At 39.0% G+C, this 60,948-nt stretch overlaps 6 protein-coding genes across 7 annotated transcripts; 1 reads left to right on the top strand and 5 right to left on the bottom strand.

Annotated features, from left to right (window-relative positions):
• The first annotated feature begins 800 nt into the window (after positions 1–800).
• On the top strand, positions 801–15,241 carry LOC134867231 (plakophilin-1). The gene is made up of 14 exons (XM_063887639.1): positions 801–1,115; positions 3,884–4,005; positions 7,059–7,247; positions 7,401–7,591; positions 7,916–8,057; positions 8,199–8,406; positions 8,918–9,086; positions 9,605–9,722; positions 10,853–11,002; positions 11,091–11,267; positions 11,549–11,702; positions 11,799–11,985; positions 12,577–12,661; positions 13,284–15,241. Exons 1-14 carry the CDS (start codon positions 932–934, stop codon positions 13,350–13,352), a joined length of 2,145 nt encoding a protein of 714 aa, XP_063743709.1. The 5' UTR covers positions 801–931; the 3' UTR covers positions 13,353–15,241.
• A 1,334-nt stretch (positions 15,242–16,575) lies between these two features.
• Positions 16,576–26,393, bottom strand: tnnt2a (troponin T type 2a (cardiac)). Its single transcript, XM_063884432.1, has 15 exons — positions 26,341–26,393; positions 26,026–26,036; positions 25,652–25,669; positions 25,101–25,214; positions 23,778–23,834; positions 20,693–20,722; positions 20,412–20,433; positions 19,247–19,310; positions 19,030–19,146; positions 18,852–18,929; positions 18,632–18,742; positions 18,431–18,540; positions 18,223–18,313; positions 18,091–18,131; positions 16,576–16,833 (listed from the first exon to the last, which is right to left on the bottom strand). The coding sequence occupies exons 1-15, from the start codon at positions 26,376–26,378 to the stop codon at positions 16,800–16,802; spliced, it is 936 nt and encodes a 311-aa protein (XP_063740502.1). The 5' UTR covers positions 26,379–26,393; the 3' UTR covers positions 16,576–16,799.
• A 552-nt stretch (positions 26,394–26,945) lies between these two features.
• On the bottom strand, positions 26,946–34,682 carry lad1 (ladinin). Its single transcript, XM_063884419.1, has 14 exons — positions 34,480–34,682; positions 33,173–33,349; positions 32,383–32,656; positions 31,132–31,205; positions 30,367–30,538; positions 30,007–30,099; positions 29,623–29,666; positions 29,493–29,535; positions 29,209–29,258; positions 29,024–29,090; positions 28,782–28,916; positions 28,587–28,676; positions 27,590–27,700; positions 26,946–27,481 (listed from the first exon to the last, which is right to left on the bottom strand). Exons 1-13 carry the CDS (start codon positions 34,515–34,517, stop codon positions 27,617–27,619), a joined length of 1,341 nt encoding a protein of 446 aa, XP_063740489.1. The 5' UTR covers positions 34,518–34,682; the 3' UTR covers positions 26,946–27,481; positions 27,590–27,616.
• A 1,547-nt stretch (positions 34,683–36,229) lies between these two features.
• tnni1a (troponin I type 1a (skeletal, slow)) lies at positions 36,230–40,878 on the bottom strand. 2 transcript variants are annotated; one of them, XM_063882596.1, is made up of 7 exons: positions 40,810–40,878; positions 38,687–38,848; positions 38,504–38,545; positions 38,162–38,293; positions 37,716–37,805; positions 37,426–37,602; positions 36,230–36,779 (listed from the first exon to the last, which is right to left on the bottom strand). In XM_063882596.1, exons 3-7 carry the CDS (start codon positions 38,510–38,512, stop codon positions 36,675–36,677), a joined length of 513 nt encoding a protein of 170 aa, XP_063738666.1. In that variant the 5' UTR covers positions 38,513–38,545; positions 38,687–38,848; positions 40,810–40,878; the 3' UTR covers positions 36,230–36,674. The 2 variants fall into 2 exon arrangements, with proteins under 2 accessions (XP_063738666.1, XP_063738658.1); XM_063882588.1 differs by lacking the exon at positions 40,810–40,878 and having other exon boundaries at positions 38,504–38,690.
• Positions 40,879–43,498: 2,620 nt separating this feature from the next.
• phlda3 (pleckstrin homology-like domain, family A, member 3) lies at positions 43,499–46,444 on the bottom strand. The gene is made up of 2 exons (XM_063882608.1): positions 45,732–46,444; positions 43,499–44,623 (listed from the first exon to the last, which is right to left on the bottom strand). The coding sequence occupies exon 1, from the start codon at positions 46,165–46,167 to the stop codon at positions 45,742–45,744; it is 426 nt and encodes a 141-aa protein (XP_063738678.1). The 5' UTR covers positions 46,168–46,444; the 3' UTR covers positions 43,499–44,623; positions 45,732–45,741.
• Positions 46,445–51,395: 4,951 nt separating this feature from the next.
• csrp1a (cysteine and glycine-rich protein 1a) lies at positions 51,396–56,802 on the bottom strand. Its single transcript, XM_063882574.1, has 6 exons — positions 56,545–56,802; positions 53,689–53,798; positions 52,739–52,907; positions 52,531–52,660; positions 52,348–52,444; positions 51,396–51,828 (listed from the first exon to the last, which is right to left on the bottom strand). Exons 2-6 carry the CDS (start codon positions 53,795–53,797, stop codon positions 51,752–51,754), a joined length of 582 nt encoding a protein of 193 aa, XP_063738644.1. The 5' UTR covers position 53,798; positions 56,545–56,802; the 3' UTR covers positions 51,396–51,751.
• Between the last annotated feature and the right edge of the window lie 4,146 nt (positions 56,803–60,948).

The raw sequence follows: 60,948 nt of genomic DNA, 5'->3' as shown, positions 1-60,948 counted from the left end.
GTTCATCTTTTCTGTCTTTGCCTTTTAATTAAAACATTTTTTAATCCAAAAACCATATGCCAGCTGACGTATGGAGTTACAACCGACTGAAGGAGCAATGGATAGAATCAACATCACTAAACATGAGAAAATGGAAAGTTATAGTTCAGTAATGAATGGATTTAATATATATATATAATGTAGTTTGCCATGCCCTGCTTGAACATAACATTGAACTAATTTTATTCAGATGTTACCGTAGAAGTCAGCGAAGGTATTAGATGTACCGTTGTAAAATGGAACAAGAAGCTATGATTATGATAATATATTTGTATGGTAATATGTGTTTTTAATAAACCCCAACAACTTGTAAACCCTTTAGAGTTAAAGTGTTATACAGCATAGGCCTATTATTCCTAATAATGAATCCTGTGATTTATTCTATGTGAGGCGTCAGATACTACCATATTATTTTCATTACTGATGCATTAATATAAAACTCAAATTGTACCTGAGTAGTTGGTCAAGGTGTAGCACTTTTTCATATTTTATGAGCTCATGATACTGTTTATTCAAGTTTGTCAATCTAAAATCTATATATTTTATCGTATGGTTTATAGGGTGTCATTCCACCACCATTACTTTAATCTTTAACAGAAACAAAAAAAAAATCAAAAACCGGCTGTTTATGACAATCAACTCAGGTGTGCAGATATTGCACTCGCTCCCCCTAGTGAACTCCCTCCGCTCCACCTCCACAGGGTGCGGCCCAGAGGGTGGAGTCCACCGTCGCTGGGTTGCTCTCTAAACATTTTTGCCAACCTCCAGACTTGGCCCTGTCAGCTGCTCTGCTCTAGGCTGAGTCGAGCTGCGTTTTTTATTCGGGTCTGCACTTTATTTGGAAACTGATTGTCAACCGAACCGTCCTTGAGAAGGGCACCGACCTGGGAAAATGATGGTTCCGGAACCGCTGCGTTCAGCTATGACTATCAGGGGCGTGGAGGACACGTCGCTCGCGGTGCCGTCCGACAACAGGCTGCGCTCCGGACAGCAGCGCGTGCTGGATCAAGTGCACACCATCAAGAGGAGCAAGTCAAAATCTGGGAAGAACGGCACAGTATCGCCCACAGCTATAAGTATGGAAAAAATACTTTATAGGCTACATCAACATTAAGATTACTCCCTCATTCTACATGTTATAACCTCTTTATTTCGACAGTGAGATTTGTTAAGGCATCCTTAACCGATGCATGCATATCATTTGTTTGCTCAAATTAAATGGTTGTTGGTGTAAATGCGTCACACAACTTTCCCTTCAGTGACATCCTGCAGACAGATTGAACGTGTTATTTTCCAGCACTGTGATCAACTTTGTGAGGAAAACAGACCACTCATGGTGTTCTTTGTAGGTGGTAAACACTCCTGCTGCCTCCAGTTAAATAGTAATCTAAAGTTAGTTAACTGCGAAAGAAACAGGCAGGTGAGTTGTGTTGAACATGTTGAGGGGGTTCCTCCTCTAAAGTGACAGTATATGTATCGGAGATGTGTTGCTAAGGCCATGATAGACTCTAGGTTCACCGTCTGAAATATGATCCTTGGTTGGTTGCTATTAAACAAAACGTTTTTTGTTAGTGTAAACTCTGGGAAGAGTCACACACTAATCCTCCATGAGCGGGAGTGTGCCACAGAGGTTTCTGTTAGTTATGCAGCCCATGGGGTTTACACACAGCCAAAACACAGGAATGTGTATGAAATTATATTTTAGTCTTTCAAAACAACCCCGGTATTTGGCCACCAACATCGAGAGAGAGAGAGAGAGAGAGAGAGAGAGAGAGAGAGAGAGAGAGAGAGAGAGAGAGAGAGAGAGAGAATAGCAATATTAACTCCATATGTGTTTGTTCCTTCAGGTTTTTGTTTGTCATTCTGTCCTGTTACAGGCATCATTTAGGTGTTATGAAGTTGGCTAAAAAGAGAGCTTAAAGTAACATCAAGATCTGACAAGAAATATTTTTGCTGTGTGCAAGTTTCTACATAACACACAACAGAATGCTATTCAAACTATATTAAGGAAAACAATCACAAGGTTAATGTTGCACATACACCTGAGGCTGCTCTGTTAATATTGCAACGTACTTGTTAATAGAATAAGCTAAGTAGTGCTAATGACTCACATATAGCTAGTAAAGTTTCAGTTTTTTCCAGATTAGACAGTTGGACCCTCTGCGCTGGGGATTTTCCTGTTTGCAGCCAAGACATTATTAGATATTTGTGGTGCAGCCCCGACATAATACTCATGAGAAGGAAAACGCACACCTCAGTAATTCCACAAGCGGAAATTCAATAAGAAATTGAGGTGATTGGATTTGTGAGAAAGTGCTGCAACAAAACACCAAGCAGACCTTCCAGAAAAGACCCACAGCAACGAGAGTATTTATTTATTTAGTTTCTATGTTCAACTCCAGTGACTAAACTGGACATATGATTTGGCCATGTCTCCCTCAGTGTGCAACTGAGCATCTTGGATCACTTGGCAGTGTAAGGACAAATCATGCTTCACTTAATCGTTGCTTTAATAACTTTTGTAAGACAAAATATAACAAATAAGAAAATAGATATAGCTTAACTGAATAGTTCTTTATTAATGGTATTCTAAATCCTACAAAAGAAACGTGAAGGGTAATATCATTCAAGTGTAATTTTTTGGGATGAAAAAAAAAATTGTATATAATGTTCTAACATTAACATTAACAATAAAGTATTAACATAGAATTTAATTGAAAGAAATTGCACCTCATTGAAACCAAATTGAGTATTGGTATTGGTGTCTCTGTATCCCTATGTGAAACTCAGAACACTTAAAATATCAGCAATGCTATAAAGTACTAAACTCATCCCATACGTATTTTTTCAGTAACTGACCTTTTAAAGACTTTCTAAAATGTAGGACAGGTCTTCATTCATGTTTTGTTCCCTGCATAGACCTCATGTATGATCACGGTGATTAATATGGCGTTGTTTTGACAATCATAATCCTGAAATGGTGTGATGAAGACACAGCCTTGTGGGAGAGTTACGTCTTCATGAATCATCCAATGAGACAGACAGGCTAAGGCGCATAAAGGCTGGATTAGGTTTACTCACAAACACAAGCTGACATTATGACATGTCTGTCTGTGTCTGACTGAAGATTGCCAGTCATGCATATAATCGATTGTGAAAAGATTTGTTGTGTAAAATGAACTGAAAAAAAATACAGAGCCATTGGTAAAACACTTAACACGCTAATGATATCATTTACAATCAAATTCTAATTGTTATCCATTTCAGCCTTCAGTATTAAATCAGAGGTTATACAAAAACCTTTTTTAAACAAATATTTAATAATTCAAATGAATAATAAAAACACAATTCATTAATAGTAATGACTGAGTTAAAAAAGAACAGCAATATAAGAAATTAAGAAAAGAATGTAAGTGTTGTGTTAAACGAGTAAAGTACTGCATTTGAGGATTTGCTCTTGAGCTTCATGATACTGATGTGTTTGATGGTATATGGATGCAGTGAAGTGTCTCCATGTTGAAGAAATCCATCTATTTTGAGATGTTTAGTGTTTTCCTACTTTATCTGTTAAGGAGGATGGTCCTCTCTGTGACTTTAAAAGCGATGAGTTCTTTTTTAATAGACTCTTGATAGGCTCATTTGGTGCATCTTTTTTAGTGCAGTGGGTTCTAATGTAAAGCTTTCATACATTTAAGTGTGGGTTTGTATGTCATTTAGAGATTTTACTCCATGGGATCAACTAAGTAAAGGACTGTGTTTGAGTTTAACTGCATGGTGTTGTGAGTTTTCCACCATGCTGTCTCCGTTGTTGATTTCAGTTTTCATATGTCTCTTCCGTTAACAGGCCCACTACCGCAGTCGCAGTCAACATATGAGTTTGGAACCTTCAAGTTTTCTCCGACCAAACTAAACGGCTTGTTCAGCCGCTCCAACTCCACTCAGTCAGGAGGCTACAGCAGCAAAGTGGTAAGTGTTTCTCTCATGTAACAGCCTTGAGGTTTACCAAAAGTCAGTGCCCAGACCTAACATTAAAGGACCGACATGGTAGTTGTAACTACTGTTGTCAAAGATATTAAACAGTGCATTACTGTTTTATTCTATTTACCATTTGTTTCCCAAAATGTTATGGGGATGTAATGAAACACGCTTGCAGTAACCCGTCATAGTTAATAGATATTGATTACGTTTGATCTGCCTTCACTTTTTTCCCATAATAAAAAAGGGTGCTGTTGGTGGAAATGCAGAGTAGGCTTCTTAAATTAAACTAATAACTAAATGACTACTTGATGTTAGCATAGCTTTGAAAACAATGATATGAAACAAACTATTTATTGCATTTAAGGAATAATAAGTGGTTTGCTTACAACAAAAACTGAAAATAAGAGCTAGCCTTACTCTTTCACCAAAAGCAACCTGCCTGCACCTCCAAAGCGAAAAAATGAACATGTTATAACATGTTTGTTAAATCCATAGAAACATAATCGTTGACAAATATTGTTTTGGAGTTTTACTGATACTGGACTCCAAATTATACAGTTCAAACTGTGTGTGTGTGTGTGTGTGTGGGTGTGTGTGTGTGTGTGTGTGTGTGTGTGTGTGTGTGTGTGTGTGTGTGTGTGTGTGTGTGTGTGTGTGTGTGTGTGTGTGTGTGTGTGTGTGTGTGTGTGTGCGCGTGTGCTGGCCTGATGTACTGACAGTGGCTTGAGGCATGTCTAGGGAGTGTGGTGAGGTGTTCATGTTGGGTCGTTATTAGTTCCTAAGATTATTTTCTGGTACTTTGTGATTCATTTCTGTTACGCTTGTTGTGAGGTTGAGGCATCTGTTTTAAATGAATGCTTTAACAATATGAATATTTGTTTAAAAAGTTAAAGAACAAATAGAACTGCATGATCACAAACCAAACAGCAACTGCCCAACTTCCTCCACTCTTATATAGTTAAATATATGTAGAATAACTTATCACCCTAACTCTGTGATAATCCTGCTCAGAAATGATGTCAGATCACTAGATGTCTCTTGACAAAGTTGAACATAATCTTGCTTGATTCAAGAAAATGTTTGATTGTTGACCGATGTTATTGATTGTCATGAGTCAGCTGTGAAAGCTTCTGCTGGGAGACAATTCATATTTCATTCACAGCATTTAGCCAGGCATCAGAATCTGAAATCTGACTGATAGGTTAGCACATTTATGCCCCTTGAAAAGCTAAACAAAAGTCAAAACAGATATTCATTATAGAAAATAATATGGCTCCTGCTGTTGTTTCTCTGCTGCTTGTATTTGCTCTGCTGTATTTGCATCCATCTCTCCAGTCTGGCCTCTGTTAAGAGAAAGGCCCGGCAGCTCAGTCGGGCTGTAGCCAAATGAAGGGAGCATGCAGCCCTGAGAGTAAACACGCTGCCAGTGCTTATCAAAGATGTTGTTGACACATCACTCAGACATCATGCTTTTAGCTTGCTTAGTAGCAAGGCCGGCTATAGTAACTAAGCAACTAGTCCAATGTAAAACGGGAAACAGAGTCGGTACATACAGTCTTCAGTGTGTGTTTGTATATATTTACATTGTATGTGTGTGTTACCTGCTTCCCCATTAGCAAATATACCTTCTTAATAAATGCCATAATTCAATTTAAGACGCATACATGTCAGCTGCAGAAAACGTGTTGTGAGTTTGTCAGCTAGGATATTTATGAGATTTTGGTGCTCATGGGTGCATACTCCTTTCCTTACTAACGTTTAGTGGGTACAAAGATGCATGGGAATTTTCCTCTCTGGCAGATTTTGGATTTAATTGTACCTTTCTTTTAAAATAAGCCAGTAGAAGACCAAGGCTTAGTTGAGAGAAAGTTTAATTTGAAAGAATTAGCTAGACGTGTTCTGTCATTTTGCTCTTCCTGAGCCAAGTTTCACTCGTATTTGTGGCAAAACTTGAAAGCCTGCTTTGTACACACACCTTAACACGCAAAAGCACACACACACTAGTGCAAACAAAGTCAATATAAAATGATACATAAACCAGGCATAATTATGTCTGATTACCGTGTTTAATGATGTGCTGTGTCTGACACTGCACACACAAAGATTCTCTGTGAGAAACTGCTCCAATGTGCCAGCAGTCTTTTAACACAACTGCCTGAGTTAGTCTCCAATGACGGATATTATGTTTCTCTGGTTTGTTCGTTTGTCGGTGCACTCTGTTGCCTTCAGCATGAACCGAGGAAGAGAAAATGTGTGCAGGCTTTGTGTCAGGTCAAATTCCTCTGTCTTGGTTTACAGGGGATTTCTTAGAAAGGGGTCTAATCTCTTCTTTTTTTGTGAAACAGATTGTTACTACAGAAAAACATTAAGGGGATACAGTAAGCAGATAATTGTTACTGCCATCCATGTATAGCAGGGGTGTCCAAACTTTTTTCACTGAGGGCCACATACAGAAAAATATACGGAGAGCTGGGTCACTTACAGAGGTGAATATTACCTCATAAGTTAAGTTATAAGTTAGCAAAGCAAATCAAATGTAGGTGAATAATGCGCGATACTTAAAAATGCTGTGATAAAAAAAACAGCCTACACCCCATCTCTTTTTGAGGTTTCATTTATATTGTTGGCAGCTCATTCCTTAAAACAGAAGCCTCAGATTGCTGATAATAAGAGTAAATATGAACGTTCAATTTCAAGCTTGTTATAGAAATAAGTGATTGGTTTTTTTTTATTATCAACTAAGATTTGTTAGAAAATGGTTTAAATTCTAAATGACTGAATTTATTTGAAATTTGGACTCATTAATATATTTTAACATATATATTTGAGAAGTACAATATAAGACAAGCAAAAGTTTAACTTGTGGGCCATATTCCATTATACTTTTAGAATTAGCTGAGGGCCGATTCAAAATGGCCTGCGGGCCGCATTTGGCCCCTGGGCCGTAGTTTGGATGCCCCTGGTGTATAGTATAGTAGAGTACGTAATTTTAATACGAAAAAGCCACTGAGACTTACATTTCCTTTTTTTTCTTTTTCTAGGGACATACTCAGAGGAGTCGCACTCTATCTGCTAAAGCCTCCAAAGGAGCACATTACCTAAGCTCAGGTGTATGGGAACAGAACAACTTTGCCAACCAGTGCCAGACTTCAAATGGGCTGAGAACCGCTCGCAGTGACCCGGCCTTGGCTCATCAATTTGTTGCTGTTCCTGCAGGCGGAACCGTTATGGTAATCAGTCATTTTTATTTCGTACTGTAGAGATGCTTAATCAACATTGTCTTGTTTTCTTAAGGGAATACATACTTCAAACAAATATCATAAAAACTTAAAATACTCCACAATACCATTCTGTATGAGCATTGTAAATCGCTCTTTTCGTAGAGAACCAAAGGACAGGTGGTCCAGAACAACACCATCCAGAATCGAGTCAATAGACATAGCGTCTATTCTACGACCAGTAACCAACAGATGACCAACAGCCAGACACGCATCGGCAAGCCGCCCTCCATGCACTCTGTGACTGACGGCAGGATGGGCACCATCAAAATGTTCAACACCGAGCAGATATCAGCGTGAGTTCACCAGGCTTGCTTTGATAATTTCAGACAATACTTTTCTTGTATAGGTTAGTGGGGTAAATAGAATTGTTTACATCATATCAGCACATACATGCAGTATATTGCAGGTCAGTTTCTCAATAAAGTTGATTTCCTTAATTATTGCAGCCCATTCATCCTTTGTTGGTCGATTTGGCTGCAGCCTTTTCCTTTGTTCTTTTGTTAGCAGCTAAGAGTAATTTAGTATAAAAATTGTGTTGCGAAATTTGCCCATGTTTCAATTGACAAAAGAGCAATCGGCTTATTTTCTAATTTCCAACTATATGACTATTCCTGCAGGGTGAACAGCTCCGCGAACATGTCAGATATGACCCTGAGGCAGGCTGTAGAGTTCCTCTCTCACTCCGATGAGAATTACCAGCAACTTGGAGCCAGTTTCATTCAACACACCACCTACAAAGAGGAGGCCAGCAAACAGGAGGTCACTGACACACCCTGCATGTTTGCACACATGGAAGTTGTATATTCTCACATGACATCTGTGGAGTGACGGTTCATAATGGTAATGCGATTGGTGCTTATTCTCTGTTAACATCTTTTTGTATCATTTTTGTGTCCCCAGGTTTCCAAACTAGGAGGTATTCCGGCTCTTGTGACGCTGCTGCGGAGCGCCAACCCTGGGGTGAGCCAGGCTTCTGCTGGCGCTCTGAGGAACCTGGTGTTTAAAGACCAGGCCAACAAGCTGGAGGTTCAGCACTGTGGCGGTATCGCTAAGTCCCTGCAGCTACTGAAGGAGTCAGATTCTACTGAGACCCAGAAACAAATAACTGGTAGGACTTTTTTATTGGGATAGGAACTCAAGATATAATAATGCATCCTGTGCCTTTTAATTAAAAAAAATATATATAGAAATGTGTAAAATTAAATTAAAAAGTTAAAAAAATATAATATATATTTTTTATAAATACCCTGTTCTTCATTTTCAATTATGGATACAATCTCTGCACTGATTCAGTAGATAAGGAGGACACAATTCAAGTAATAAAAATGATTATAATACAAGTTTAACACAGCTAGTGTCATTTAAGGCTTATTAAACCACATATATAAAGGCTATGAAAAAACAATTGATCTTCCTCCTTATTGTACCATATACATGTTAAGTTGGAATATTTGTGCAGTGCCACACTGAAGTTGAAATCTCTATATCATACATTTCTTTTGACAACGTTTTTTTGACCATCTACTTCAAGAAAAACAATATGTTTAAAAGAAATAAAGGACAGCAACATGATGCACATGCAGTTTTGTTGTAAACTCCGCCGTTCTTGCCATTTGAAGGCCTGCTCTGGAACCTGTCCTCTGCCGAAGAGCTGAAGGCAGAGCTCATCGCAACAGCGCTGCCCGCCCTGACTGAGAATGTGGTGGTACCTTTCACCTGCTGGTCAGACAAAAGCACCAACAACAACATCCACCCTGATGTCTTCTACAGCGCGACAGGGTGCCTGCGGTGAGAACATTTCATCAATCTTCTGTTTGATTTTTATGTCTTTAGGGTGGAGATCAGATAATTCACAACACGTTTTTTTAAATAGAGCAACATTTTGATGTCACAAACATCTTTGTCAAGGCTTCACGATGTCAACGGTTGATCAATTAGTTATTAAATGGTTTAAGTCATTTTCAAACAAGCGCCAAACTGGATAAAGTGTGGCGATGGACATTTTTTGTATTATTTAATGATATTTTATATACAAAACAATAAATTGATTTATAAAATAAACTCTCTGACACATTCATATAATATAGACAAATAATATTTACAGCAGTAAGGCAATTGCTTTGTCTATATCTATTATTTTCTTCTTAATCCAACAAATTGATTTTAAGTTATATGTGTGCAATACCTCAATTGAAGAGGAATATGTTGCATCTTTAGTTAAGGCACTCACAATTTTGTGTCTGTTATTTTATTCTACACAAGTTGGTGTTTCCTATTAAATTTAAATTAATGATTGATGTGTTTAGGAACCTGAGCTCCGGCAAAAAGAAGGAGAGAGTGGCAATGAGAGATTGCAGTGGCCTCATCGACTCCCTCATGAGTTACATGCAGTCCTGTGTGGCGGAGGACAACCCTGATGACAAGGTGAACTTTGTCCTTAATCTCATCTGTCCGTCAGTTGTCTCATTTTTACCCATCACCCTCCCCTTTTTCACATGTCACTGAATTATGGATGTGTGAGCTCGCAAGACCAGTTTTGTTTTTCAATTCATATCTGGTGATGTATTCTGGTTCCCTCATGTAGAACATGTCTCGTGTCGTACAGAGTGTTTTCATTCTCATTACATTGTAATGCAGCAATGCAATACATTTCACACGCACTATTACACACGCACGTGTAAGGTTAACACTGCAGGTGTGGATAGAGGTTTAGCTGATGCTCATTATTTGAATTTGTTTTGGATGTGAATTTGTTCTAATTATCAATGAGTAGCTCTCTGTTTACACAGATTTCTCGTGATGAAGCAGAGGGAGAATTTATTTTGACTCAGCTTGGAGTTATTTATTGCAGTAAACTGAAGCCGTAACTGGTTTTGCACTTTCGTTACTTGCCTTGAATTCCCTTGTAGTTGAGATGTTGTATACTTTATAAAAAAAACTTGCCTTTATGAATTTATGGTATTGGTAATATATACTGCACAAATGTAGCTTTATCTCTGTATTGTCTTCATGTGAGTTGTGTTTTACTGACTTTTTGATCAAAATATTTTACTTTTAATCAGGCGTAATTAACTAAACTGAATTTACTGAAACTCATTTATTAAGGTCAGCATGCTAATGTTTCTTAAATATTTCAATATAGTTTTTGTATTCCTGCTTTATTTGATTTTATGGTTTCTTGATAAATAATAACTATTACTTGTTATATACCTTGAGGAATGTTTTCTTAATCAATGTCAACCACTAATTGAAAAGCCCTTAAACACCTTTCCATGTATCCACCTTTTGGGCTCGACAAATGCTCGTAAAAGGAAATTCAATGGGAATCACTTTTTTATTATTGTCATCTGTCATGACATTTCAGTCACTGCCTCAATTATGGCGCTCTAGAAAATGCAGTGCTCTGTTTTATCTTCTATATGGAAGACATTTCAAATGCTTTTTCTTTAAATTTGTCTCATAATTTCCTCATATTGTATTTGCTACATCTTCTCTGTAAACGAAAAGCTGCAGTTACATTTAAAAAGTACATCTGCTGTGCTCCTCTCCTGTAGTCTGTGGAGAACTGTGCATGCATCCTCCATAACTTGACCTACAGGCTGGAGGACGAGTCCCCTGGGTGCTACAGCAAGTTCCAACCTGTGGAAAAGAAAAGCTCCACGGTTGGATGCTTCAGCCCCAAGAGCAGCAAGGCCCAAAAGGAGGTGGGCAACAACCGCCACACCTACACTTTCAAGCCTTTATTTCAGGCAGCCTTCCCCTTATCATGTCCTTCTCGTCTTTTCTCCTCAGTTTTCACTTGACGCGGTACGGGGGATGCCAGAGGAGAGCACCCCGTCAGGTGTGAACTGGTTGTGCCATTCCAAAGCCATGCAGACCTATATGTCTCTGCTGGGCTCGTCCAAGAAAGATTCCACCCTGGAAGCCTGCTGCGGTGCCCTCCAGAACCTCACCAGCTCCCAGGGATTTGTGAGTACAAAAACATAAATGATTAGGACCATTTGTCTGTTGGGTTTCAACATTCAGGATCATCTCAGATTAATTTGAACAAGACGAAGAGCAACAGGGATGAAGATGTGGTGGGAATAAGGACAGCATAAATCTCAATAACGACTGAGTGGTTATGTGAGAAATGATTAAAAAGAGAAAGTGAAATGCATGCTAATTTTAAATAATTACAAAGACAGCTGCATTTCTTCACAAAGATAATGTGTTTTCATCTTTCTGTGTTATGTTTGCTTCCCTTCCAGGGGTCCAGTGCCATGAGTCAGTTAATGGTTCAAAAGATGGGGGCTCTCATAAACATACCACCCCTTTTAAAATCTTCTAACCCGAGCGTGCAGAAGACTGCCCTGTCCCTGCTGGGTAACATGTCTCGGACCAGCAGTTTGCAGAGCTCCATGGGTGAGGCAAAGCATGACATGTTGATGTTTTTTTTCCTGCAGGCAGCAGATACATGAAAGTTTAGTGATTTTAATGTTTCCTTTGTCTTGTCTGTAGCAAAGCAGATTCTGCCTGAGATCACCAGCCTCCTCTCCTCTTCCCCGAAAGTGATGGGAAACTCAGACGAAACCATAGTATCAGCTTGCAACACAGCACGCAATCTGATGTTTGCCAACACTGAGATGAGCAAGAGTGTCGTCGATAATAGTCTGGTGTTATCAATGTGCGAGCTCAGCAAGAACGGGTGAGTTTAACTTGGTTTATTGAACTGAATTCAGCTTTCTCTGGCAAACGAAAATGGAGCTGTTGTGTTCGATAAGTTTTAACACAAATTCCTTGCCTTAAAGAGTTGGTTCACCCGTATTTGAACATTTTCACTAACATGGGGTGATTTTAAGCATTTATTCAGTATATTCGCCCATATTTTCAATTGACTGACATTTTTGCCTTCTTTCTGATACAATGACAATAAATAGTTTGTGTTAGTCATAGCACTCAAAAACACTTTTGAAAACCAGAGCAGAAAAAATATGTTACTCTGCCAATGGTTTACTTGGAACTCCTTTCTCTCAGAGAATTTCCCACCAAAACAATTGGCAACAATTATTTCCTTGTTTTAAAGTCGGTGAGTTAAATATCAAGATACGTTTTTTTGTGGTACCATCTTGCTGTAGTTATTGCTCCTTATTATCAAAAGGACATTTTAACACAAAAAAAGTGTATTGCTGTCAGAATATTTCAAAAAGATGTATGCCTGAAACGCCTTGTTTTACTTAAAATGTGAGGTTTGCATTTTTTCAGATTTTCACTATTGATCTCTGCCTTTCTGTCCTAGGTCTTTCCCAAAAGGCAGCAAAGCAGCTTCGCTGTTTCTCTACAGCTTATGGAATGATAAGAATTTGCAAGGCATTGTGAAAAAGGTAATTTAGAAAGAAATTTAAATGCTGTGTTACTGACGTTTTATGGCAAACACAGCACAAACCTTTTGTATCTTTAAGAGGTTAAAGCTAAGCACATGCCCACACTGCCTTACCGAGAAAAAGGGAGGGGCCAGTTGAAACTGGTGGGTGTTTGGTATTACTCCTCTGGGCACACAGTCACTTTCCCTTCCCACCTGCCACACCCAAAAGCTCAGTGAACACAGAAACAGTTCATTCTGGAATCCTGGCCGACTAGTTTTTACTGCTCACTGCCATTATGGGAAGAGTAACACTTGGATAATGGAAGAAAGATGAAGAGGAGCACATGACAGCAAGAGTGAACAGAGTGAAGGACAGACAAATATATATATAAATATATATATATATAAAAAGTATTTTTATGAAGTTTTTCTATGTGATATGAGCAAGAGTGCTTAAGTGTCCATCATTATTCCCCTTAAGTTACTGACATAGAACTGTGTGTGTGTGTGTGTGTGTGTGTGTGTGTGTGTGTGTGTGTGTGTGTGTGTGTGTGTGTGTGTGTGTGTGTGTGTGTGTGTGTGTGTGTGTGTGTGTGTGTGTGCCATTCTAACTGATTCTTTTTGTATGTTTTGATCCACAGATGGGGTTTGACAAATCACTTTTTGTCAATGATTACACCACTTCATTGTACAACATGATGCAACAGTGAGTGACAGCAGAGTAGAACAGCACCACAGAGATCGAGAAGTTTGATTGTTTCTGAAATACTTGCATCTGCATATCTTCCGATTTAAAGGCTTAGTTGGGCCACATTGAGCTGAATTCTTCTTATGAGGTTTAACTTTTTATTTTATTTTCCTGCATTTACTCCTGTGTGTGTGCTCGCAGTTGAAAACCAACATGTTTGGACACTGCTGTGGGCACACCCTTGCAACAAAGAGAGCAATCATTCATTGTACATCAAAAAGAGAGCTTTTCATTTCCTGGATAATTTTGTGGTGTGTTAGGTATGTAATTTGGATCTGTTTCTGTCTGTGTATATAAAGGGTGAGTGTGTGTTTGGTAGGTGAAGTGTGCATGGCTGCAGAAACCCGGTTCTTCCGGCCTGAGAAGTGCAGTACACCAGACAATGTTATCTGCAGGGAAAGTTACTTAAGCCATGCAGAGATTATCTGGTTTCCTGAATGCAATTGTTTGTTTGTATGCAGTTAAAATGTTCTTATCCTTACCTTCTGCTGCCTTAAGGGCTGAGCAGCCAAACAATAAAGTAATAGGAAAAGTTAAAATGAGATACACTTTCTGTATCTTTGATATTGTGGCTTTCACATGACAGGAAATAATTATAACTTTACATTGCAGTACTAAATCTAAAGGCTTTGTGCCTTTTGATTTAGTACTTTGGGCTTTGTTGTTTTGTCATTAGTTTTTTTGTTAATTCGTTTTTTAGAACTGTGTTTTGTCTTGTTTTAATAGAGTAATTGGAGACTTTTCTAGCTTCTACAATCTTAGTTATGTTCACGGATAACATACAATGTATTTTTAAGATATAAAATATTACAAAATGTTAACATATACTAAGTGTTATAAGTCTGTTAGATTAGAATGATACATATGAACTGGAATAGATTTTAACATTGAAATAGTATTTGTTAAAGTATGAAGCCTTCTGTAAAAATGTTTTTTTTATAATACATGAATCTGAAACTGTTCATGGACCCCCTGGCAGAGTGCCACAGGCTCAACATGTAACCCCATCTGTGTCCATTCACTTTGGTTAACTATGTATATAAAAGTGGAGCATTATTAACAGTCAGTTATCGCCCTGAAAACACTTTTGAGTCTAATTGAATAATTATCAACAGATAACATAACTCGACACATGCAGTGTTAGCTGCTGGCTGCACATTAAGAGCCTTTAAGTGTGATTCAACCGAAGTCTCAATAGGGAGATAATAAAGGGGCTGTGCCCTCGAACGCAGGTCTAATGAATTATTATCCGTCTACACCCCCTCAGGGAGGAGAAGTTGCATCTTTAACCAAACAGTATATGTAAATGATTTTTTATTTTAAAAAAACCTGATTCTTCACCTAAAACTGTCCTATGTAAGGTTTGCTACTTTGGCTAAACACTATAATAGGATCATTACTCACCTCATAACCAGATCTTTCAGGAAAGACACAATATGTCTTTCCTGAAAACCGGTTTTAAATCCTACTACAATGCTTTTTTAAAGACCCAGCACAACAAATATTTGAAGCAAAGATAATAGATAGTGAAAACCTTCAGGGATTTTCAATGACTCCAACAATAAACTACAGTGGACTGTTTTTGAGCTTTAGTTATCCTGCTGATGTTCCTTTCAATCTGGGAAGATTGATGTCAGTATTGCTTAGAAATGTGTTTTGTAATAAGTAAGAAATGTGTGTGTGTGTGTGTGTGTGTGTGTGTGTGTGTGTGTGTGTGTGTGTGTGTGTGTGTGTGTGTGTGTGTGTGTGTGTGTGTGTGTGTGTGTGTGTGTGTGTGTGTGTGTGGCTTATAATTAGGAGCTTCTCCTGTCACAGTCTGTACAGAGAATAAATAATGCATATCAAAAACTACATTTTAAGTTGTGCTTTTTTCTTCAACAACCAAATTCAAGTAATTTGGTATGCTAACAAAAGGTGCATGTGAAATAAAATAACTGAATGGAATAAACTTCAGTCTCTATTTATCATTTCTTAAGAGAATATAAGAGGGTATATAAAGTAATTTATCCCGAGGGTGATTTCTTTTCAGCAGTTACGAAGTAGGATGTCTTGAAGATCCCTTGAACTACTTAAGCTTTGGGTTGTTGTTGCAGCAGAGTTTTTGTGGTCTGTGTGTGCATGCCGTTCTCTGACTTAGAGGAGAACTATGACAACAAAAGTAGAAGCCTTTCAGCTGCATTTTTCGCACTGGGCATCGGGGTTGGATAAGATTTAAAAGTTTTAAATCCAAAAAGCAGATTACATGTTTTTGCATGTTGCTTCATAATAGATATATAAGTTCTTGTCTTCTATATAATCTAGATTTGAATCGCTTTTTAACCTGCAGCCTTTTCCACAGTATCTCTTTTCTCAGTTATACCGGACCACTAAGTTTGTTTTTAACGACGGGATAGGTAAAAGGTATTTTTCCCATCCTTTAATCTTTCAGGCTGTCAATTTATCAGTTCAACCACTGGAATGAAAAAAAAGCAGAAGCCATTTGCTTGCTCTCATAGGGGCTGCAAATCCTTTTTTTAATTAGGTGGAAATATTCTGTTAATAATTTAATTTGTATTAGAATAAAGTACATGTACTCCTTGACACTCCTGATTGGTGTAAATCTCAAACATAATACAGAGAATCCTCAAGACAAAGCAACCCCACCTGTATACCACAGCAACATCGTTTAATGAATTGACATGTTTTAGAAATCAACCAACAGATTCATAAATAATACTACCCCTGGCTTTTAATACAGTTTATAACTTTTCCCGCATATTTGGTGCTACATCAGATCCACCCAAATGACTAAATTGGTATTTCTTTTAGAACTATGTGCCAATGTCCCGATCGAAACCAAGATTGTGAAACAAGAATTGACTTTGAGATGACTTTTTGATTCACTTAGAAAGCAGTTGAAGGAGGAACATCACTTTTCATATGATGAGTTTTCCCACTGGGATTACAGCTGAATGAAATATGATTCATTCTATTCCAGCTTTGTGTGTGTCGGGTGGAGATCTGGGCGTTAGCCGGAGGAGCATCATGACAGTCATGTCAGAGCCTGTCTTTCAGTAGGAAGGTTTTTCTTGCTGTTTTTGCTCCAGGCTTTCTGCATTCTCGTCTTGAATACAAATTTTTTTAGGGTTCAGAGTTCCAGAACACACATGCACCTGAGCTACAAAGTCTGAAAGACAAGAAAGCCGTTGATTGAAATAAGAATTTATTTACCTCTTAAAACACACAGGATTTAATAGATGGACACCAACTGTAGCTGGAACACTGGATATAGTTAGTGTTGTAGGTGATGGTATTGTGGTGACAGGTGGGACTATAGGTGTGGCAGGAAAGCCAGGGCTTGGTTTGAAGCAGTGGCTGCTGGGCGAGACTGATGGTTAGGGCCTACACTGCTCACTCAGCATGTCTGCAGTTATTTCCTCAGGCCTCTTTTGGTCCTCTTTGATCTGTTGAAAACAAGGAAAGGTCAAAGGGGGTCAAAGAAGACATGTTTGTCCACAAAAAGCACTGAGAATGGACAATAACAGTAGGTAACATTTTGAGGTTGCAAAAACCTTTACCATGCATAAATAATGAAGTCAGCAAATTAAGAGACAGGTGTGTCATCTGACTGGCCTGCCACACCCAGCCATACAGCCAGCTCGCCCAGTTTGAGAGAGTAACACGGCCTCGAGGGGCCCCTGAGAGCTGGGCTGAGGCAGGGAGGGGAAAAGGGTGGGGTGCTCTTATTTAGTGATGAACACCGCTACATAGCCAATTTAGATGAAAACAGTGTTGCATGCTGTCATCAGTGTGTCAAATTATAGTTAAACGTTGACAAGTGCTATGCCTTTGTTATTCGAAACTCTGCAGCGTGACCTTAAATGCGCTGCCCGTATTCTTGGAACTTATATTTTGATATATAATATCTTTTTTTGTGTGAACTGAGTGTGCAGGCTAAAACTGTTAATTGGGAATAAAAACAGAATCGCATCTCTACTCTCTAGGGCAGGGGTGTCCAAACTATGGCCCGGGGGCCAAATGCGGCCCACGTTTATATCGGCCCTCAGCAATTTCAAAGTATAATGGAATATGGCCCCAACCTGAAACTTGTGTTTTCTTATATTGTACTTCTTAAATATATATATATATATATATATATATGTCAAAATACATTACACAGTAGTATTGTGTGTGTTAATAAGCCCACTTTTCAAATAAATTATGTCAAAGTTGAAAACATTTTTTCTGGGAAATCTAAGTAGCTCGTAACAAGCTTCAAAAATACCCTTCCTAGTTCCTCTTATAAGCAATCTGAAGATTCTGTTTCAGGGTTTAAGCTGCTCATAAAATAAATGGAACACTATTGAGAGCTATGTTGTAGGCTGTTGGTTTTCTTAAAGGATTTTCAAGTATCAACAATAATTTACCTACATTTGATTGATTTAGTTAACTGAGGCAATATACTTCACCTTTAGTGTGTGGCCCAGCCCTTTGTATGTTTTTCTGATTGTGGCCCTTGTTGAAAAAAGTTTGGACACCCCTGCTCTAGGGGCGTCCCAACAATTTTAAATAGAAAATGTACTTTATTTGTCATACGGAAAAATACTCAAACAGGGACAGATATTCTGAGGGGAGTTTTGGCTCTGGGAAGGCATCTACGAGTGTCGTAAATCTCTGTGAAAAGTGTGTGCAAAAAAAAAAAAAAAGCAGTTAATTCTTACGTTTTCTGATGATCGCTGACGCGGTTCCTCAGCACATTAATCTGCAGCAAAGAAAACAAAGGTTACTCAGAGGATGTTTTTTATGTCATGTGCCTTACTTCAACAATGTGTGTAGTGTTCTGTTGTACACACCTCATATTTCTGACTAGTTAACTGGTACTGAAGTTCAAACTTCTCAGCCTCCAGCTCTTTCATCCACTCCCACAACTCTTTAGCTTTATCCCTGGAACACAGATAGAAAAATATTAGAGCATGGTTGTTAAGAGTTTATTTTTCTTGTGAAATAATCTCCCTACTTTTTGTTTGTCGAGGTTAATTGAGACAATATTTTTCCACCTACTTGAGTCCTTCCTGGCTCAACTTCTCAATGTCCAGAGCTTTGCGTCTGTCGCTCAGGATCTTCTTCTTCTTCTCTCTCTCAGTCTGCCTCTTACCACTCCGCTTTTCTGTCTGTGGGAAAGTGAAAAACACCAGGATTCTGGACTAATATCCTTCACATGAACTACTTTAAGCTGCCACCATTAACCCTCCCACTGCTCACCAACTTCTGCATGTAACCTCCAAAGTGGAGGCTGGTGAGGGTTTTCTTCTTTTTAGCATCATCATCTGCTCTCTTCTTAGCCTCCTCATCCTCCTTACGAGTTCTCTCGTCCTAAAGCAAACAGAGAGAATGAGGACCAGGATTGAAATGTTAGGAGGTGGTTCATTGAATGCATTCAGGAAGTGTATATTACATTGCAGCAGCTTGAAAATGACTTTACCTCAAGACGCTTCTGTCTTTCTTTTTCTCTCTCACTGCGGATTCTATGCTGCTCAGCTCGCTCAGAACGACGCTTCTCCTGCACAAAAGATCAGCATCTTAGCACATCCTAAAGCCATTTTAAATGTCCTCTGTGTGAATAAGTTTAAATATGATTTTCTATAGCTTAACACTCTTACAATCCTATCCGTGAGTTGAATGAGCTCCTCTTCTTCCTTCTTCCTGCTCTCAAAGTGAACCTCAATCAAAGTCTGAAGCTCCATCAGATCTTTCTCCATCCTTTTACGATGTATATCCTTAAGAAAAAGGGGGTTATTGCTTCTTGTGCTTAATGGTATGGGACTTCATTGGTTTACATCATAAAACAGAAATCGGTACTGTTAGTCCATTACTCACATCAAAATCCACCTTCTCTCCATCTGGGATCTTAGGAGGGATGAGGTTGGGCATGATAAATGGCCTGGAGATTTAAAGAAAGAAGAAAAACACGTGAGGACAGTAGGGACAAAATGTGGAGATATATAAACACGGAAATATTTCACCTGTCAATGACATAGTGCTTGTCAAATGAGAATAAATTGCTCTAATTAAATCAAGCATGCCAAACAAATGTCGATGTATGCGTGTCTGTTCATGCTTCAAAAGAGAAGAAATTGGTTCATTACATCAATATGTTGTTAAAGTCTTTGCTTTCCAGTAATTTCCACTTCATTCCACAGTTGCATAATGAACTTGAAACTAGCCATGATAATGTAGGTGACAATTGCAAATCAGAAAATGTACATTTTGACATCCAAGTCTCTTTTAATTCGTTTTCAGTTTGTATTATGCATTCCTAACTTTATTTCAGGGCATTTCAATACTATGTCATTCTGAGCCTCAGCAATGTCAAAACATATTGATAATGCAATGTGACATGTTTGTATTATTGACATTATATGACATACTATGGTAGGTAGATATTAGGGTTAAGGACTACCGTGGTATTTCCCATAATGCTTTGGGGGATGTAAACAGGAAGTTTATTGGGCAACAGCATGAGGCACGTTTTTTTAGCCTATAGGATTTGTTAACATGTTGCAAAATTGCACCATTAAAAGTATGCCAAATAAGGCATTAGCAATTTATCACTGGATTACTTTGGTGCAAAAGAAACTTCTTAACAACGCGGGGATTTCAAGGAAGCTCTGGAGCAATAAGGGGTGTTTTTTTCTAACTTTTAAGAATTTTGAAGGATGGACACTGATATCCCTGCAACATGTAAGTCACACAAAGTCTGACAATACACGTGTCATATTTGTTTGTTCATATTTGTGTAAGTTATGACTCCAAAGAGGTCTAAGATTTTAGGCCTAAATGCGGTTTAACGTACCTTTATTATGTGCTAAGCTAAGCTAATCGGCTAAAGACTGCATAAAAGATGACCACTTATGAGTTCAGTTAAGTTGCCTTGATTCAGCTTTATAATAGATATTTGGTTTCAATAACACTACTCTAGAGGATTTAACTCTGTGTGTGTGCGTGTGTGCGTGTTTGTGCGTGTTTCAGGGAGTGTACTCACTTAAATTTCGGTTTGGCTTCCTCTGTTTGGAAAGAAAATAAGAAGTGTGAGATAACACACAAATGGGCTTGTCCAGACCACACAAAATCACCAAAACATTCCATAGTCCTAGCAGAAAACACCAGCATGTAATGACAATGGAGCCAGTGTGTTCACTAGATTTAGCAGATATTAATCTGAGGCCAACTCTTGTACAATCCAGTGAACTACATCCAAGTAAAACAGCAGAAAATTGACTGCCAACATTCATTTTTGATATATTTAAGATTTAAAAAATGTACCTCCTCCATCCTCTCCTTCCTCTTCTCCATCTGTAACCAACAGAAGATACTTGAGAGGCTTGTGTGAATGTGTGTCAAATAACTGAGTGTCAAATAAGTGAGTGCTGACAGACACAACCACATATCATAGTACAGTTCATAAAAACATGACAAATATCAAAATATTGTGCTGATTTCGTGTAGGTGGGTGTATCAGATGTTTAGTGTTGTAGGTTTCACCAATCATAATTAGCGATGTGCCAGACAGATTGTCTGGATAACTGGGAGATCACTTGCCACCTATGAAGGTAAGGCATCTGTGACCTCTGAATAACACTCTGCCAAAACGTGTGAACAAAGGCAGTAAAGGTTAGGCTGGTCTGTTCAATTCCAACACAGATTAATGTTGTCAGTAGTTTATAGAATACAATAAAAAGAAAATGCTTTTAACTCTAAGACATACCTTTTTAAATAGTAAAACCGGAGAAACTGATAATGCTGAAGTGGTCTCTTATTTTTTTCTGGAGCTGTATATCTCTGTACATTTTATTATTGTATTTAATAATGCCAAAAAAACCAGCAACTATATAAATGATAACATCGAAGCAGAAGTTCACTTAGTTTAAACCAGACAGGGAAACAGGATGTAAAATGAGGTATTGTAAAAGCGGACTCAGACAGGGCACAAGATCAGGCAGGCCACAGCCGCCAAGTGTGGAGACGAACTGCCGGGAAGGGGAGCGGGGTTTGGCATGTTACTCTGCCAGCATTGATAACATGACAGTGGTTGAAACGCCATAACTGCAAGCACCAGGACTGTGACCGTTAAAACATTTAAGACTTCATTCATAACTTTTTTTATAGTTGTATTTTGCTATTAATAATGTGGGGTTTTCACTAAGTTCCACAGCACACAGGTTAGGAATCAGTGAGCTAGAGGTAAAGTCTTTAGGACTCATCCTCAGGTCAAATTATGCATACACAAACTAATTCTTGGATACAAAAAGTCCTTTTCTGGAGGATCAAATTCTGTATTGTCATATGTGCAATAGCAACAGTGTAGTTTATTTAATGTAATGTAGTTTTGGCAATGACAATCCCAAAAATTGTCCAAAAAACACTATTCCTTGACCTCTGCGTGAAACCTCACAGGGTTAAGGAATAGTGGATAGGAGAATTCAAAAGGACGCAGGAAAGAGACTACAGTGCTTTGAGAATCCGACGTATTTGTGATGAACATAAACATTCTTCATGACTGTGGCGTCAAACAAGTGTGAGCATAGGACCAGCATCTGTGGAGGAACTCCAGGCCTGAAGGGTGCAGAGAGAGCTCACCCAGACACCCAACAGACAGGATGCAACCCATGTTTCTGGAGGCACCGATTTCACCTGCGCACCTCTAATCAAGCATGAGTATAAAATGTTTGGAGTTAGCTTGGCGAGCCCTCTTTGCTCGGTCTCCTCAGCCTACTGACAGCTCATGTTCAACCACAGACGCAACTGGTATGGACTTCAAATATTTTGTTTGAAAGAATCATTTGTTTGCTGTTTTCTGTTTGATTTTGATCTGTTTTGAATTTAAATGAGATGTTTAGTTTAATGATCATGATTGATGCATACTGATGTGGAATGTAATTTGCCCTTTTGTTTCTTAAAGGTTATCAACCTATTCTTCCTCTGGAATTTCACTTTGTGCCATCAATCTGAAAGAAAATAAATCACCAGAACGGAACAGAGTTGTCCCCTTGCATCATTTGTGTTGAACAAGCCGTTTTCAAGTTTGGGCAGAGCTGAATCTGAATCTTAACATCTGGATAACTTGACAATGACCAAAGGTTGGCGTTGAAATAAAAAAGTGAAACTTATGCTTATCACTCTTACCGTCCAGTCTGCACGTATTAATCCATATGAATCCCCATACGTATGATTGTAGTAACATATTTAAAAATACGTACAAATGTATTAATTATAAACTTTGCAGGCCTTCACGTCTATCACTGTGTATATCACCATTAAAACATGTCCCAAAAAGTTTAAGAAACCCCCTGCAACTCGGTAAACTCTACGAAATGTTGATTTTATTTGATCATTTCAGTAAAAAGGTAACGTTCATATTTCGCCTTTTGATTAATATAGTGTTGAATGTTCAAAACAATGCATTTTTGCAAGTTACGGAATAAAATTGCTTAATAACCACCGTAACTTTCATAATACGCATTTCTCAGTGACGATCGGTTGTTTCCATTAACGGCTTAATGCTGTGTCACGGTAAATGTTGTGGCCGCAAGGTGTTGTGGGACAGCATTTTCCCCTTTCTTTTCGTAAAGGAAGGTCCAGTGTTTCCTAAGCTGAAGGAGGTTATAAAGGAAGTTTAAGGCTCCTTTCCTATCATCTAGAGAATTTGGACAGCTCCTATCATGGATGCCACTTGGGTCCTTCAGGGTAATTTCCCTCCGTTAGGAACCTTCCTAATCTAAATTGACATTTCAACCGCACCCTAAGTCTCAGGCTCTGCCAACAATGCGACATACAATCACACATCAGGTGACAGCCGTCTAGGGTGTTTACTGATTTGAAAGGTAGGCTTGTGTAATATTATTTGTGTGAACAGGTCAACCATCCGTGTCTAAATGTGTAATCTGTAAACGAAAAATACTTTCCTGAAACGGAAGATGGAATGTAATGATAACTATTCATTAGACTAACATTTCTCCTACTCCTAATTATTGACAACAAGAGCGAGAAACGTCTGAAGATCTTTTGAATTGAGAAAACACGGAATTCTTAACAGTAAGCAGAGCCTTAGGGCTGGGATGGTTGGGTGTGTCCCGGGAATTATTTTCACCAAGGGAAACCAAGATTTGATCTCACTAAGTCACTGCTCTGTCACATACCTAAGTGAAGTGTGACTGAGATAGCAGAATATTTTCCCGTCTGTCTCTTGAGTCATTGTTACGGTCAAGACATATTAGTCATCGTTGCTTTGTTGTGCTGCACATACCCAACTCTACACTGAGATTTTGTCTTGCTGTGTAAGCATTGACAAATTACCAACAGTGTCAACTTGTCTGCACTGACGACAATGTGTTCCCCTCCGAGCTCTCACCTTGCTCTTCAGTGGCCTCCTCCTCTGCAGCCGGTTCGTCCTCCTCCTGCACGGTCTCTGGCATTGTACGGCAATAATTACATGGCAGTTAGAAATCTTGACACTCATTGGGTGTGATATAAACTCATTGCTTTACTGGAACCATAACTCTGCCTTGTCAATGGCCTGTTATTTGTCACAAGTTTATAGTGAAAGGAATCAAATGAGCTAATAAATCGTAATGAAATCTTTCTCTTTTCTCTTACTCCTGCTATTACAGCAGCTTGTTTGCACTTGTCGGGGTTGTGTCACCACATTATTTTTATTTGGCGTTTTGATTGACCCTGTGTACCCTAGTGGAAAGCTTGCCAGTAGATAACAAGGGATTAGTTCAAAATGAGCTACCTACCTCTGGTATTTAAAGCAGACGGCACTCAAGAGCTGGTGAAGTTAAAGTCAAATATAAATCCTTATCAGGTGACACGTGAGAAAATATCTCCATTGCTGACGGCAAAGAGAGACTGACTTTGTGGACTCGGACAAAGTTTTGTTTGGGCTTTTGACAATGGTATTTGTAATCTACAGAAGACAAATCATGATGATTTATTATCATAAATCAAACATTTAAAAATAAGTATGTATATCCTTAAATATTTGTATTAAATAAAGTCATCGATATATAAAGAAATGTTATACTTAATGCAGAAGAGAAGTAAATGACCTAACACCCTGAATGTATATCTTAATCTCTGTAGGCTACATTAAAATGTACTTATTTCTGTGTCTCTTTGTTTAGACTTTTATAATTGTCTGTCTTTATTTTTATGAGGTAGGTTCTGCTAACTCTACAGTATAACAGAATTGGTAACAAGAGTCAGAGTGAGATTAATTTAGCTAAATTACTTTTGCAGTTTTGGCGAGGTGATCAATCTTTCTCTACTGTGAATTCAATAACAACTGCCTCAGATGTAGGAATCCATGAATTTATTTAGCATTCATTCATTTGTATTTTATTGATTAATACATCATGTTTATCTTCCACACCCTACCAGTGTTCTCACTTGCCAAATGTTAAATGGATATGTTTAGTATTACGTCTCTCTTATACCTGTATAGATCTTGAGGTCTGCAGGATTACCTTTTAGATTTTTATTATATTTTTTAAACCAAAAGTACTGTGCATGTGTGTAGTGAGCTGCATGACACTAGTGGTGGCCTTTATTTCTGATTTAAAGGGTGTTGTTCTAAAAAGAAAAACTGCTGGTCTGCAATGCCACGTCCACAAAATCATCCGTCATTTACCATCATTTACCAGAGGCGTTTAGCTCAAAGCACAAGCAGTACCTTCCTCCACCTCTTCCTGCTTCTCTGCCTCCTCTTCCTCTTCCTCCTCCACCACCTCTTCCTCCACCTCCTCTTCCACCTCCTCCTCCTCCTCCTCTACCCCTTGCTCCCCTGCTGAGCAAAAGCACAGATCCGTTTAGTAAAGCCAGTCAGCTAGCAAAGCAGCCAGCACAATTATGAAAGGTAAGAAAGAAAGAAAGAAGCATTGAAACTCCAGCATGAATGATTTTGATGTACTAATCATTCATGACTTTCAGTCACAGCCAGTGATCGAAATGAATTCAGTGCATTTACTCAAGGACTTTACTTAAATTCGAGCTTGAGGTATTCTAACTTTATTTCAATATTGGGTTTTATATGCCTCTTTTTACTTTAACTTACTAATATTGGACGATATTGAATCCTTCTGCACTATTTGCAGCTATGTCATTTTAACCACAGGCAGCCTGACTGTAAACGAGTATCACTCTGGTATTACTGAATCATAACCACACATCATTTATTGATGACCGGATTAGCTTAATTTAGTTAAGTGTTCACAAGTCCCATACCTTCAGCGGCCTGCTCTTCTGAATCACACCGCCGGGAAAATACAAAAATAATGACATAGGGAGAAATGAAAAAATGTTATTCACACAAACACATTTACTTTTGCCGTTATGGTTAAAATGAAGGTTACAGGAAGAGAAAATCATTACAAAAACCCTTAGTAAATAACTTTTCCACTTGTGGATTTGCCAAAACAAACTGCAATCTTTGGCTCAACAAAAGTCTTAAGGCACAAACCGGTTCCTAAATAAAGCTTTTTCTTAAAGATGTCTTTAAGAAAACATCTATCAAAACTACACAGCTTTAGTGATAGTTTATTACATGCATCAGTGCTGTTGTATTACTGTATGTGCTGAGTCATGAGGAAACTACTTACCATCCACCACCCTGTGGAAGATAGACACATGCGTAAATGTTTATTTTGTGAGAAAAACTCATCGGTCATCACTTGACAGCAACGTACATCGGTCATCACTTGACAGCAACGTACATCTGTCATCACTTGACAGCAACATACATCTGTCATTCCAATAGCTTTAATGAATATTACATGCCTGTCCATTTACAGTATATTGTGTAACAGGGCGTTTTCTTTTTACAGTTACATATGACACATTTACAGTTTCATTCAGAAACATTAGAGGTGTTTAATGGAGCTTTTTTATGATTATTAAAAATGAAATCAACCTACTCCTCATAATCCTCCACCGCTTCCTCGTTGTCAGACATGACAGGGAGCGCTCAGGCGTGCAGAAGTGAATCTGAACATTAAACAGAGTCTATCAATTTACCTAGAATAAGGAATCAGCTTTATATCAACATTTTATTAAAGAAATACTAAGCTACCCTTACCTGAGTTAGAGCGATGAAGAAAGGGATCTGATCGATAGGTTTGATGCGCAGCAGAGGAGAACATGAGGTGACTCTCAGAGGATAAAGGGACACACTGTGTGACGGGGAAGAGGCTTTAGGACCCCTTGTTGCGTTATTAATAACTTTTTAGATAGCATGTACTCTCCTTTATCATCATTCCCTAAAAAGGCCACTGTTGGAGGGTAGTTTGTAGTGCCAAAAAAATCCAGATAAAGCCACAGTTGCCCGCAGACAATGATCCACAATCCACACACACACATTTTCTCCCCCATGTAAGGCAACCTGTCCCAGACAAAACACAGGCGTCCAACTCTTATCTACACGCCAAGATAAGTGATGTTACTGAGTAAATATTCATCTTACACTAAAAAGTGTTTCAGTTTTGTGTGAGTAAGTGAATTAAATAAATGTATGACAGACATGTGTGGTAATAAAACCTTTTATTTCTTAAACCGGCAGCATATTGCCCTCAATGACTCAAAACAAAAGGTATATTTTGGCAGATTAAACAAAAACATTCAATTACAACTCCAGAATTCCCATTATTCAGTAAAAAATATAGCCGTCATTAACCTTTAGACCTTCACCGTTTTAAAGTGCTAGAACAATTACATAAAGTTAGGCAAATAGCTGAAGAGTTTTATAACAAATATCACTTTTCTTCATCTCTCTTCACAGAATACTCTTCCTCACACATTAAATATTTTCAGTGTTTGACACATTTATACTTTAAGAAGCGATGCAGATGTGTTTGATTTTAAATCCTTTAAATTTAAAAGCAGTATTAACCTTATCAGTCTTTATTACTTTTCAAGACTAAACTCACTTTTTCTTTATAAGGCTGTTCTGCTGTGTGTTTTGGCATGGAAGAAGAAAAACAGAAAAAGCTTGAAATTAAAGAATCAGTCAGTCGTGGCATCCAATAATCATCCAGTTCTTATCATCTCCCCTTCTTAATCCTACAAATAACAAGGCAAAAACAGGGAAGAGTTTATTGTAAAATAAACAAATTTCATGTCATATTAATTATAAAATGATGGTCAAGCAGTTTGGGACAATCAACTCGCCTGTTGACCATTATAAAAGGACAGCCTTCACTTGTGGATTTTTCCAGGGCTGTCCTCTTCTCTCTTCTCAAACAGGCTCCTCTTACTGGTGATGTCTACATTTCTCAGGTCCTACAAATAGAAAATCAAAAGCTTATTTCTACAACACAAATCCCCAATAAAGAGGGCAGTAAAGGCAAAACATAAATTCTCTCAATAAACTGTTTATATACATGCTGATATTTGTTAGATTCGTTTTTCTATAAAGAATGATAACTGTAAACCAGTCAATCAGCATAAACAATATACAAGAATACACGTCTATCTTGTATATTTGTCTACATTGTTTCTCTAATGATATATTCTAGGCTTATATTCAAAGTGGATTTCTATTTAATTTCCCTTAAAACGTATGTTCATTTTCCACCAACATTCCTAAAAAATAATTGTCAGTACTTTTTGTTTGTCGAGTTTAATGTATACAGAAAATACAAAATTGGCTTTACCATGTGGTTATTTAATATAGATTATTTATTTATTAAAATACCAGAAAACATACTATATTGTGATAGGCTTTGTTATTTATATATTGTATTGTAAACCCCCCCAAATGCCCAACATAATGAAGGAAAAGATAATGATGCTTTCAGAATAGAAATACTGATGTCGGTCATGTATTTTAAATAATAAATAATCATAGATTTGGAAGGAAAAAAATGCGAGTTATCTGAAAATGTTTGTTCAGAGTTTACTGATATGAGGTCAGGAGCAGGAAGAACAGAAATATCCTGTTTGAGACACTATGGCATATTGCAGTATAGCTGAAAGATTGCTACTGCCCTCTGGCTGCTACACCTGTGTAACTTTTAAAAATTATTTTAAAGATATTGTTGAAAGTGGGGGGAAACGTAGCAGCAGACAACACTGCTCTAACCACTGAACTGTCTGGCGGCCCTTCAGGTGGACAACTGGACAAAGCGTAGGTTTATTAGAAATATGACAGTGCTAATGGTCTTACAGTGGCATTGTTTGAAGACCCGGTGCTGTTGGTCTTGTTGAGCCAGCTGGAGATCCGGTCTGACATTCCCGATTTGAAGCTCCTAAATTCCTGTGAATCCCCGTCAGAGATGTGAAACAATCAGAAGCCATACCTGCTAATGATATCAGGGTATTGCTGGCACATCTGATGAGCGATTGTGAGGAATGGATTTACCTGTCTGGAGACTCCAGGGCTGGTGGGGCCTGCTCCCTGCTGCTCCTTCTCAAAGAGACCTCTCTTCCTGGACACCTCGTCCAGCAGAAACAGAGTTCTCTGGGTTACGTCTGGAGAACGTGTAATGTCTCCCTTCTACGCACATATAGAGTTTAAAAATCAATACCGTAGAGTACAAAAATGGTGGTTAGTTGTGTAGTTTCTGCTGTTGAATTATTGTGTTTTATTGCAGAGAGTCTGACCTGTGCAGCCTGAGTCAGTCTCTCCATCTTCTCCTGGATGGACTTGGAAGAAATCCTGTGCTTGGAGCTGGATAACATGAGAGCACATTGAACAGGTCCAGCTGTGTACACTAACTTTTACTAAAATAACACTAATTCCAAGTTTTGGCAGATGGACAGAAACAAATTTGGCTCTACAAACTCACTTTCTCTGGAAAGGTGCTGCTTTGTCTTCACCTTCATTTTGGTCCTGGTCCTGGACAATTCACATTAAAACACTGTCAATCATATTTTGATGCACTGATCAGCATCTCATCTTAAACCAGCTAATATTGATGGAAAGTCTTAAGATACCATACAGACAAGAATACAGCACAGTGATAAGTATAACATTTTACAGATATTTAGTTTTGTGGATTATCTTTGGAGTGCAACACAAACACATATTATCATTAAATTAATTATGTTGATAAGTTCTTAAGTGTCTTACTGTGTTTGATTCAAACTTCTTGGAAGCCATCCTCACACTCGCACTACAATAAAATAAAGCAATCAACAATCAAACTGATGTAGACTAACACAAAGTCCCCAAACAAATAACCACAAGGATGTTTCCTTACCTCCTCTGCAGCGGTGCGCTCTCCTCTTCTTTCTTCTTCATCATCTGTAGAGTACCAGAGTGCATGTGTTTGTTAGCTAGTAGACCTTACAGTCGTCCAAACATCAGCAGCTAATGACCATTATAAACATCCCGTCTCTTGTGATGAGTGAGGGAGTAACAAAGCAACGCGTCAGCAGTAATAGCTTGTAAATATTGCTTCAGCTATTAGCATAAGCCTGACGCTCGAGAGCCACAAGCAAATTACTGTGAGCTGATAGTCGAACGACTGATGCTAGATTAAACAGTGTTTTAACAGTCAAATAAGCAAAGGTTAATGCCGGCATTCAGCTGTGTGTGTGTGTGTGTGTGTGTGTGTGTATGTGTGTGTGTTGGAGGTGTTTACCCTGAAAGATACAGTCCTGGAGCTCTGTCGGACGAACGCTGGTTTGGACGTCTGTTCGAAGTTGCCGTTGGAAGGAGAGCCATTCATCGTGGTCTGAGGCAAAGTAAAAATACATGTACTTCCCCATATGATCAGATATCAGTATTTAAATACAGATGAGATACAGTGAGCATTTCTTAGACGGTAGATCCAACTATAGAGTCAATGAAAGTTTGTTCTCATCTACATAAACACTGTAAGTTTTACTCTGAACACCAGAGGGTGCTGCTTCATTGAGTGAGAAATCATCAGCCAAACTCATGATGGAAGCAAAACATGATGATAGGTCAATTATTTCATTGTGAGTGTGTGTTAAAATACCTCCTGTGGGTGTCCATTCTGAACGGGGCTTTCGGCTCCCCTAGGAGAGGGGCTCTGGCAGGGCGACGGCCATTGTTCTCGAGGCGAGAAGGGGGTCGTCGGAGAGCGAGGGCTCATGGGACTTGCGCACCCGCTGGCGGAGGAGCTTTTGTCGAGTGAGATGGAGACAGAGCTGCGGCACCAGAAACACACGTGAGAGGTCAGTGAAATCTGTGAAACCAGTTCCAAGTCACAGTAAAGCGGAAAAGTATTAAAGTCCTTAATGCACTCTATTCACCCTGAGACTCCTTTTGACATTTTGTTTTGTACGGGCTTAAAACACAATAAAAAAATGGTGAGGGGAATTGTTTAAAGCCAATCAGAAAAACCAAATATACAGGCTGCCCCAATGACTTGCTCTCCAGACTTCTTAGACAATATACTCCAGAATGCATTAAACATTGTATATATAATCAGCAATGTCATATTTCATGAGCTATAATTACACCATATCTAGATAAATGATGCCTGATTTGTAAGCACATATGCTTGTCTTCATATGGTCAATTATTAAAATAATAAACTAGCCGATTCTATTCAGTTTCACTTTGGTTATGTTTCCAATGTGTACACTCTTCTCTGCTGAACTGTATTGTACTGAATTTCCGTGTCTGATATCAATAACCTTTATCTTATCTTAAAATAATGTTTGATCTGTATTTGATCCTTCCCGATGACTCACGTTAAAGAATAAAAGAACAATAGACAGAAATCGTGCTCGTTAACCTGACAAACTTGCGAGCTGGGTTTGAAGAGGGCTTGGGATCAAGGTCTTTTCTCGACGATTGTCCATTTTCAGGCTAACAAAGAGAAAAAAAACAGGAAAGACGATCAACATGAGCGCTCAGCATTCAAGCTTTTGAACAGAGGCACCTGAGACACGCCTTGCATGACATAACGTTTTGCAGTTATGGCCTAATTTGCAGATGCCCTGAGTTAGAGCCGACTGCCAGTGTAATAAAAGATAAAGCTGATAAATGACCTTAGCACGCCTTATCAAGGTTTTATAGAGGATTTGCATGGTCACTTGATTCACAGGAAGAGTGCGAGCTCAGTTTAGGAAATATTTTATAACTAGGGTTAGGATTAGAGTTAAGTACTTGTGAGCATTTTACACTCTCTATGTCTAGCTTTGTTCACCTGAATAGCACTGCTGAGTCTTTCCATATTTACAGAACTTGTTACATTAATATCTTTCCTTGGGGGGGAAAGTTGTTGTTGTAGAATCTAGAAAATGATTAACATGCCTCTCCCTCAGTGTGGAGTAACAGTTAACTGGAATTAAGCACACTGGAGGGTGGCACTAATGGTAGCGCTGTGTTGTGAAAAATGTATAGTTTGGATTTCAGTGTTTATGTAAAAAAAAAAAGAAGCCACTTTTGCTAGCACCATGGCTCTGGGTGTACCAATGATTATCTGTTGGTTCACTTCTTTGACTTTATTGAAATAAATAACCAAGCATTGGAAAGATTTTGTCCAGACATTAATGAACCCTAGAAGATGAACCTTCATGATGTTGGTGATCCCATTACTTTTTATTAAGCTCCACCAGCAGGTTCACTATTCACTTATCCTGTTAAATATCAAAAGAAATTTAGGGTTTTCAGACAATGTTTCCTAAACGCTTTGGGAATACCATGATGTTTCATCTAGCATCATAACCAGGTCAACATTTCAATTTGTTATATTTGCAAAACTACTGAAACTCCCTTCAGCCACAGTATAGTATACTTTATGTTTTATACTTATGATAATTATATTTACAATAAGTTAGCATGTTAACATACTATACTAAGATGTGAACTTGCCATCCATCAAACCTGCTTAGCAGCAACATATTAGCATTTAGCTCAAAGCACGGTGTGCCTTAGTAGATCCTCAAAAAGCTGTAAGCATGGCTGTAGACTGGTGTTGTCTTATAACTATGATATATACTATTGATTTAACTAAACTAAAGGGTAACAAATGATTTCTTACTTGTCTGTTTGTGGTGCTGGTGCTGTTGGTGGGGCTGTAAGAGGCTGTTTTTTCGAGTGGTTGTGGTTTGGATGTAACTTTCACAGGGGGCAACACACTGCTCTGCTCCTCCTCCATGTCACCCAGTAGCTCCACCCTGGCTTCTCCTCCGCAGTCCTCGGCTTCCTCCTCCCCTATCTCCTTCTGTCTTCTCAGCGTCTCCACATGTCTCATCCTCCGCTTTTCATCACGGGTACGCAGCATCTCCAGGAAATCTAGCTGTATCTGCTCGGCACTGTGAAGACATAAGTAAACGTTCACATGTGAATGACAGATATATGATGGATGGTCATGAGGGTCCGGACTGTCCCCTCTGTGTCTGATCACGTTTCTTTGAATAAAAGACCCTACAGCTCATCTCACTTTGAAGGCTGATTTTCCTTCAGGAACTCAGCTTGTTGTTTTTTTGATGGCTTTTCATACTTTCCAAGCTTGGTTTCAGGTTTCTTTGTGTGTTTGAATAGTATAAAGATGACACACTCCTATGGGGCGAAAGTGTCTGCCTCTGAAATCCATCCTCTAAAAATGCTTACCATAAAAACAAATGGATTCTAAAGTACTTGCATCCCTATGGCTCTCTAACATACAATAAAACTGAGGGAATGAAACAGAAAAACCAGAGAAGAGAGAAGTAGTAGCAGTGTGTAAACAAGCACAAATTAGAAGAGCAGAGCAAACACAGACAGCAACAGGTTCATTTTCAGAGACGAGAACAAATGAATAAAGGTCTTTACTAAATTATTAAAATAACCTGCTGAGGCCCTGGGACATCTCACTGTTGGACACAAAGGTGCTATCACTGGTGGGTGCGTCTTTGGTTGTTGGGCTGAGGTCATCACCAGGTTCAGTAACGCTGGAGCTCTTCACCCTCCTCCTCCTCTCCCTTTCCACCTCCTCATCATCCTCCATCGTCCATTGCCGCGCCAGGCTGAGGGCAGAGTCATAATGCACACAGGAGATGCACATTAGAATCAGGTAATGTGGACTTAAAACAGAAAATGAAACAGGTAGACAAACACTAAAGTATGTCCAAAATGAAAGCTATCATTAATCTATTAAAATGAATCCAATTAGCTCGTTTTGGTTGATGGAAAAGAGCGATTACTGTTATAACGGTTACACAGAACCTGCTTTACTTGTTCATCAACTGTGTAAATATAGAGTTGGACTACAGTTGGTTGCTTGTCTGAACACCTTTTGAAAAGCCCATAAAGTTTACTGTTATGCAGGATGTGCGTAGAAAACACATCATGAGTACGTTAGGAAACAGTGCAGCAGGGTAAGACAGTACACATTTTCGAGTTATCTCTAGACTAGACCGCCATGAAACTGTACAACAATTCACCTGTGGCTGGCAGACGACTCTCTGCTCAGTAGCCTCTCTTGTTAACTGGAACATAACATTCACACTTTACACTTTACATTGTACATTTATACTTGATTTAATATTCCATCCATTGCACTACTATTTATATAATATCCTGCTTTATATTTGATTAATTTCAATAGTTTTTACTTGTCTGACAGTTTATAGATTATTTATCTTCATAGTTAACGTTATCTTTCTCTAATGCCAATTTATTTCTATTTGTATTTCTTCTTTGAGATGTCTATACTTCAGAATTGTTTATTTCTTCTTTTTATTTCTAATTATTTGCTATGCCTTGTATTGTATTATGCTGCTGCAACACAACATTTTCCCAGTTTGGGATTATTAAAGTAATTCTTATTTGATCTTTTAACCTGAAAAAGACAACTGAGACTTCATTCTACCATAGGGACGTTAGAAGTGCCTTTAATAACAATAATAGTGAAATAGTGAAACCTAAAGAGACGGAAACCACTCACTGTTTCTTAAAGCTTCTAAGAGCACACAACACAGCTAAACAGATATTATAATCTCTCTAAATGAATACCGTTTTTTTCCAGCTGAGATTTAGCTAATTTTTGGCTAGTTCAGTGACTTAAATTAACCTCCATAACATCCTTAGCAAGCTGCAGATGGAGGTCTACCCAAAGGTGTCCTATTCTCTTTAAAATAAAACGACTTAATCTTACCTGGACAAAGCCGACCAGTTCTTGCGACTGATGGACATACTGGACGAAAACAATAGTTCTCCAGTGCACTTCGCTCACTTACGAAAGAGTCAACTTGCTGGCAGTGTGAGGGCGGCAGTCAGATTACAGTCAGAGCCGCACGAAGCTGTCCACCTTTACCCCGGTGCAGGAGTCACGTGACCGCAAAGGTACGCTACCCACCTGAGAGAGAGAGTGAGAGAGAGAGAGAGAGTTTGTGCGCATATGACACCTGTTTATTTAGTGTTTAATATCTGCATATATTGTCAAATGCTTTGGCAAAGATTTGATTTGTTAATGGCAATAAAGGTTTTGGAATTGAATTGTCGCGTTCAAGAGAACTGCATGGAGGTCTAAACGTGTGGCTGTTGCACGCTTTTGTTGCTATTGCGATACATTGAAGCTAACATTAAGCCAACAATACGGCAGTCATAATTATAGTGTTAATCAGTAGGGTAAAAGAAAATCCCTCTAAAATAGCTAATCACAACATCTGGCCAAAAGTACGACTTGAAATAGAATAAAAATAAACACAAATAAACAAATAAAATAGCAAAACACTTCCGTGAAAATATTTATTATACAGATTTGATTCGTTCAAAACTAAACCTGTATGTCTGTACCTCCTGTGACTTTGTTTTGTGTCAAACTTTGGGTTGATGCTTTGTTGCAGTAAGTCTCCTTACAGTGTGAGTCAGACTGTTTGCTGTGTGTGTGTGTGTGTGTGTGTGTGTGTGTGTGTGTGTGTGTGTGTGTGTGTGTGTGTGTGTGTGTGTGTGTGTGTGTGTGTGTGTGTGTGTGTGTGTGTGTGTGTGTGTGTGTGTGTGTGTGTGTGTGTGTGTGTGTGTGTGTGTGTGTGTGTGTGAGTGTGAGGCCACACCTGTCCTCAGAGCCCAGTCAGTGTGTCGGACTCTGACCCAGGCTCACACACACACACACACACACACACACACACACACACACACACACACACACACACACACACACACACACACACACACACACACACACACACACACACACCTTCCTCCTCCTCTGGCTTTATTACCAACCCTGCACCTGCTACATAATGTGCAGACCATAATGACACAATAAACAGGATGAGCTACCATTATAATTATACTGTAACGTGTAGCTCTTGATGGGATGCAGATCCTTTGTTGGGTATGCTTGGGCATGTATGAGCCTGCTTCACTCATATTTGGAAAAGGCCGGATTACAGCTTGGAACATTATAATGCTATCTGATTAGTTTACATCATCATGCATGCATCAGTACCGTCATTGTGAAGACAAAATTGTGTGTTGCTGCAGTGCTCATATATAGAAACAAATATGAAATGATACCCGATTACTGCTCTTTGCATACAGCATGATAAGGCACCATTATGGAAGCACTTTCCAGGCTGTGCTGTATGATCATGCAAAACAGACAGCGGCTAAAGATGAGGTTTGCTGGTGAGGACAGCTACAGAAACATACATATCAGCAGAAATGTGCTGCCTCACAGAAGTGCCTCAGAAGTCTATTTCTTGGAGTCTGAGTTCATATTTGACCACGTGTGCATTGTGATCTGATGATAGTGTTATATGAAAAGTCACGGGATCTTCAAACTGATTATAATTCATCTTAAGCAAAGAAGAACTTTATCAGCTTACAAGGCTGAATATTCCCATATTTATATTCAATTAGGAAGCCATTGTTCATTGTGCACACATTTACACAGAAAAAGGTTGAAATGAAGAATGCATTTTGTGTGTTTTATTATTCCTCTCATGAAATGCAAATCATTTTTTGCAGCTCATTCTAACCGTTTTTTACCAAGCAAGATCATGAAAGCTGCAGTTTTGTTTAGCAACAAGATAATTGATAATAGTATCCACATCTGCGTTTAAAAATACAGGCAGCCTTTTTTGACATACAAATATGCAGGAGATCTGGGAATGAAATGAGCTTTTAAATCTATGGGGTTATGAGAAAATCCCAAATAATAACACATTGCACATAGTTAAATTCATATTTAACACCTTATTATTGAACATCAAACAGTTAAGGAAAGTATGGAAAATCTTTCAGGGAGCATTAACTAAATGAGCATGCACTAAATTGACACCATTAAAGAGAAATACAGAATGTGCAATAGACTGAATATAAAATTGGTTCAGATGCCTTCTGGGTTCACTGCGCAGGACCCTTAGCAGCATCAAACATCTTCTTCCTTCCCTCCATCCCTGACATGGCCTCCACATTCTTCCTCCAGTCACTGTCCTCTACTGGCCTCTTCTGTAGACAGATGAATTAGATTGTTAGAGACTGTGAGGTAGAGCAGGGTCAGGAAATCTTCTCATCATTGTTGTGTCTAAACCTTTGTGGCCCATGTTGTCACCTGGAAATCCCCTGAGATTACTGTGCTAGTATAACTGGTTTACATCACCTAATTCACTCAGAGACACGCATATCCATGCTGACACACACACACACACACACACACACACACACACACACACACACACACACACACACACACACACACACACACACACACACACACACACACACACACACACACACACACACCAGCACTGGGTAATCTGCACAAGTACACACCCTGACCATGGAGCAGAACTGCTCCCAGGAGCTACTCTTCTGTGCACAATGGCATCATTGTCTTGTGTACCGTACCTCCTCTCAGACATGGTTGCCGCCCTGCAATGGCCTACTGCTCCGTATCTCAAACACACCCTTTACAAACACATCAACACACTTTTAAGGTGTTCAATAGCACTTTCAGTGCTGACATGATGTGTATCTAAAAACAGTAAGATGCCTTGTATGCTTGCCCCAAGGAAGGTTCACATGTTGATTTCACTGGTTTGCTTGTTTGTGCATGCATGAGTGTGTTTGGTCTTTTGTTTCCCTCTGCACACACCTTCTCAGTGTCCTCTTTCTTGACAGATTTGAGGTTGGCCCGCAGGTCCATGGAGACTTTGTGCTTAGAGCCCAGCAGGGAGCGAAGGATGGCGTCAGCAGACACCCGAACACGACGAAGACTAGGTCTCTTGAATTTCCCCCTGAGGTCCAACACCTTGATGTTCAGGTCTTTGATCTGGACCAGGGGCAAATAATGAAAAGGTAATTACAATTAGTACTTTAGGATTTTAACATGGTCACTGTTCTGCTGCATTATATGATCTTCACATTTCTAGACGGGATGTGTACCTCACGTTTGTTGAGCATCACTTTGGCTTCAATGTCGTATCGCTCCTCATCAACCACATCTATTTTGGCATGGAGCTCTCTGCAGAGTTCCTGTATACACACATAAAACACCAAAGTTCAAAATATGTTTTTATATGAACATTATCACCTCTTTAATTTGGATGATTTCCAAAGACACCAGTTTTAGTTGAAGGATATCGTCTTTTTTTTGTTGAAGTAGGAATCTACATTAAGGGGTGCATTTGACAGGTAGCAGCAGTGGAAGGGAATCATACAACATCGTTTTTGAAAATGATCCAGGTTGAAAAAAAGTTTGCCTTTAGAAAAAATTGAGATGCAGCTTCTTTTAGCAGCTTTTACTGGATTTAAATAATGAAAGAGCCACTGGAGGGAGTAAAGTATGAAAAAGGATGTGGGAGGATTTGTGGAATTTGCTGACAAGTTACCTGTAGTTGTCCAAGGCTCAGACCGCTAGTGTTTAGAGGAGGAGCTCTCTCTGACAGATAGTTCTGTTTTTCCTCCTCTTTGACAACAACCTCCTGTTCCAATTCCTCCTTGGCCTTTGCCACCATCAGACTCTGCACAAATAGGAATCAACATACAATATGATTCTTTCACACAGGGTCCTCTAACTTTGCTCTGCTAAAGCACACTAGTATATCATGTTTTGAAACATTAAGGTCTCTCAGCACAGATTTGTTGCATTAGACAAAAGAAACTGAAAATATGACCTCTGCTGTTCTCCTCCGGTCAATCACATGTATTACATGAATTTTGATTTCTCTTACCTTGAGCATCAACTTCCTTGAAGCTGAGATCTTCGGCTTCCTCTAGATGGAGGGTATTTCAGGGCAATATAAATTAAAATGTCAATACTTCACTGGCAGCTTAAAATATAATTAACTGAATTGTTTCAAGTAGTTTTAGCATTCAGAAATACTTAAATAGTTGGTGATAAAAAATGGTCTTACCTCTTGGCTGTAAAAGAAAATAGGAAAATAATTCAAGTGAAAGTTAAAACCAAAGATTAATCCTTAACCATGCTGGGAAATATTTTGTGTGATTGTGTCTAAAATAAGTCCACAGAGCCTGATTACTCACACATGTTCAGGCATCCTGCTGATGAGATCTTGCTGAAGGGGGAGACAGATGAGATTAGAACACACACACACACACACACACACACACACACACACACACACACACACACACACACACACACACACACACACACACACACACACACACACACACACACACACACACACACACACACACACACACACGAACACGATGAACAGTTGTCAGTGTTTGTTCATCAGCCTTTAGAGCGCCAGATAATTTTCCATTAGCGCTCTGTCATAATATGAAGTATGTTTAAATGTAAGTAAGCTGTCAGCTGCGTAATCACACTAAACTGGCTTCTTCTCTCTGCTTGTTTACGCTCCCTTTACACTTTATTGTGTGACCTCCCATTTTCATGTTTAACAAAACTAATTTCAGTTTCAGAGAAAGTATAGTCACAGTCATAGATTTCCAACCAGGAGTTTTCTTTTTGAGTTGCATTGGGAAAAGATTATGGAGTGGTTGATGATTAATTAACTAATTAGAAATATATATATATATATATACATATATGTGTGTGTATGTTAGTAGGCCTAGGGTAGGCAAGTACACATTTTTTAAAAATGCATCATTATGGAGTCAACTGTTACACCTTTGCCAGTTGCCACAGTTGCCCACCTGTTAAAATCAATAGCCCAAAGTTTTTGATATACATTTGAAATAGTAAGCGAAAAAGTGTTGGATAAAAAGAGTAAGCATAACGTTAGTGATAAACACTGAAACTATTTGGTAAACATATAATATTCATGGTTAAAATCAAGAATGGATCAAACGTATTGACAATATTTGAATTTGTAAAGGGAAACTAAGGATAAATGTTTGATTCAAATAATGGCGGCACATCCAGCTTTGAGCCTTGTATTAATGTTGTTTCAATTTGGAGATCTCTAGAGTGATCAGGCCTCAGTGTCTCAGTTTTCAAATGTATTCTTAGACTTTTTGGACATTTTTGCTTGTGAACTATTATCTACTGAAGGTAAAATATCTTGAGAGGTGTGACACTTTTAAAAAGACACAAGGTACAGTATGTCTGTTAGTCTTGTCAGCTTTACCATACAGTGTTGTTTTCACTTTTGTCATAAAATTATCATACCACTCCTCTCCCTGTGTACTTCGGGCTTAGGGAAATTATTACAACTCAGCAAGTGATTTACAGCACTCTGCCTTTATCTGTCCCACCTCTTTTCACCCCTTCTCTCCCTGTGTCTCTCACCTGTTTTACTTGTTGATTCTGGTTGAAAGTGATGGCACATAAAACCTCCTAGTATGACGGTGTTGTGGGCTGCTCCAACGGATTAGTAAAATTCCTGACTGATAGCCATCCTCATCAAACTCTCCCGTCTCTCATCCCCATCTTTCTACTCGGGATTATCTCAGAGGGAGGAATTTAGAGTGGCCTGTCTCCCCAAATAGACCAGGGGACATCTGATAGACAGCTGTGGAGGCTGATTGTGCTTTGGGGTGCCCAGTCCGGATCAGGGATTAAATGCCAGTAACTCATGGATGCTTATGCGCCTCTGTGGTGCAGCCAACTTGGCAATGCAAATAAAAACACGCCCAAAATGCTCTGAAAAGTCCTCGTAAGCATCAGATTTTAACAGAGATTTTACAGATTTAAATTGACCTATTTCTATTATTTCAATTGATAATTGGTCACTTATTGGTTAGATGCAGCCACACCCCAAAGGATGAAACCAGGCAGCATCAGCTTTATAGCAATCTACCAATATCCCTGTTTCTTTATTTGCATAATTTCCTTTTTGCTGATCCTCCTGCTAGACCAGATTTCCCTTGCATAAACGATTAAACAAAGCTTGGATAAGTCTTGACATTTTCTACAGGTAAATAGTTTTACCACACATACAATGGCCATCCAATTAGTTTATGTACCCCTTATGTACAAAAGGAAAGAATAGGCTTAAAAAGACACCTGAAAAGCTTCATAGAATGCATCATGAAGAGAACTTACCGGTGTCAGAAGCTGGAAAGGGAAAGATGCGACTGCAGCAGAGGAGAGCTCTCAGATCAGAGATGAAGCCAACGATTTGGTGTCCCTCTATTTAACTGCACCCCCTCATTGTCGCACTCTGTCTTTTGTTAGTGGAGGCTATAATTAGTAAACCCCATCTCTCTTTCCATCTAATCTCGCTCTTTCCATTTGTCTCTGACAGATTCATTGTGAAGCAGGGCCAGCACTTACAGCCTGGAGATTTGACCTTTGCACGACACAGAATGATGAAGCCAACTCAGATCAGGAGCAAAAGGTAGACGTTGTAATGACAAAGATTGTCTGGAAGCGGAATTGAAACTGAATAAGGATCGGACAAAAAGGCACACACAATAAGGATTTCAATTAGAAGCTTTAGAAGAAAGTGACACCTCTGCTGTGGAATAATAGGTGTTGTCCATATTGTTGTTCAGTATTTTTAAGTATTGACTTTATGGATGGCAACTTTGGTCTGCTGGTTCACTACATTTGTGCTGTCGGTAATATTTCAACATCAATTAAAAGCAGTGCCGTGACATTTTGTACAGACATACTAATTCCCATAATGTTTTCCTCTGGCCCCAACATATTTTTGTTGTTTAAAAAAATGCCTTGCCATCTAATTGTGGATTGGCATTGGAGTTTGCACAGACTTTCATGAATCCCAGACAAATAATCACAAAACTTTGATTATAAACTGACTTTTCCTCTAGCCTCACGGTGAGGTTATTTTTGCGGGTTTTGAGTGAAATCTCTTAACATCTGTTTGGTGGATTGCCATGAAATAAGGTGCAGAAATGTATGCCTGCCCGCAGGATGAATTCTAATAACATGTATGATCCCCTGATAATCAGATTAAATCTTGAATTTGTCCAAAACTTTGGTTTAAACTAAATACCTGCAATACTAATGACACTCCCATCAGCCTCAGCTGTTTACTTTGTGTTAGGTACTAATCAGCAAATGTTAGCACACTAAAACATTAAACTAAGGTGGCCAAGATGGCAGATACAATGCCTGCTAAACATCAGCATGTTAACATTGTTATGTGAGCATGTCAGCATGTGCACATTAGCATTTAGCTCAAAGCATTGCTGTACCCTAGTGCAGCCTCCCAGAGCTGCTGGCATGGCTTTAGACACTACACCTCGAAGGACAGATCAAAATGCTAGACATACTTGTATGGAGGCCCTAAGGAACATTTGGCTGATGTTGACAGAGCCTCTTGACAGACAAAATGTAACTTTGGTGCACCGTCTGTAAGCCAAATAGAAACTTAGGGTAGCTGCATCACCAAAGCTCAAAATACATAATTAGGACATAATTGGCAAATCATGATTGATGGAATGGTTAATGCAATACATTTAATTTATCTAGGTTTCAGATTTTGTAAGAGGAGGATTTTCAACCTTTATTCTAGTGTAGGCCTACATAGGGAAAGGACGGACCATAGAAAATGTCCACATTCACAAATTAAATCAAATTGTATGTTAAATAATAATTTAAATGATACCGTCTAAAAGGCTGATAAGATCTTAACATCAACAAATGAATTGAGTTAGATATTTATAGGCCATTATGGTGGATTTACTTATTTTTTGTATGTTATTTTCAAGGTGTAGCCTATGGCCACTGTTTTCCAACTTCAAATGTGCTGCACAAGTTTTCCAAATCATGATTTGTTGCACCAAATACAATAAGTGACTCGCAGATCAGAGTCCAACAAAGTCCCAGAACCTTCTATAAGAAAAAAGAGTGTGACGCATCTCACACAGTGTTAGGGTATGTAAGTTTTACACAGTATGTTGCAAAGTATGTGGATTGAAGGGAATACAACTACACAACTATACAAAGTATAACACACAAACATATTAGAGAAGCAAGACAGGAAATATTAATAAAAAAGCAGCGGCCTGCACTACATGACACACACGCACACATACACTTATCCAAACAACAGTGTGTAGAACTATTTTTTCTTTGGCAGGATAAAGACAGACCTCTAGTGGTTTAACACTCACACAGCAGACAGCGGCTCCATTTGGTAAAGCCTGAGAAAAATACTTGTAAACATGTTTGAAGTTGTATTTAGGTCCTTCTTGAAGAAGTTTGCACACACATATCTTGTTCTTTTACAAGGACTGATCAAACGACTTTTCTTTGTGGCGTAATGTCTCTCCTTTTCCGACTAATACCAGGCTATGACTAATACTAATTCAACTCTAGATAAGCTTATGTTCTAGGACTTGGTTTATAAAAATTGCAGGTCACTGTCTGTGTGTTTATCTGCTGAGAAGACCAGACACCCTGAATAAAAAGTTATGGTGTTTAGAGAGGGAATTCCACTGAGGAGTGGAGCACACACTCTGAAGGACTGGACTTTAAAAACACATTGCACATAACCACAACCTTGCACTCTTCCATAGAACTCCTTGACACACAGTAACACACACACACACACACACACACACACACACACACACACACACACACACACACACACACACACACACACACACACACACACACACACACACACACACACACACACACAAACAGTTTAGACCAATGATCCATCACTGGGTGTATCCGCTCCTTGCAGTGCTCCTGGTCCCTTTGCTGACTCATACCGTGTGGCTAGCTCTGGGGTTTTCCACAGTAATGCGAGAAGTCACTACACAATCAAACCTTTATTCCCGACCTGCACAAAGCCCCACAGCCACACACAGCTCACAAACACACTGCTATATTCTTGACACACACAAAACATTGCTTGAATGAACAATTAATACTACGCCTCGCTAATGAGAGTCTGCTGATGCTATATCTCCTGCTGGGTGTGCACGTAAGGCTTCTGTAGGTGACTACATACAGTATGTGTGGGTGGATGTTTGTGTGCACATGCCTCACTGTGCTTCTCATTAGTCCTCCACACTGTTTTGAACAAAAGGTGTCCTGACTTCAGCACACACGCAAGGGAGCACTGTCACAGTGTGGGTTTGTGTCTGGGGATGTGTTTTTTTTTCAAGAGTCTTTAACAGCAAGGTTACGCCACAGCTGGAAACAGAAAGCAATAGCAATTAATGTTATGGACCTAAAATACATTGCAGCTGTTTAGCTCTTAGAGACATTTTATGTTCTAGTGAGAACTGAAGTATTGTTTAAAAATAGAAAGACTTCAGGATTACAGACACAAATGTATTTAATCTATATAAGATTGTATGGTAATACTGTACATGGCTTCAGCAAATATATAGAATACAATGTGCAATGAATATCAGCAAAATATTTTTACTTCATGTTCAACTTATGGAAAAAGCATGCAGATCTGTTCAGTCTATAACAAACAGTTTCAAAGCCAGTAACACAGCAATATGTTTCAATCGAAAGCAGGACTGAAAAAATAAAGTGACTCCTTTTTCAACAACGTTGGAAAACATTGGCAAATTATGTCCAAAATGGATGATATTTGAAACATCAAGGCACAAGGGCAAAAAGTGTCCCAGCTACACAGTTTCTGTCTGCCATCTTTTCCTTAGGCAGGACCTCAATCAATGAGGTGTTTTTCCATGATTACAATATATCAGATTCCTAGACTTTGTAAGACAGTGTGAATAAGCACATGTAAGTAGACTAGAAGAGTGCCTGTAACGGCGGTTCCTGGTCCTTTAATCCTCATTCACTGATGGCAGTATTGTACATCCCATCATGCCTTGCACCACAGAATCAATCAGATGGATCTGGTGTCCTCGACCATTCTCAGTGCTGATTGGTTCGCTACCATGGCGTAGAAAGGCTGAAGAAAAAGAGAAAAGCATATTTTAATATTTAATCCTAACTTTATATATCTGACACAGGGGCCACGGCTGATGGTGTTCTTCAAAGTGCATTTGTAGTAACTTATGTTGCACTGTTACCACGGCTACTGAGTTAATTTGGGCACTTGACTACTGCAGCACTCTTAAAGAAGCATCGCTGTGGATTCCTGGACTGTGAGCTCATAGTTCAGACTTGCACACTCAGTTCATGAACATTTTAGATTTCAGTGACCAGTTTCAGTAAATAACATTGTCGTCATGTCATGGCCCTGACTGTGTTCTACATGCGGAAAAGCTGAAAAAATGTATTGGGGTCCTAACCTCTGTTCCCCTCATATGTCCAATGGTCTTATAGGTTAGTTAGAAAAAACTAAACAAGAGAAGGCTGTGTGTGTGTGTGTGTGTGTGTGTGTGTGTGTGTGTGTGTGTGTGTGTGTGTGTGTGTGTGTGTGTGTGTGTGTGTGTGTGTGTGTGTGTGTGTGTGTGTGTGTTCAAAAATACTTGGCTGCCTAGTGAGGGAGAGTCAGGCAGATGTTATTTTGGAGTCTCAGATTGCATCGTAATTATGTCCTGAAGTGAGAGTGGGTTTGTGTCCTAAGACGACTGTGGTGCAGTTTAGGCTGATGACCACAGTAAGTAAAAACTGACACGACTTCAAACATACAGTGGAACATATAAACACTGAAGTGGTACTTGTAAATAACCTTTAGCTTGGGGCTTGAGTGCTGCTCAGCCATGTGCCACCTCATTACCCAAGAGTGTGGGTGTTTTCATTCCATTCAATCAGTGCTCCACCTTGTTCCTTTCTAGTGCAGGATGACACATTATTGGTGATGTCAGCAGCTGCACTGAATGGAGACTTTTGAGGGTTATGATGGCAAATTGTTGGGAAACACAGTATTTTATGACATGTATCATGTTGTGTTTAGTTGATTCTTCGAATTGACTTTTAATGTCATTCTCAGTGACACAACGTTGGTGCTGAGTAAACTCCCCCCTATAAGGGGGGGGGGGCTTATAGTTTAATGAATAGAATAACCATTTATTGGATACGTTTGACTATTTCACCACCTGAGGAAGGCTTACCTTTACCAACTCAGAGCTCCTCCTCTTCCCCAGTGCTGCCCAGGTGTGCTGTGGACAGGTGCCTGTTTCTCCCTGTCTGCACGGCCTGCAGGTTCTTATAGCGCACAAGAGCCAAAGCGATCTCCGCGTTCCACGCCGTGTCCTCCTGAGGACACCGAAAGTCTATCTCCTTCCCCGTAGCCATGACCACGGTGAAATACACCAGCCCTCGCTTGTACTCCACGCAGTCCACCGTGGCCATGCGTTCAAAGCGGAGCTCCTTTGCTCTGGAGCTCCACGCCGAGCTGCGAACATCACCCCCGCCTCCTCCTCTGCAGTTGTGCAGCTGCAGCCCTTCCTCGGTGAGCACGCAGCGCTTCTTCTTCCACAGCTGGAGGAGCCCGCTGCTGCGCTTCTCCAGCAGCCCGTCTCGCATCACTTTGGCCGGGAGAGACATGGCCACGCTGAGGCGAAGACTTCAGACGGAGCCGGCCGGAACACGGTAGCCTGCTCAGGAGTGATGCGGCTCAAGATTAACCTACATACACATCCGTTACTTCGTTGTCAAGTGTCCCTCGGGAAAACTTATCGGTTTTAGCTACGACATTAATATTAGCCAATATTAGCCTATACAGTTTCTCTTATAGTCCGCTTATAAATACAATACATGCCCCACTGACAGCTCTTCGTGGAGGTTGGTAGGCTGGTCTGCCTGGATATGTTTGAACATGCCCGACTCCACTGTGGACCTTCCCCGCCTCCTCTTGGTGACGGCAGGAGGAGATCCGGGCTGTGTGTGTGTGTGTGTGTGTGTGTGTGTGTGTGTGTGTGTGTGTGTGTGTGTGTGTGTGTGTGTGTGTGTGTGTGTGTGTGTGTGTGTGTGTGTGTGTGTGTGTGTGTGTGTGTGTGTGTGTTTGGCCACTTAAGTCACTGTGCACAAGCTTATGCTTAGATATTTGCTGCACGCCTGTCAGTTCTTAAAAATAACACATTTTCAAATCAATTTTAGCAGCCATTTAAAGTTCCAAATAGTGTTTAGGGTAAGCTGATCTATCTTGTGTCTCTTAGAGCTGGAATGTGAGTGGGAGGCTTAAGATGTCAGATGTTGTAATATGGGAGTGGTGAGAAGGAAACAAAACATTAGAAAAAAATGTTTTTGAGAGATTGAGAGAAATGGATGACGAATCAGACATTTATTATTATTAGTTTAGTGTAGGCCTATCCCTGTTTTTAATATATTGTTTATATGTTTTATACATTATTTATCCTGAACCAGGGGTAGGTGTGTGAAAAACAATCACAGGAAACAGAGTGTGATGATTACATTTGAATGAGCCTGGTGTAGAAACTGGTTACACAAAAAAGTTTAAAGCCTACTGGTTCCTCTGAGGTTTCCCTTCTCTGTTCTCCTACAAGACCAAGCTTAATTATAGAACCTAATAGAATTTTTGTCATTCTTGACATCCTTTACGGTAACTGGGCCTCGAATATGACAAGTGAGCCTTGAGGGTGGAGTACAGCTCCAATTCCTCTCAACTTTATACGATACTGGACTGTTCCCATGATGTGTCTGCGATGTTATGAGAGGAATGGATACAATTAACATGTGACATTTAGTGAAACTTGAACACAGAATGTCACCCTCAAATACTTCCATATTCCACACACAAAACACACACACACACACACACACACACACACACACACACACACACACACACACACACACACACACACACACACACACACACACTGTTTCATTTGCTCCTTTTTATTTAATTTTTGCTGTATTATCACCTAATTCACAAAAAGAAAACAAACACATTATTCTTTAAAGAGTCAATTCAACATACGGTATGACAGTTGAGAATGCAAATGAAAATATTTAGTCAAACAACGAAACACAAAGGTTTTTTGGCTTTGCTGTTTGTAAATGTAATATTATTAATTTTAAAAAGTGGAGTGCAGAATCTGAAATGGATAAAGCTCTTATAAATATAAGGCAAAGAAGGGCACGCGGATGTTTAGCCAGTTCTCTTAATTTAATAGAATACATTAATTAAAGGAAGGAGACAATGTTACTGTATCGGTTTGTACTTTTGGGTATTTAGGTTAAGGGGGCCCTCTGCTGTATTCTTGTGTGTATTACAACCCACTCACTAGCCACTTACAAAACATAACATAGCATAACATATCATTTAGCTTATACACAGAAAGGTGGGAAATTGTGTTGTGTTGCACTGAATCACCTACTAAAGTTTAGGATTTACAGTCTTGCTATGATAGAAGTAAAACTGTGTATGTTGTGTTAGTTATGAGGTGCATTATTCATCTCTTTCAGACAGCCTGAATGGATGAAGATGGGTCATCCTGCCATGCTACACCATGCTGGACCAAACAGGTCTGACAGCCAATTACCAAACATTACTATACTGTAAAACTGCTAGGCCTATTTACGTATTTATATTAGAAACCTCATTTGCCACAAGTTATATGCCTCTTTATTAATGGATTAATTCTGAACATGAACATACAGTAGGTGCAATAGTATGTTATTAGGTTTTCATGTAGAAACTACAGTAAAAAAAAACACTACACTTTTTTGTACTCATTTTTGTTGTATTAGGTGTGGTACTTTTGCATGATGTTCAGGCAGTTTAGTGGATGTTTATAGAACTTAGATCTTCACATGTGACACTTTTTACCTTTGCAGTAGATTTCCCTGTCCTTACCATCGAAGGAAGGTGTGCAAAGCCTCTTATTACACGATGCACAGGTGAAACATGACTTATGCCATGACTGTAAATGAAAGTAATTATTTTAGAAAGGTTTCTTTTTATTACACATGTATGTGCATATGTGTGTTTTTCCTTACAGCCCCAGCTCCAATTATTTCCTCAACAATGTAGACGGTCTTGCTACAGCGATGGCCTTTTTTTGCTCCCATGAACGGCATTCTGCAATAGTCCATACAGCATAAACAAACACAAAGCACTGTTATAACAGCTTCTTATTTGTTAAATAGTTCACATTGAATTACGTTGTGTAAAATATCAAAACATTAGCATCTGTGGCTGAAAGAACAAATATGGATTTTCTTCCAAGGCATGTAATTAAAATGTTATTCTCCTGGTTTAAAAGCCTCTTGTTTACCTGGGGAACCCTATATGAAAAAAAAAATCTCTGAATTAACTAATAAATTCCCATTACTCAACCATCAAGCAAACACTTTTAGGAATAGGAATTTTTGTTGTGTATGAACCTGATTTAAACATCCAGATTAGGTTGCCTTAAAATAAGACTTTATAAAGCAGCAGACTCTAATTTAACTCCTGCCAGTGTTTTGCGGCTTTGCTAAAGAGCAGCACACTAGCCTAAAGTAGCAAATACAAGAACAATCCTTATTTCATTGTTGTTTGTTAAAAGGCTAGTTGCCTTCTCATAAAATAATAGCCAGTGTAGAAAAATGGGAAAGAATGACTTTGCAGGGACTCTTAGTTTTGTGGAATGTGAAAGAAATTGGCATCCTGCTGGTCTTGTGTATCCGCATCCACATTCCTGACCATGAAATCCCTGCCTCAGACCCACAAACTCTACTCCCTGCCTGTGTCTGACTCATGACTTCTGCAGGCTTCTGAATCTGAGTTGTAGTTTTGTTTGATAAGGCAGGAAATATGTTGGAGAAGCAGTTGTAACTCTTCCTGCCTACATTTTCTGTTGAGATGAGCTCTAAAAGCAGAGTACGAAGGCCATTTCCATCAGCCTTAGACACACTTCCTCTGTGTGTCTGGCTGCACCAAATCATCTCTATTCCTTCCTTTAAACTAAACTACAAGACCCTTAAATATACATAACTTATTTTCTGATGTCACCAGAATTTCAGTTAATTTAAACACAAGCTCATAACAGAAGTCTGAAGTGTGTGAAGGTCATGGAAACGATTGTAAAGCAGAGGAATTATAGGATGTGCAGAGGAAAGTGAAAGGTCTTGATTATTTATGTTCCACCAAAGAGAACATATTTTCAAAAGCACCGCTGAAGCCATCTGACATTTTCTGGTTTATTGTATATAGTAAAGGCGGCTTGCAGTTTGTATATTCTAACGTCCTGGAAACAGAACAAAACTTGCTTTTACTGGAAAGAAGAGCAGAAAGTTCAAGAAAACTGTTGTTTCAGGCAGGCATTGGTAGAACAATATCCTTATAGATCTTTCCAACAGATCAAATAGAAAAAATTGCAAAATAATGAAAGTCTTTTATCATTTTACAGCAATTTGGGAGCAAGACAATCGATGATGAGCACAAAAAGAAGGAAAGAGCTTGGACATGAGATGAGTGTTGATGTGAAGATGAATTCAAGAATGGACTTCAGGAAAATGTAAGTAAACAAAGGATGATAATTATAATTAAACAACTTGGTCGATATTTATTTAGATTTGTACAGATGCTTGGCTAACTCTGACTTATGTCAAGCGATCTCAAAGGATTAGATTTACTTGGTTGATTGTTATCAAAGGGGAATGAATAGAGAAGTGATAGAATAGTAAAGCATTCTAACTTGGCTAACGGTTCCAGAGCCACAACTCTTACAAAATAGGGTGAATGAAAGTTAGAAGGAGAAAAAATCAGGAAGTTTGTTCACAAGGTAAATTTGAATCCGTCTGTGTGATTTAGGATTTAGGCTGAGATAACATCAGCAGGATTACTATTAAATTATATATACATTCTACACTCCGTTGCTTATAGATGTTTGAATACTTTATTTGCACATTAGTATAGCAAATTCAAATGCATGCAAATTACACTTAAATTGTGAAAGAGTATTTTTATGTGGAACGAAGAGCAGAAAATTAAATACAGTTAGAGGCAAGCAGAAAGCAGGAAGCTTACGCAGGCTGGAATACATTGACATTGATTAACTGCAGTTTTTGGTGGTGTCAGTCAGCAGCTGTAGCTTCTCCTAATAAACCAAGGTCTTTAAACCTGGTGATTCATATATACTCTAAAAGAAAAGGAGGAGCTTTGGTTGTTACTGCTTCAGACTGCAAAACATTTGAGCAACAGGAGAATTTCTGACCAACTGGCCAAACAATAGAGGGATCTACTGAAAAGTAGAACTAAAACCTGACACTAAATAAGTAAGCTATTATATATGCAGAAATCTGCTAGATAGCACATGTTGCACTTTATAAGCACATCACATAAAGAAACACAGTGTGGACCTTGCCTATCTTCCCCCCCTACCACTACTGCTTACCTGAGTAAGTTGCAATTGGACTGTCGGACACTAATGGCTGGGGTAGTCTGTTGATAAAACAAGATAATCATGTTGTCATACTGCATATTATTAATGCAAAACCAGTTGGATTTAGTTTTGCCTGCTAGTGAAGCCTACTTTGAAATTTGCCAGAACTGTTATATTGACAAATGCTGGTTCAGCCGGTTTCCATATAAAACAAAGGACAGGACAAGACCAGAAAAACCACAGGAAGCTACCCAACCCCAATTTAAACAATATTACCATTTTTCACAAGGTGGTTCCAGTGCCCTATCGGAGCTGATGCCCTATTGCATTGTGTTTCCACTGCAGCAGTGCTGTACACGCACACGCAACGCACACACACACACACACACACACACACAAGTTAATTCATATGTTTTCTGCACCCATTAAAAACAACTGCCATTCAAATATTTCAACCTCATTTATTGTCATGCTGTTTGGAAAGCATAACATACAGAGAAGCAGTTTTTACTCTATGATATAGAATATGATAAAGAGATGTAAATTGCAGGTAAAAACAGTTATGGCAGATCATGAAAGCAGCGTTAAACAGAAAACAAATGTTTGAACTTTGGTTATTTATAAAGATTGACTGTTTCAGCACAAATGATTGTATTTGTTCTTTATGAGGCAGAGATGGTGTGATGTTTCCCACTGTACAATCTTATGATGCAGCTTTTCATTAAGCATTTGTCTGTCAGGTGCATGTTGAGTAGCAGCCGTCTGTTCTCTCTGGGAACCTGAAGATCCTGAGGTCTCTACTGAGTGTGCGACAGGGCCCCGGCTCCCAGTCCATACCCAAAACCTTTGGGGCCAAAGTGTTTGCCATAACAGGCTGCAGAAAAGACAGGTAATTAAAAAGAAATGCTCCACATTGTGATATTTACATCATATCCTAAAAATGTCTTCTTTCTTTCCTGAATGCTTACATATTTGCAAAAGTAAAGATGGAATCCATTATTTTCAATATATTTGTATTTCAATCTTGATTGTAAATTCTAAAATAAATTTTATATGGGACATTTCAGTTATGCACCATATCATTTCCCCCTCAAGTTTATGATTTGCAATCTTGCTCTCATAAAACTCATACATCATATCTCTTTCACACAAATGCAGCCTGAATGGATCAACACAGCTCATCCACCATATTTTGTATCACTATGAACTGGATCAATATGTTTTTGTTAAAATTATGTCGTGATTGCTTTCCTAGAAACAATTTGTAGTACTTTAACAAAATACTGAAAGCAGCAGAATTACAGAACTGAGAACACTTCTGTTAAGCATCGCAAGTAATATCCTTCACGCAATATTCAGCGAAAGTCTTGTGTAAAAATGGGACAATATCTACCTTTGCAGTAGATTTCCCCGTCTTTATCAGCTAGTGTGGTTGACTCAAGGCTCTTATTGCACGTGGCACAGGTGAAACATCCAGCCTTATGCCATGACTGTAAACAAATAGAAGACACATTTTAAAAGGGTTTTTTTTTGCAAGCGTACGCTCATGTGTTTGCATGTGTGTGTTTTTCCTTACATTCCCAGCTCCAATCACTTTCTCAGCCGCGTAGACGGCCTTGCCACAGCGAGAGCATTTGTCCGACCCTCCGAACCTCTGAGCCAGTTTGGATGGGTTCGGGTTGCTGGTTGATTGATGTGGAGCAGGTCTGACGTAGACAGAGAGACAACTCGTTTATTAAGTACCTTATAGGGATTGAGGAAGTGTGTGCTGCTGTGTTACTCACGCTTCATGTGTAATGCCTAGAGACTCTCCCTTGTCCATACTGAGGGTCCCTGCTCCCTGGCCATAACCGTAGCCTTTTGGTCCATACTTCTTGCCGTAGCACCCTTTGCAGTAGACTTCATCCATATGAACAGCTACAGTCGTGCTGTCCAAGTTCTTCCCACACACCACTAATAAAACACACATGCGCACACACACACACACACACACACACACACACACACACACACACACACACACACACACACACACACACACACACACACACACATTAAGTACATGTATGTTATTGCATTGCATATTTGTCTACGTCTTTAAGCACCGTCATGTGTTTTGATAGGCTTCCTATTTCCCTTTTATGGAACAGCTCTTTGAAAAAGTATGTTCTCATCTAGATTCCATCACAGGAATGTTTGATTACAGCGCAGAAACACAAATAAGTCAGACCTCTATGAACCTACATATTTCTCAAGTTGAGGCGGAGACAGACTTTTTTATAATTTATTTCAATGCATGTTTACAGTTGTGATGCATGTATGTGATTTCAGTATACAAAAGAAATAGCCTTTATTGCTGCAACTAAACAATAATAAGATCATGAACAGTTATTTCTAATGTTTGGCCTCTGAGAATAAAATAATAAGTATCTCTTTTAGGGCTCACTGATCTAAAGTATACAAGAGAATATATATTATATAAAAGACAAATGTTCATACTTATAAGAATTACAATAATAATTTACATTTGAACAGAGTATTTTACTTTCTCTTTAGGCAACCATGTAGAACAGCCTTTTATTTTATGCCGTTTCACATAGTCATGCACCGTTTTTCTTTATAATTAGCTGAGCAATTCATATTAGGTTGGTAACACCTGTGACTGTAATGACAGTGTCACTAGGTCAGTGGTTTCAAGTCGACAATGACAGGAAGAAGCAAAGAGTTCACTCACTGCAGAGGAAGCAGGACTTGTGAAAGCTCCTTCCGTCACAAAGTACCTCTTCTGCAAAGTACACCGTCTTATGGCAGCGGCCACACTTGTTTCCTCCTCCTAATGGCATCCTTTAATAATGAATACAGAATACACAAACACATTGTTATTACAGCTATTTTGAGAGAGAGATATAGCTTACAGTGAATTAGTGTGATTACAGTGGCAGAAAAGAGCAAAGATAACATGTATTTCCTTCCAAGGCATACATTTAAGATATATATATATATATTCTTGGTTTAAAGGCCTGTAATTTACAAGTGGATCTACCCATTGTATAGAAAAACAAATGTATAAATGAACTAATACATTCCTTTACTCAACCGTCAAGCAAACACATTTACAAGAGTTTCTGTTGTAAGAAACCAATTTAAACGTCCAGATTTGGTTGCCTGTAATTTTGGCTTCGTAAAGTCAGCCCAGAAACTCTAATTTTACTCCTGCCAAGTTTCTGCGGCATCGTTAAAGACAAACAACCCAGCAGTTAAGCAGAAAATATAAGAGCAATCCTTTTTCGTTGTAAGTTGTTAATAGGCTAGAGGTGATGGTTGCCCTCTCTTGAGAACTTTAGACAGACAGTGTAGAAATAATGTGAAAACGTGAGATTTTAAGGAGTCTTAGTTGTTGGAATGTGACAGACCTTTCTACCCAATGTGTTTCCAGGCATGACCCTCCCAATCCAATCCGGTGTATCCGCAGCCACATTCCTGACCGTGAAAACCCTCCCACCTCCCGTCCCAGACACACACCCTCTACTCCCTGCCTGTGTCTGATTCACGACTTCTGCAGACTTCTAAATCTGAGTTTTATTCAATAAGGCAGGAAATATGTTAAAAACGCAGCTACAACTCTACTTGAGTCAAGTACTTTTGCTGTTGAGCTGAGCTCTAAAAGTTTGATATATTTCTATCACCTTTAGATACACTTGCTGCGTTTGCTTGACAACACCAAACTATCTATCTTCCTTTCTTTAAAAGTAAATACAACACCCCAAAGTCAAATATAACTTATTTAATGCTGACACCATTATCCTTCCTAATGTGAATACAAGCTCATTGTGTGATGTTAAATCATAGCTTTGAGTAAAGATTGGGTGGAGCATTGTAAGACTGGCTCCTGTGACACGGTGACTTTCCGTCATTGTAAGCTCACAAGAAAACGTACTGCTGATTTCTGGGATGTAACTGGAATGGATGATGACTTTAATCCCTGGTGATGTACATTCATTATACATATGTACTAGTGTAACAAATGTAGACTGTTCAATAATAAACTATCAAACCATCAGGATTTTTAGTTTTTTGCACATACCATATAAAAGTTCTACCAATAAGGCAACTTGCCTTATTGGTAGACGTGAGAATTTTTTTTTAAGTAAAAGTAAAGACGTTTATTTTTGATTGATCAATGAGTTTCTGGCTTTATTTATTTAACTCTTTTCTGAGATAGACTTCCATAGTCATAAGTGACAGAAATGCTAACACAAATGTTGTCTGAAACTGACCAGCACTACCAGAGAAGTCTGCACTGGGTAAGATTCAGGGAAACGATGGTGAAGCAGAAGAAGATAAGGAATTGAAACATAGAGGAAAGTGAAAGGCCTTGATTATTTATGTTTTACTGGAGATAATATACAGTATATTAACAGCACCACTGAAGCCAAGGCGACTTGCAGTTTCTATATCCTACAGTACTGGAAGCAGGTCCAGAACTTGCTTTTAGTGCAAAGAATAGCAGAAATGTAAGGGATGTTGTTGTTGTTTCAGACCTTGATAGAACAATATCTTTTTAAAGTCTTCCAGCAGACTAACTACAACATTTGACTTGAAGTGTTAAGTCAGAAATCTCCAATACATCTGAAACTCTTTTATTGTTTTACAGCAATCAGGAACAAGACGATTGATGAGGAGCAGAAAACGAGGGAAGGAGCTTGGACATGAGAAGATGTCTCCAACATCAGGCTTCAGGACAAACTAAGTAAATACAAAGGTGAGAACAATGGGATGATTTAATCAACTCAGTCGATATTTATTTAGATTTCTACAGATGAAGGCCTTTCTGTCAAGTCATCTCAAATGGTTAATTTAGCTGACTTGGTTGACAGTTGTCCATCTGACCTTAAACAGAAATGCATAGAGAAGAGAAACAAAGTGATAAAGTAATAACAAGCTGTCTAACTTCACTAAAGGTTGTAAGAGCCATAACTCTTTTAAATATACGTTTAAAACAAGAGCTCTTTTTTGTGGTCTTTCAGAGTTAAATATCAAGGCTTCAATTTGACCATAACTGTCAATAAATTACAGGAATAATTCAGCTATTTGCTAAATGATTTAAGGCAGTATTATTGAAAAGGAATCCAGCTACATCTTGTGGCTCTGCAAGTTTAGACAGGTGGGGACACAGACAGATTAAGAGGAATGCTCAAACAAAACAGAATGGATGTGAGGTAAGAAGAAGAAACAAAGGAGGAAGTCCAAACATGAAGTCAATGTGACTGCGTGTGACCTACGTGTGATTTAGGCTGAGAATAACATCAACAGGATTATTATTTAATCTATATACATTTGTATACTTTGTTGCCCACACCAGAGAGCTTACATATGTTGGAATACTTGATTCATCTTTTATGGCACATTAGTTTTCCACATGGTGTTGCTGTTAAACTGAACATTGATACAGCTTTGCAGACTCAACTGCAATAAAAGCAGGAAATTAAATACCGTTAGAGGCAAGCAGAAAGCAGGAAATTAAGATACCGTTAGAGGAAAGCAGAAAGCAGGAAACTTAAACCGGCTGAATTATATTTACACTGCTTACCTGCAGTTGTAGGGGCTGTCAGTCAGTGATGATGGACAAGTTGAAGTTTGATTGCTTGATCGGAGAAAGGCAGCGCTGGGGTGTGTTCAGGAAACAGGCGATCCAGAGAAAGGTGGTGGAGTTGCACTTTTAAAAGTAGCTTGGTCACTAGCCCAGATATTATGTCTATATCCCTAAAAAATACAAATGGACTCAGACAGAGTTGTTCTTTTGTGCCTCTCCACTTTTCCACTGTGGGCTGAAAGGGAGGAGCTTCTGTGGTTACTGCTGCAGGCTGCAAGCCTACTGCGTGTTGAGCAACACGGGAGCGAGAGAGAGAGAGACAGAGAGAGAGACCTGACAGTACCCCACACACACACACACACACACACACACACACACACACACACACACACACACACACACACACACACACACACACACACACACACACACACACACACACACACACACTCTGCACATCATTTTGGCTATCAGCAGCTTTACATCCAAAATGTTACCTGAATAGTCTGACACCCCCACCTCCCACTACCACTGAAATGTGATCTCTTTCATGATACTGTCCTCAGACCTGCTGTAGGTTGTACATGGCCTGTCTGACACTAGTGGGTCTGATAGTCTGCTTATACACCAACGTCATTGTAAGAATCATGTTGTCATTCTGGAAAACAAGTTGGATTTGATGACAAAGGCTTATTTCTTAATTTGACAGGAGTTGTCATATTGTAAAAGGTCGACTCAGCCGGTTTCCATATAATTAAACCGGTTTAGGCTCATAAACAGGACAAAACTTGAAAAAAAGCGGCCCAATTCCAGTGTAAACACTCCTTCACACACAACCTTCCAGCTGACTGCATCAGGAATTATCTTGATGGACTTTCCTTGTTCTTTATGATGTTTTCATTTCTTTTCTCATATCCTATGTTTATATTTTGGAGCCACTTCATTTGTCACACTATTTGTAACTATTAAAGGCTGATGAGCCTTAAACAGATAACCAGTTGAAAAAGTTGAATGGTATCAGCTGTTCTCCCTCTCTCCACTCAGTTATTAGGAGGCAATCTCAAAGTAATTCAAGCCTTTGTACTTTGTCACCAAAACATTAAATGACCTTTGAGAGGTCGCTGATAAAGGTCCCTCTGATATGCTTAATGGATGAGAAACCATTAAAAGAAATGGATTGGGAAGCTGCTCACTAATACCAACAGAGAAAGCAGAGATGAGCTTCAGCTCCATAACTCTACTCTGATTTGCCTCTGCTGCCATCGTGTGGTCATTTCCGGCACTGAACACCAGTACAAAAACTAAAATGCCATTGTATATGCATTGAAAGTAACAACTTATGAATGTATGATTTCAACTTACATTTGTTTTAAGTATCAATTAATATGATGATTTGTTTCTCCTTTAATCTTTTGCAAGGTCAGAACCTGGGGAATCGGGAATATTTCTCAGAGAAAGTGGCATCTTTAAACACTTAGCTTTTTCAAAAGAAAAGACATTCCCAACCTTACTTTATTCTAATCTTGAAAATACTAACAATTTGAAGCTAAGGCCATATATTTATATATACATTTACGCTTAAAACAAGTGTCTTAAACTGGAACGTCTCTGATTTGTCTGTTCACAGGTCTTGGGGAGATACAACTTAAAATGTGACAATGATATGATAACACAATGCTAAATCAATGTAGTACTCTACAAAGATTTCACTATCAAAATGGTTGTCAGTGGACTGATCTATTTATGACTTATTTCAGCTCTAAGATATTTATTTGTATTTAAATTTATATCAAAGACATGCAGGATGATAAGGAAACCTGTATTTGGTTTTCAAGAAAAGAGAGTCAGTAAATACAAATTACAAGCGCAATGAAATTACATAGTCAGTCTGATCATAATGGTGGTCTTCTCTTCTCTGCTACCGCCCTTGACTGCATATGACTCTGTCAGGATAGCCTTTGCACATTCAACAATGAGAAGTGAAAATCAAGAGAATAGGAAATGCAAAATGGGTACTGAAAACAATAACATTCAGGAAAAAGCAAGTTATAAAACATACTTTATTATAAATACTTTGTTATATACAGTATAACACACACACACACACACACACACACACACACACACACACACACACACACACACACACACACACACACACACACACACACACACACACACACACACACACACTGCACATAATTTTGGCTATCAGCAGCTTTACATCCCCACCTCCCACTACCACTTAAAATGTGATCTCTTTCATGATACTGTCCTCAGACCTGCTATAGGTTGTGCATGGCCTGTCTGACACTACTGGGTCTGATAGTCTGCTTATACACCAACGTCATTGTAAGAATCATGTTGTCATTCTGGAAAACAAGTTGGATTTGACACTGGCAAGTTCAAAGTTAAAGTGATATTTGTAATCATTATCACACTAATCTCTCCTTCAACTAGGTAAACATGTTTCCCCTTCAGATACGACCAAATCCACTGTAGCTGGTTGATATGCATGCACACAAGTCCTCATTAAATGTTCTGTACAAAGTATAATGCCTCGGGAGCCTCAGTTTCTCAAAACAAGTTAAAGCTGTCGGGAGTGTGGCCTCAACTATTTCCACTCTCATCTCTGTGGCTGGCACCTCCCATCCAATCCAGAACTTCATGAGGCTCTTAAGCTCAGCTGGAGATGCTGTGTTAAAGATAAATGGCTGATCAGTTCACACAGATGCTGAAAGAACATAATGCTACAGTAGCTTTATTGTTTTTACAGTAAACATAGTGTACATACCATTTTCAATGAATGTTTTCAAGTAGCCAGATACTCGACATACATCCAGAACATCAGATTCTGCCTCCTCCTCGAATCTGTAGCTCTCAAAGATGAAAGTGATAGATGAGGGCCAGATGATGCAATCCAAGATAATCTGATAACACACAATTCAGCTGTATTCAAACAAACTATAGTAGCATACATTGTTGAAAATTACAGTCCCATAGGATTTGTTTGGCTAGGTGTTTGCGGCATTGGACTTCTGTTGCTTGTGCTGTACCTCAGGTGGGACTTGTGCTTCTGATTCCCTGGGGAACAGGATTGGGATTACATCACTTCTGTCAATTAGAAGCGACCACAGTCCTGTTTCTTTCAAACCTTTTTGGAACTGATTGATTTGACGCCTCGTTCGCTCGATGACCTAAAATACAGGACACAGGACATATTATACACAAAATCAGTAGTCTTCTCTGCAAATTAATTGCAAAGAACATTTTTTGTAACTGACTTGCACAAATGTTTTGAGTGTATTTTCTGATACAACAATTTTAGAACTTCATAAGCAAACATGAATGTCACTAAGGCTTCTGGCTTTTACTAAATCGATGTTTGAATGCCAAATATCTATTGTTAGATTCTGTTGCAGATGCAGAGGGACTACAGATGCTCAGATTTTGTCCGTCTTTTCTTGCTGAGAAGTAGTTATGAACTGGGTATCTGGTTGATAACAAACATGTCGTTTGTAATAAAATGGCTGAAATGGACAGCAGCTAAAAAAGTTGAAGATTGAAAGACATCTGTCTCTGTAAATATAAATATGACAGATGTGGGAAACTCTCTATGGTATACTTCTTTGGGACATTTTGTAATTTGTGTAGTGAAGTTGTAGAATAACGCAGAGTTAACACTTACAGCATGCAGGAGAAGCTTTTCAGACAGCCATTTCCTGTTGGTAGCATTTGGTGCTGGCAGCTCCCACGACAAGCAGAGCTGATGGACGGCATCAATCTCTCTTACTTCGGCATCTCTTTCAAGCTGTAACAAAACATGATCAAAAACATGGTTTTAAAATGCAGGCTGCTTAGAAATCGATTGAAGTATTATGATGCGGAGGTCAGTGAATTTGGTGACAGATAGAGAGCCTTTTAATTGCAAATATAAAATATATGTTTCATGTTGACGGTTGAGTCGTTGAAGTTGTAATCTTAAAGCTTTTGTTCAAATAAAGGTCTGTTAAGTCAATACGGCTGTTTGGTGTAACACAACAGTGATTGGGCCTATGGTCCACTGAAGAAAGCCATCATATTTCAAGCATTACAAACTGTGTGTCTGTGGACACACTCCCGGGAAAAAGTAATCGCAAGCAGTTTGTATCTTTGGGAGGAGAGATCCAAAAACCCACCTGAGAGCTTCCATATTGTAACTTAAAACTCAATGCCCACCATTTTCACAGCGTCTCGGATATCAAGGTCAGGGCAGTCGTGTCACAGGAGTAGTCTCCAAAGATCCTCCAAAGAGGATATGAATAATGGCCGGGCTGAGTCCCGGGAAACTCGGGCCGCCATGCAGGAAGGTATGGCCAATCATCCGGCCCGCAATGGTGAACATGTCATTGTCAAGCAGTC

The sequence above is a fragment of the Eleginops maclovinus genome, chromosome 1, assembly GCF_036324505.1.
Source record: "Eleginops maclovinus isolate JMC-PN-2008 ecotype Puerto Natales chromosome 1, JC_Emac_rtc_rv5, whole genome shotgun sequence".
In the NCBI taxonomy this organism is placed as follows: Eukaryota; Metazoa; Chordata; class Actinopteri; order Perciformes; family Eleginopidae; genus Eleginops; species Eleginops maclovinus.
Note: the sequence above shows the minus strand (reverse complement) of the source record. Positions and strands in the feature narration are given on the sequence as shown.

Bases quoted from the DNA above. Each gene is read 5' to 3' on its own strand.
- LOC134867231 (XM_063887639.1), top strand. From the start codon at position 932: ATGATGGTTCCGGAACCGCTGCGTTCAGCTATGACTATCAGGGGCGTG. The intron at 7,248-7,400 runs GTAATCAGTCAT...CTCTTTTCGTAG, and splicing joins CTGCAGGCGGAACCGTTATG to AGAACCAAAGGACAGGTGGT. The intron at 7,592-7,915 runs GTGAGTTCACCA...CTATTCCTGCAG, and splicing joins AACACCGAGCAGATATCAGC to GGTGAACAGCTCCGCGAACA.
- tnnt2a (XM_063884432.1), bottom strand. From the start codon at position 26,378: ATGTCTGACAACGAGGAAGCGGTGGAGGATTATGAGGA. The intron at 20,434-20,692 runs GTACATTTTTTA...CTTTCCAAACAG, and splicing joins GGAAGGAGAGGATGGAGGAG to AGGAAGCCAAACCGAAATTT. The intron at 16,834-18,090 runs GTAAGAATTAAC...TGTTTTCAACAG, and splicing joins GTCAGCGATCATCAGAAAAC to ATCAAAGAGGACCAAAAGAG.
- lad1 (XM_063884419.1), bottom strand. From the start codon at position 34,517: ATGTCCATCAGTCGCAAGAACTGGTCGGCTTTGTCCAG. The intron at 32,657-33,172 runs GTTATTTTAATA...ATGTCTTCACAG, and splicing joins ATGTCCCAGGGCCTCAGCAG to TGCCGAGCAGATACAGCTAG. The intron at 27,701-28,586 runs GTAAGACCATTA...TTCTATTTGTAG, and splicing joins GGTCTTCAAACAATGCCACT to GACCTGAGAAATGTAGACAT.
- tnni1a (XM_063882596.1), bottom strand. The intron at 37,806-38,161 runs GTAACTTGTCAG...GTGTGTATACAG, and splicing joins TGAGCCTTGGACAACTACAG to GAACTCTGCAGAGAGCTCCA. The intron at 36,780-37,425 runs GTGTGTGCAGAG...ATCTGTCTACAG, and splicing joins AGAAAGAGGACACTGAGAAG to AAGAGGCCAGTAGAGGACAG.
- phlda3 (XM_063882608.1), bottom strand. From the start codon at position 46,167: ATGTCTCTCCCGGCCAAAGTGATGCGAGACGGGCTGCTGGAGAAGCGC.
- csrp1a (XM_063882574.1), bottom strand. From the start codon at position 53,797: ATGCCATTAGGAGGAGGAAACAAGTGTGGCCGCTGCCATAAGACGGTG. The intron at 52,908-53,688 runs GTGAGTGAACTC...GTGTTTTATTAG, and splicing joins CAAGTCCTGCTTCCTCTGCA to TGGTGTGTGGGAAGAACTTG. The intron at 52,661-52,738 runs GTGAGTAACACA...TGTCTACGTCAG, and splicing joins CTAGGCATTACACATGAAGC to ACCTGCTCCACATCAATCAA.